This window comes from Alligator mississippiensis, chromosome 15 (assembly GCF_030867095.1).
Source record: "Alligator mississippiensis isolate rAllMis1 chromosome 15, rAllMis1, whole genome shotgun sequence".
NCBI lineage: Eukaryota > Metazoa > Chordata > Crocodylia > Alligatoridae > Alligator > Alligator mississippiensis.
The window spans coordinates 22,845,470-22,914,853 of record NC_081838.1 but is presented as its reverse complement, the minus strand read 5'-3'; the positions used below and the strand labels follow the sequence as shown (position 1 = coordinate 22,914,853).

The 69,384-nt window shown below is 57.8% G+C and overlaps 1 protein-coding gene across 4 annotated transcripts; it reads left to right on the top strand.

The window, feature by feature from the left end:
- The first annotated feature begins 18,847 nt into the window (after positions 1-18,847).
- Positions 18,848-64,666, top strand: CADM3 (cell adhesion molecule 3). 4 transcript variants are annotated; one of them, XM_059718981.1, is made up of 10 exons: positions 18,848-19,056; positions 53,685-53,825; positions 54,176-54,328; positions 54,754-54,891; positions 55,430-55,600; positions 56,346-56,436; positions 56,742-56,911; positions 60,766-60,888; positions 62,989-63,114; positions 64,256-64,666. In XM_059718981.1, exons 1-10 carry the CDS (start codon positions 18,981-18,983, stop codon positions 64,372-64,374), a joined length of 1,308 nt encoding a protein of 435 aa, XP_059574964.1. In that variant the 5' UTR covers positions 18,848-18,980; the 3' UTR covers positions 64,375-64,666. The 4 variants fall into 4 exon arrangements, with proteins under 4 accessions (XP_059574964.1, XP_059574966.1, XP_059574965.1 ...); XM_059718983.1 differs by lacking the exon at positions 62,989-63,114 and having other exon boundaries at positions 18,849-19,056; XM_059718982.1 differs by lacking the exon at positions 60,766-60,888 and having other exon boundaries at positions 18,852-19,056.
- Positions 64,667-69,384: the final 4,718 nt, after the last annotated feature.

Genomic DNA, 69,384 nt, shown 5'->3' with positions numbered 1-69,384 from the left:
GGGGCTGGGGTGCCCATCTTGCGACAAAGGTCCCGCCCGCAGCTGGTGAAACCAAAGGGGCATCCACACGCATGGTCACCAGCTGCAGTATTCGGCCAGCACGTGGGCAGAGCGGCATTCGCTCATGGGGACAGGAGCTCTGGATTCAAGCTGGGCAGTGCAGGCCACTCCCCAGAAAGCAAACCACAAAAACAATTCCCCTTTCATTCCCAGAACAGGAGGAGCTGAGAGTCGCAAGAAGACAGTAAAGTGAGGCATGCACGGCCACTGCTCCCTCCCTTCCCAGCTCTCCCTGCTCAGGCACAGGCCAGAAGACCGGCTCCTCTGCCAGCCTTATGCATTACCAAATGCAGGCCTCCGCAGTGGCCAGCTGCCCTTTAACAACCCCACACAATGGGCCGGGGGACAGATGCTTCCACGTAACACGCACCAGCCACCACAGCATTTCCAGTTGCATTCGAAACCTTCTTGCATCACTTTTTAAACAAAACCTGGGGGTGTCACCTTCCTGCGCAGGCCTCCGTGGAAACTCGCTCTGCTTCATGCGTACTTGTAACACGTATGTCGTGATGGAGGCCCCAGCTTCACGTGTGCCCCCTTGACTTCCCCGCACACTGATACGTGCTCCTTCCCCTCTGCCCTTTTCCAGAGCTGACTGCCTAATCTCTAATTTGGCCTCGTATGTGGTGTGTGTCACCGAATGATTCAGAACTGGAACACGAATGCAGCAGTAGTTGCTGCCGTGGGATGTAGGCGCCTCCAGGTCATGGCAAAGATGCCTTTGCAATGGGCACTGTGCAGACACAGAGCCATAATGTGGCCCTGGCTTGTAGCCTAACTAGTTTCTTGTACCTCTCCAAAAATCTCATCCTATCCCTGCCTGACCCATGGTGTGTGCCAGCTAGTGGTACTCAGGGCTAGGCAAGCTGGCAAAGTTGCTTATAGTCCCCTGGGCCAGCTTTTGAGATGGTGTTTAGTGGGACTTGCAGGGGCTGCAGTAACATCCTCCTTACTGACAGGGAGGAGGGTGCCAGTGGCACTGGCAGGCCGGGACAGAGACAGGCATAGCAAAGAGGGAGTGATCACAAAGGGCCTAAAGTGCTGTCCATTTTATCCAGTGTCCTTCTGTCCCCTCACTGGCATATCCCTCTCTGCTGCACCTGCCAGCTCAGCCCTGTCTAGCTCTGGATGCCCTGGGCTGGGGTCAAGGGCTGGTCCCCACTCTACAAAGGCAAGACTCCCTTACAGGCAGTTTAGACAGGTGACATCCGAGTCACATCCCTGAACAGCATAGGCTGCCCTAACCAAGGCACTGTCTGCCAGGGCAGGGGCCTGTTGCCAGCTTGAGGCAGGAGGGGGGTATATACTGATGGGCACTGACAGCATGGTGCTATTACAGAATAGCCTGTCACTGGCATATGAGCAAGTGCAGTGGCAGCACCCAGCTTGTATTTGTGGCATATCAGTACTAGGACCTTGCTAATAATGGTATACCACGCTGCATTGGCGTGTTGGTGGTGGCTCCGGCTCTGTGCCTGTGGTTGTGTGTGAGGGCTTGATGTGGCAATTTGGGGCAACCTTTGGATAAATGGAGAGAGAGGCCTGGACTCGATAGCCCAGGGCATGCTTCCTTCCTAGGGAGTGTTCAGAGGCAATGGCCCTCCCCGGCTGTGTTGAAGGTAATGCCCGGTGTCAGCTGTGGTGCAGTGTTTCCTAGCTGCTAAGCATGGCCCCAGTGGAGCCAATCCTGCCTGCTTGTCTTTCTGACTCACTTTCTTATGGGTAAAACTGCTGCTGAGGGTGTCACATCCCTGCAAACAAACTAGTGCTGCAAGGGCCCAGGCAGATCACGGAGCTGCCTTTTAGGGCTCTGGAAAGGGGAGCCCAGCATGGTGCAGCAATGCAGCCAGTTTGGTGGGTCGTTGCCCCTCGTGTCAGACAGGCAGAGCACTGATCTCACATGGGGAAGACAGACCCATAGTATGGAGACCAGTGAGAAAAGAGCATGTTCCCAAAGCAGCTGCCCAACACATAGAGGCTTGGTAAGGATGGCCCCTGCTTGTCCCCAGCTCTGGCATATGATGGGGGATGCTCACTCCTGCCAAGTGTTGGTTCATGGCACTCTTTTAAGACAACTCCTGGCAGCCCTCACTGCCAGTCTGGGGATTCAGGAGAAAGGGAAGCAGGGCAGCTCAGCATGGAGGTGTTTCTAACGCAGGGCACATAAGGTACACGCATGAGCTGAGATCTGATTAGAAGTAAACCAATGAACCTAGTCCTCCGGCGCCGGGAAGGAAACAGGCAATCCACTCACCTGTGCCAGGAGTGGGCCAGCCTCCCCAGGCCTGTTATCTCCAGAGTTGATCCGGGATTAGTGGCCTCCTAAGCTACAGTAAGAACTCCACAGTGAAGGCCGTCACTCACTTTCCATTATAAGACTGATTTCACACCCTACATTCCTCAGAGAAAGCCTTTGCGCTTGAATTTCACACGTGTTATCTGTGGCAAGAGCGGCACTCTGGCAAAATGTGAAAGGCCTCTTCCTCGGGTGTCCCGTGCATTCAAACCACCTCCTCCTTGGCCCTGCAGGAGCAGGGCCCCGGCTGTACCTGGGGCAGGTCGGGGTGCTCCTCATGCTCCCAAGCACCATGCCTGGCACTTGAGGGTGGGGGCTGCTCCTGCAGGTTTAAGACGACACCATACGAACACATCTCTAGGTTGGCTTGGATAGGGATAGTCCTGCCTGGACAGGGAGTTAGGCTAGATGTGACTTCCCGAGAGCCCTTCCAGCCTAACTCTGCTGTCATTCCAGGCGCGGATGAGCTGATGCAGGGGACTGAGAAGAGGGATTGGTTTTCTAAGCCCATTTCTCAGAATTGATCCAGTGTGGAAACCCTTAGGGATTTATCGGCTGGTGGTTTACCACTGATTCCAGACAGTTTTGATGCTCTGGTGGTTCAGCCCAGGATCTCCCACGGGACCAGAAGGAGATGGGCACCAGACCCTGCTGGGAGTCAGAGAGCTGGGAATAGAGCCCAGCACTGCAGAGGTCAGCAATGCTCATGCATATGACAAAGACCCATCTCTCCTGGCAGCTTGCGAGACACATAGAAGCTAGGGGCCTCCAAGCATCCTCTCAAGCCAAAGACTCCTGCATCGAGAGGCTCTCGCACCCAGAACTCCTCGCTGAGATGAAGCAGATCTTTTAGAAACAAATCCCAATCCGGATTAAAGAACTGACAGTGGCAGAGCACCCTCCACAACCCCTGGTCAGCTTTTCCAATGCTCAGTCCCTCTCGCTGCTAAAAAATTGCACCTTATTTTTCTGTTTTAATTTGTTTAACTTCAGCTTCAACCATTAGACCTTGTTCTGTCTTTGCCTACTAGATTGGAGGCTTCCACTGACAGAAATCTTCTCACACAGATACCTATAGACTATGGTTTAGTCAATCCTTTTATTATAAGGCAGGTAGATTGAGCTCTTAAATCTTTCACTGCAAGGCAGGTTTTCTCAACTTTGAATTATTCTTGAGGCTCTTTTCTGAAACCTTTCCAATTTGCTGGCAGTTTTTTTGAAGTATGGACCCCAGGACCAGGCACTCATTGTCTAGCTCTGGAGAACTACCCTTGGGATGACCGGAGGTGATATCCCTGTCTTGTGCTACTCAACATTACTTTGCATCTCTCTTATCTTAGCCCTCGTAGCTACTGCATCAGACTTCACACGCACGTTCACTTGTTTATCCTCAAGCACCCTTAAACTCCTTTTCAAGTCTACCCATTCCCAGACACGTCCCCCTCCTGGAAGTGTCACCTACAATCTGTGTTCTCAGACATGTGACCTTGCATTTGGATGTATTAAAATGCACAAACGCTGTTCAAAGGAGCCCAGTTTACCAATCTATACAGATTTTTCTTATAACTGACCTGTCCTTACCACTATTTACTGCTCCGCCAATTTTTCTCTCATCTACAGTCCGCACCAGTATGAGTTCATATTTTGTCACAGATGAATGATAAAGGTATTGACTAACATTGGGCCAAGAACAGATCCCATAGAGCTCCTCAGCAACTATTCTGATGGTACGAGGGTCCTCATTCACAGTGACTTTTTGAGACCTAGCAATTAAATCAATGTTTAATTTATTTAATATTGATGTTGTAGGGTGTTAATTTTCTAATCAGAATGTCATGGAGGAACCAGGCAAAGGCCTCACAGAGGTTTCAAATATATGATGCCAGTACAACTGATTTGTCAATCACATTTATCGTCTAATCAAATGATAGTATGAAAGTTTGAGTGATAAGACCTGTTTTCTAGGAAACAGTGTTAACTGGCATTCACAAGGTGGGGGTTTTTTTGTGGGTACCAGCCACTGTTGTTTTCTGGGTGCCAGCCACAGCTGGTTTTAAGGGTGGGCGACATGAGTGACCGCCCAGGGCACCATGGTTGAGGGGGCACCAAACATCCTGCCAGCTCCACCCGAGGCAGGAGGAGTGGTGCCCAGGCCAGCTCAACCCAGGCCAGCAGGGTCCAGCTGAGCCCAGATGCCGCCCCCCGCCCCCATGGCATCCCCAGCTCAGCCATGCAGGGCACCACCCCTGCCCCCCCATCACCCTAAGATCCTGGCGCAGCAGGATGGTATGGTGAAATGAGGGGGGCACCAAAACACAAGTTTGCAAGTTCGCCATGGGTGCCATTTTCCCTAAGGCTGGCTCTAGCACCAGCAACTCTCTTGCCATGGATGTGGCCACAACTAATGCTCTTTCTGTTCTCGTACATGTGTGACTACCACCCTTGGCTTCGTAGTGGAGGCAGACCCCAGGTCCTCACCTGTGGCTATCTTCTCAGTTAAAAAAAAGGTTAAAATATCATTTCCAGCAGCTGACTAGTCCAGAGCAGCCATATAACATGAGAATATAAAATCTCATGTTGTCACAGATGTCACTCTTGAAACTCCCCAGTTCCCAGATAGGAGGGAGGAAAGACACTGAGGCTGGTCTTTCCCTCCTATGCTGGCTGCTCTGGGTCCTCGAGCTTCCTCTGGACGTGGCTCATTACCTTTGTCTTCCATTCATTCTCGGGTTCGTCCTTCAGTACAGGCTCTGCGCCTGGTGCATTACAGCATCCTGTTTGTAACTGTGTAAATGCGCTGTTTTAACACTACCTCTGTATTTACAGTCCATGCATAACTAATTTAGAGAGAATTATGGTTTACAGAAGTACAATCTTCTGAGTGATTGCTTCCATTTTTATTTTAAAAACCTTTCTGAAAGCAAAACCTAAGGAGATTCACCAGTAAGTGCATAAATCAGAGCTCTGTTAAAGTACTTGGGAAGATTGGGATTGCCCTTCAGAGAGACCGCCGCACCCCACCAGCAGCCTCTGCCAGACCAGTTAACAGCTCGGGGTAATGGGAGCTCATTCCCAGCACCGATTCCAAATCCCACTGCCTGCCTGACGCTCACAAGGAGCAAGGGAGGAGAAACCATTCTGCCTTCAGAGGGTAATGCCCACTGTAGCTAGAAGGCATCCCTTTTTGCCTCCAGTCCTTCAGGATCTGGGGCTGTTCAGATCTAGCATTTCTGCTTCTCTGCTCCCCAGATTAACAAAACTCTTGGGTACAGAGTACATGGAAGTGGGGCCTGCGCCGCAGCAGAGCCTGTGATGTCAATGGGAGCTGTGTTTGCAATATCAGATTCTCCCAAACGAAGCATGACAAAGTGGTCTCAATTTTCAGTTGCCATTTTGGATGCCCTAAAGTGACCCTAGATACTGCTCCAAGACTGTTCAGTAGACTGGTGTTTACAGCAGCTGCTGAAGTGAGCCCAGACCTGGCCAAGTAGATGCCTACGTGCATCTCCAGGAGTGTGGTGCGAGCCCTTTAGCTGCTAAGGCACTGGCAAGGCCAGGGGATGGCTGCAGTTGAACCCAGTGTTCGGGGCACAGCTGCTCAGTGTGACAGCTCCTACAGTCACACCTGGACCACCCACTTTCTTTGGTAACCTATTAGTCACTGATGTTTCCTGCCTACAGACAGGGACAGAGGTATGATATCTGAAGCCTGGGATTTTTTGAAACACAAGGCCCTTGGTTCACCCCTCAGCCAAAATCTTCTGTGCAACTGTTCACAGCCCAAATCTCCACTGCCAACTCAACTGCACACACAATTCCTGCTCTGGTGTGCAACACCATGAATTTATCTAACACCAGGGACTCATTGTGTGTGTGTGTGGGGGGGGGGGGGAACATACTTATTGTGTATGTGCCACCACCCAGGGCAAACCAGTCACCCACCCAAACTTGGACTCCTGGAGAAGGTAACTAGAACCCCTGGCACCTGGTGAGACTGATCAAGAGACCACTTGAAACAGGGAATGGGAAGGTATAAAACAGAGGGTCTTCCTTCAATCCCTGTAGGGAAAAGCAGAGAGCAGCAAGGAGCTGACTGGCTGCACTGGGAAAAGACTCCAGGCTCGAGAGGACGAGCCACGTTCACGAGGGGGCACCCTGAACTCCTAGGATTCCCCACCAGGCTGCAGGAAACTGAGGCAGGGGCCTGCCTTCAGGTGCCTATTGCTTTCTCTGGATCTGGGTATTTCATGTCGCAGCTAAGGCAAAGCACTTTTACACTCTGTGTCCATTTGCCTGTCCTTCAAGAGGGAATTGTAAACCCAGAGCACCCCGGAGGCTGGAGCTCTAGGGAAGGGAGTCATTAATCTACGGCTGAGTTGGCAGGGAGCTTGGTCTTGGGAACTTAGGCCAGCAAAGCCACAAACAGAGCCACAGCCCACTGTTGTGCAGTCACAGGGAGCCTGCACCCAGGAAATGTGGTAGATGGACCCAGGAGAGAGCCAGTGATGCAACCTGATCAGACCAACGGGAGTTTACAGCACATGGCCCAAGTGTGGTGGGACTAAAACACAAGAACCCGGTGAACCCTACCAGGGCTCTGTGATGCCTTGTCCACTTTCAGGCCCGCAGCAGTGGGCAGTGCCCTATAGCAGGTGGATCCAGTGCACTGGGGGATAAAGATTTAGCTTGGTGGGTTGAAACAGGGCCGCATTACGAGCTGGTGCTCACTTCATCCTCTCTGGTCCCTTCCAACACTACCTGTCCTGTGTAAGGCTGGTGTGGGCCCCTTGGGAATGTCTCGCTCTGTGCAACACCTCCTCTAGTGGGTCCCACCCTGGCAGGATGACTCAAGGCACTTTAACATAAAGAAGAACAGCTCTGAGACTCACACACCCAGCGACAGGTACTGTGCTGAGGAAGAAGCAGGACCCGATTCTGCTTTACCCCATGCCAGATCCAGCTCCCAGAGTAGCCAGGCCTGACGCTACAGGGAACACCAGTGAAAGGTGATGATGAACTCAGCCCTCTCAGAACTGCCAGCTGACTGAGGAGCCTGGCACTGTAGGCACATCCATTCAGAAGGCTGTCCTCACACCTGGAAGGATGGAAATTTGATAAAACTAATGAAAAAGGCCAAAGCACAATTGAAGTTGCAGCTAGGAAGGGATGTGAAGGCTAAAGAGAAGGGTTTACATAAGCATGTCGGTAGCAAGAGGAGGATCTGGGAAAGTGTGGGTCCCTTACTGAATGGCAGAGGCAATCTGGTGACAGAAGATGCAGAAAAGGCTGAAATGCTCAATACTGATCTTGCCTCAGTCTTCATAGGCAAGGGCAGCTCCCAGACTACTGCGCCAGGCAGCACAGTTTGGGGAGGAGGTGAGCAGCCAACGGTGGCAAAAGAACAGGGTAGGGGCTATTTAGAGAAGCTGGATGTGTACAAGCCTGGATGGGATACACCCGAAGGTGCTGAGGGAGTTGGCTGATGTGATTGCAGAGCCACTGATCATAAACTTTGAAAACTCATGGTGATCAGGAGAGGTCCCAGATGATTGGAAATGAGCAAGCATAGTGCCCATGTTTAAGAATGGGAAAAAGAAGGATCCAGGGAACTACAGACCAGTCAACCTCACCTCAGTCCCTGGAAAAATCATGGAGCAGATCCTCAAGGAATCCATTTCCAAGCACTTGGAGGAGAAAGAGGTGATCAGGAACAGTCAGCATGGATTCACCAGGGGCAAGTCATGCCTGACCAACTTGATTGCCTTCGATGATGAGGTGACTGGCTCTGTGGATGCAGGGAGACCGGTGGATGCAGTGTACCTTGATTTTAGCAAGGCTTTTGATATGGTCTCCCACAACATTCTCACAGGCAAGCGAAGGAAGTACGGGCTGGATAAACAGACTGCAAGGTGGATAGACAAGGCTGGAGCAACAGGTTCACAGGGTAGTAATCAATGGCTCGATGTCTAGTTGTTAGCTAGTATCAAGTGGAGTGCCCCAGGGGTCAGTCCTGGGGCCAGTTTTGTTCATTGCCTTCATCAACAACCTGGAAGCTGGCATTGAGTGCACTCTAAGCAAGTTTGCAGATGACACCAAGCTGGGGGGAACAGTAAATACACTGGAGGGGAGGGCTAGGATTTAGAGTGACTTTGACAAGTTGGAGAATTGGCCCAAAAGAAATCTCATGAGGTTCAACCAGGACAAGTGCAAAGTCCTGCACTTAGGACAGAACAATCCCATGCACCGGTACAGGCTGGGGGCTGATGGGCTGGGCAGCAGTTCTGCAGAAAAGGACCTGTGGGGTACAGTGGACAGTAAGCTAAATGAGCCAGCAGTGTGCCCTTGTTGCCAAGAAGGCTAACAGCACTCTGTGATGCAGTGATAGGAGTATTGCTAGCGGGTCAAGGGAAGTGATTATTCCTCTCTGTTCAGCACTGGTAAGTCCACAACTGGAGTCTTGTGTCCAGTTTTGGGCCCCCGCTACAGAAAGGATGTGGACAAATTGGACACAGTCCAATGGAGGGCAACAAAATTGGTGAGGGAGTTAGGGGACATGACTTTTGAGGACAGGTTGAGGGAACTGGGCTTATATAGACTAGAGAAGAAGGGACTGAGCAGGGATTGAACAGCAGTCTTGAACTACCTGAAGGGGATGGGGGTTCAAAAGACAATGGAGCTGGACTGTTTTCAGTGGTGACAGATTGCATTGATTTCATAGACATTAGGGCTGGAAGGGACCTCGAAAGATCATCAAGTCCAGCCCCCGGCCCCAGGGCAGGGAGTCAGCTGGGGTCACAGGATCCCACCGAGATAAACGTCCAAATGTCTCTTAAAGGAGTCCAGAGCAGTTGCTTGCACCACCTCCAGCAGCAGTCTGTTCCAAGCCTTGGGGGCTCGGACAGTAAAGAAGTTCTTCTTTATGACCAGCCTGAAACAGTCTTGGAGGAGTTTGTGACCGTTTGACCTTGTCATCCCTTGGGGCACTCTGGTGAAGAGGCGTTCCCCTAGATCCTGTTGAACACCCCTTATATACTTATAGGCAGTCACCAGGTCCTCCCTGAACCTGCGCTTTTCCAGGCTGAAAAGCCCCATGGCTCTCAGCCTCTCATCGTAACGCCTGTTTTCCTGCCCTCTGATCATGTGCATGGCTCTCCTCTGCACTCTCTCAGGCTTCTCCACATCCTTTTAAAAAAAGATGACAGAACAAGGAGCAATGGTTTCAAGCTGCAGCAAGGGAAGTTCAGGTTAGATATTAGGAATAATTTTCTTACTAGGAAGGTAGTAAAGCACTGGAACAGGTTACCCAGAGAGGTGGTGAAATCTCCATCCTTGGAGGTTTTGAAGACCCAGGTAGACAAAGCTATGGCTGGGATGATGTAGTTGAGGCTGGTCCTGCTTTGAGCAGAGGGTTGGACTAGATGTGACCTCCCAAGATCCCTTCCAACTCTAATTTTCTATGATTGTAAAAAAGGAGGACATTTTTTATTCATTTCACATTGATGGGGCCACCAGCAAAACACCACTGGCAGGAGGCTAATTTTTGTGAGGGCCCAGGCAGGCTTGTTTATCCAGTTACCCTTGCATCCATGTGCTAATCTACTGCCAAGCCCCCCCACACTTTTGGTGGCCAAACACAATTTGTCAGTGTGGAATCCAGACTGAGCAGTTTCAGGGCAACCTTGTACCCTGGGACATCCTGAGGCTGGGTTTTCAGCAGCTAGGAGAACATATGTTAAGATGCACCCTATGAACACATCTGGACTCTCTACCCTGCAAGTGGGATGGGTGACTGCTCCCTGCCAATCTCCCACCTAGCCCTTTCTGTTATCCGTACAAACGGGTGCCCACAAGATATGACTCTCACTAGTGCAAACTCAGGAGCAACTACTGAAGCCTGAGCTGAAGCACAGCAAGCCAGGATGATATGTTCACAGAGCAAAGTTCTGTAAAACCATCAGAATAAGGAGTTAAATAAAAACAGGCACTTGGTTAAGAATAAAAACTATAAATGCCTGTTATCCAAACACAAGAGGTTTAAAGGTAAAAACAGGTGAGCTAGATTGAATGGCCATTGACCTTGATATAATAGAAATTATGGAACCAGGGTGGAATGACAAAAATCAATGGGATACAGTAATACCTGGCTATAAACTATACAGGAAAGTGAGCCTGTGCTGCTGGGTGGGAAGCAGCGCTCCTTCTACAGGATTCAAAAGATGCTGGCAAGATATACAGTCTGAGTGGTCAGGACTATGCAGCTGAGTCTTTATGGGTACAAATCCCAAACTGTAAGAACAGCAATAAATCATCATTAGGACTAGCCCACCATCCACTACAACAAGAAAGAAAATTGAGAGCGCTACACAGAGAGATCAAAGAGACAGCAGAATCTAACGCATGAGGACAATGGAGGACTGCAAGTGCCCCCACACAACCTGCTTGCACAGAGCAATGGGGCTGAACTTAGAAAAACATCCGCCACACTTCACACGAATCGTGCTAGCTATCCCACGGGAGGAGAAGCCATCCTCAGCATAGTATGAAAGCGCATGCAGGTCCTACTTCAAGAGGAAATAATGGTAAAATCATTAAGTGACATCAACTCCAGCACACTCAGCTTCATCCTGGCAGGGGCTAGTGACTCCTGGCTTTTGAGCGGCTTAAATTCAGTGAGAAGGTGAGCCCTGAGCCTCGAGGCCCCAAAATCTAACGGCAGAAAATCATTAGGGGCAGCATAGAGATTGCTTAAACAACAACAGCAGAGTCTGAGAAGAGTTGTCTGATGTGCTGAGCAGAAAGGGAACCAGAAAGGGCAGACAGTTTCTCCAGCCTGCCTAGCAGTCAGTATATGAGCAGAGCAGAAATCCTTTTGCATACAGGAAGTGAAGCCTGTACCAGGAATACAGAGTCCAGCTATCACTCAGACAGAAGAAACCCAGAAGGGCCAAAGTGCTCTCAGAGGGGCAAACAGGTAAGGATACAAAACCAGCCAACCAGTGATTCTTAGAAGAGGGTGAAAGCAGGAAGGCTGCAGAACTTCTCTGGGGCAGCTGGGTCATCAGGGGATAAAGATGGCAAATAAGGGACCTTGCTGCGAGCATGAGAAACTCTTTCCTTTTGTCTGCCTTGCTGAGGATGCTCAAGAGATCCCTGCATCATGTCAACAACTTTCTGGGTAAAAGAAAAGATGAAATACTCTCAGAGTCTAGAGGCGCTGAAGGAGAGGTGCTGGCAGAAACATTGTTTAAAAGACAAGAAGTCCCAGGCCCAGATAAAGCATTCAAGATCTCAGAAGGAGGTTTGGTACAAGGTAGTTGAGCTAGGAACAAAATTTTGCAATCTCACATTAAGAACAGCTTGTATCGCAGACAAATGGAAGTGGTAACATTTTGCATCTATGCTTAAAAAAAATCCTTTAGGGGCTAATAGGGGAATGAAAGGTCAAACAGCTTTACATCTGCAGCTGCCAACTGGCTGCACTGATCATTTGAAATTAAATCACAAAGCACTTGGAGGATCACAGCCTGAGAGGGCCTAACCCACCCAGTTTCTACAAATGAAAATTGTGTCTCATTGATCTCTCAACAATTTTGAGTGCGTGTCAACACAGCGGAGAAGCGAGGACTGATTTACACAATTTATTCAGACTTTCAAGAGGCCTGTGGCAAGGTCCCACACAACAGGCTACTAAACTAACTAAATATTTATAGGACCAAGAGGCAAAGTGCTGTAGCGGATCACAAGCTGGCTAGTTGTAATTTGGGGATTATTTGGATTAGCAGTTGTCAGAAAACCCAGAGGACTGGGATCACTGGCCCAGGAGGCCTTTCCAGCCCTGTGCTGCTGAGACAGAAGGTGCGATGAAATGGTCCATTTGCATGGTGGCGCGCTGCTAATTGTGGCATCCTGCTTTTGTATGAGGTTACAAGGTTTTGTATAAGTCTCTTAATGATTTGGAAAGCGGGGTGTATCGCACAGAGGCAAAATTGCAAATGACACCACATTATTAGGTTAGTCAAGAACAGAAGGGACCGCGAGGAATGTCAGTCACATAAATAAGTGAAGTGAATGGGCAACATCACAAAGACAGCTCAGTGGAGACTTCTGCTAAAAACAAACAAAATGATGGAAAGAATTGAGTAAGGGCTGGGGAGAAGAACAGAAAATAGTATGAGGCCTTGAAATCAATCAGCGGTGTGGCCTCAGGTGGACAATGTGTACGATGCTGGTCACCCCATCTTAGAAAGGACAGGGTAGTGTTAGAGGGGTTCCAGTAAGAGCAATATGAATGATTGGGGCCCGTGAAAAGGTCTCACAGGAAGAGAGATTGAAAAGATTGGGATTGTTATCATAGAGCAGATATAAAGAAGGGGGTTGTGATAAAGGAACATCAAATACTGGTTGGTCTAGAGAAGATAAATGGGGGCATCTACTCTCCTCATCCCCTAACCCAAGAACAAGGAAATAGCCCACTTGATTGAAGGCTGGAAATTGGAAACCTATGCAAGGAAATGCTTTTTCAGATAAGATATGACTGAACTGTGGAACTCATTGTCACAGGAGAGCATCGAGGCCAAGTGCTCAGCGCAGCTCGGGAAGAGATTGGACATTATATGGGTAAGAGGAAGATCCAGAGTGAGACCTGTTATTGCTAACCCACATTATAATAGACACTTTAACCCTCCTATCTCAGGGCTCAAGCCAGGACATACCTGGTAGAGGCTGTGGGGGAATATAACATAGGAAAGATTGTACCATGTCTTCTCCTGCCAGGGCTGACATCTCTCTGTTGCATCTCACCCTGGGCCCTGGGAGACAGTGCATTGGGTGAGATGGGTCTTGGTCTGAGCTACTCTGCCAACCCTCTGTTTCTAAACCACCAGAGCAGTACAAGCAAGAGGGATTCAGGGTGCTCATCTTTCATTTGGGGTGCTGCATGGTAGGCAACACAGCTGAGAGGGGGCACCCTGACTGGCACCAGGCCAAGAGGACGCTGTGACTAGTGCTGCCAGATCAGAATACTTTCTGTAAATGAAGTGTAGGACTTGGCAAACAGGTGCCCTACGGTGCAAGGCTGGAGACCGTCCTGTCTGAAAGGTGAAGGTGGAATAATCTTGCAGGAGAGCTGTCCTCCTCTTGGCACTGTAGCTGCCTGGGAATAGTGCTTGGAGAGAGCAGAATAAATAGCTTCCTCTGAGTGCCTTTGCTCTTGTGCATTTACCCCAGGAAGGCCAGGTGTCCGATCCTCTCTCAGGCATGGGTGGAAGCATGCATCTCTGCAGAGGTGCCTCAGGTTTGCCAGGGCCAGGCATGGTGAGAATCCTGTCAGCAGAGGCCGTGTCAGAGGAGGATGCTGGAATCTCTTGGGCTATTTACTGCTGTTTGTTATGTTCTTTTCCCAGTGACAGCAGATGCTCTCGAGCTGAATCACCGGGGTTTGTTGTGGCGAGCTCTGCCTCAGCACCTGCTGGACGCCAAAGAGTTCTGCCTGCTTACTGCCTCCAGAGCCCACCTGCCCCTGGCAGGCTGAGTCACAGCCATGAAAGTCTGGGGAGCCGACGGGGAGGGCCGGGCTGGGCGGCTTCCACGAGTATGGACACAGCCCTGCCTGGGCAGCAGGGGCAGGTCAGGGAGCCTCTCTGCAAAGGGCTCAATGGAGCCACCTGCAAGGGACAAGACAGGGTTAAAATGCCTCAGGGAGCAAATGACCCCCCAGCTCTGTGCAGGGCGCTAGGTATTCTGGCCTGGCTGAGCAGGCCTGGGGATGTACTTGGGCTCTTCTGAGACAAACAGCCCCTACAGTGGTGCTGCTCTTCTCAAACAGAAGCCCTACATGGTCCTTCCAGAGAGCCACGTGTCCACCCTGTGCCTGTGACATGCATGGGCACACTAATGCCCTGTATCCAACAGTGAGAATACCCCTGGCAGAAAACCATGTTTTCCACTAGGGTTGTGCGAAGCTTTGGGTGCTGATTTGATTTGGGGGAGATTCGGGCCGATTTGGTGGCCAAATCTCTGAATCTGAATTGAATCAGGAGACTAATTAAAAGGTCCAAATTGATTTGAAGCTCTTCAAATCGATTCGGAAAAGATTCAGAGAGCTTAGGCGATTCGAGCAGTCCCTGCTCTTTGCAGCAGGGAGCTGGACCCAGACTCCATACTGGTAAGTAGGAGGTAGGGGAGGGGGAGCTGGAGGAGGGGAGAGGGGACCATGGTGGGGGGCCTGCCAGGCCCCATCCCCTGCTTGCTCCCCCAGTCCCCACAAGCACCCCCTGACCCCCGCCTGCCCTCCCAGCTCCCCCATGGCTGCCCCGCCTGGCCCACCTCCTCATATGACAGGCACTGCACATAGAGACCCTTGCCTCATAGAGACAGCACCTTAGAAGCCTTGTGTGTGACCATGTCTGGGAGCACTGGACTGAGAAGAGGCGTGGCTCACCATGACTTCACAGCCAGAGTGAATGGGGACAAGCCATGGGCAGCACTGGAAACCCAGCCCTCTTCAAACACCTTACAAACAGGACTGTAGGTAAGTGTATGGCAACACCCGAAATAACTAATCTTCTGACTCATGATAACCACCTCTTTGTCAGCCTTTCCCACAGAGGCCTGACCAACAGAGACACCCCTCTGACTGGGCTCCTGACTTGTAGGGACCCCAACACACAGCAACAACAATTTCATGGACACCCTTTCCTAGAGATGGACTGACAGCGATGTCCTTTTTCTGGAGATGCCCAAACCTCAGAGATCCTGTGTCTCCACTGTAGGGATAACCCCACACAGAGAATGTGTAGAATTTCAGTATTGCTTTCATAAAAAAACACCCTGCTGCCTCAGTTTACCCACTCACTTTGGATTGTGCAATCCTAACATTGAAGGGGTTAATTTTTCCTTTGAAGCAGGTGATGGAGGAGTCATCAGGTGAGCAACAGGCCTGTCTGGGATGGCATGAGTGAACCCTCAAGGACTGCCAACGTGAATGGAGTTAACTGCCTGGAAGACAATGGAAGACGAAGGACTAGACATCCACTTTTAATATCAGTAACTGTCAGCCAAGGGAAGCAGCAGATGTGGAACCAGTGCTGCTACAACTGGAAACTTCCCGAGGACGAGAGTAATAGGTCCCAGAGGCTATGCCTTGGAGAAGCAGACAGAGCTGCCAACATAGACGTGCGCACAAACTTCGATTTTCCATTCTAAACTAAGGCCCCTAATGCTGAAAGGTGACTAAGGTTAACTGAGGGATGTCAGCATGTGTCAAAAAGACAACCTTTTACAGAAGCAGTGTGGTGCCCCTGCTTTACCTGTGGCAGGCTCAGGTGTTATGTCTGGTGTTGTGACAGGGTTGACAGTAATTTTACCAGGAGTTTAGTTGATGGATTTGTACAGGATAGTTTGGACATGGCTGATCCTTCCTCAGGCAGGGATTGGACTAGTTGTACCCTCGGGAGGTCCGTTCCAGCCCCGCTGCTCTAGGCATGGGTGACTGGTGCTGCCTTAGTTGGTGGGGGGCGGGGGGCACATACCCCCCCCCCCCCAGTGACCAGTTAGCGACCGGGAGGGGGAGGGGGTCCCCTCATGGCCGATTGCTGCACTCACTTCTGGGAGCGCCATGGCGCTCTACTCCTCGGGCAGCACTTGCAGAGGGGGTACTGGCGCTTCCGCCTGCCCCCCCAGCCCATTGCCTAAGTGGCAAGTGCGGCTGGTCAGGGGGTACACTGGCATGTTCAGGGTGCATGTGCACCCCTGTGCATCCCCTACGCATTGCCACTGGCTCTAGGATTCTGCAACTATCCCGTGTCCCCCAGAAAGCCTGTGGACTACACAGCAGCAAAGAGCCAAAGGGGGCCAGCATCCTTGGCCAGGTCCAAATTGTTTTGTCCGAACCTGCACAGGCCTTAGGCAGATGCCCAAGTCACAAAACACAATCCAGATTGACCGCACTCCAACAGCCACAACAGCACCCCTTCTCCCCCAACTATGACCTAAAAAGCTTCTTTGGCTCCTGGGCTTACTACAGGCTTCTGACAATGCTCAGAAATGACCTTACACCTGCCCAACCCCTCCACCAGGTACCCCCAGGACAGGCCTTGCACCCACTTGCGCTGACAGCACCGATTTCAGCACACACAGTCCCTGCCATTCTGGGGTGATGGCATCCAAGTCAAATCAAGTCAGTCCTGAGGGCCACTCCGACCATGGGGTCACCTTAGATACTGTAACAACTCTCCTCCACTCCTCCCGGTGCTTGGGTAGCTTTGTATATTCTGCCAGTTGAAGCTGCGCCCAGTCCTTGATCTTGGTTCCCTAGCTCTTCTTGGATCTAACTCTTTTCTCTTTCCCTCCACAGCGCCCTGTATGATCGCGTTGGTAAGGGTGTCCAGCCTACTCGTGATGTGTCCAAACCACTGCAGCTTCCTTCCTTGTGCAGCCTCCCACAACAGTTCATAGGTTCCAATATCTAGACTGATTTGCTGCTTGACAGACTCATTGGTCCAGTGCTCAGTGTGCGATGGCACCCACCTGTTGTAAAATAGCCTTGTGGTTGGAGCACTCCTCCAGGAATTGGCATGGGCTCTAGACTGTCCGCAGCCAGAGGAGATCCTAGCATATCTCCTGGTTTTTCCCAGGGCAGGGCACTGTCTAACCACCCCTACCCCACCTGCACTTAGGTCTGGGCTGCTGTGCAGCCCCAGAGGGCAGGATTCATGAGAAGAGCAGGCAAGAGGGATACTGACTGTAGTCCCATGCAGAGGGGACACCTGAGGGCATGCCCAGAGCTTGCTGCACAGCATAGAGCCACAACAGCGCCCAGCACCAGGAGAGATCTGCTTCATGGGCTGGCGCCCCAGCTCAGTGGCACCCTGCACTCCCTGACTTTTCCAATCAGAGACTACAGGCAGCAGGAACCACTTGCAGCCCAGGGGCTCCCAAATGCAAGGGACCCTGATCCATGGAGACACCTGCTTCACCAACACCCACTCACAAAGCCACCGACCACACGGAGACCCTGCCAGCAGAGGGGTCTCACTCTTGAAGTCTCTCCTCACCCCACCCCGGTCACAGACGCACCTCACAGAAATGCCCGTCTCATGGGAAGCCTGCCCAACAGGGTCTTCCTTCTCCAGCAGATGCCCACACCCACAGAGACCCCAGCCCACCAATGGCCTGCCTCACTGTCACCCTAACCCACAGTGACCCCACTTCGAGAGGCCTCAGCTCACAGAGATCCCCACCACAGACAGCAACGCACCCCTTGCAGCAGCACCTCCGCGCCAAGTCCTGCCTCCCCAGGAAGCCCTAACGCACAGACCCCCATTTGCAGTTTGGTGGTGTAGCTAGGGGTGGGCTGTACAGGGGGAGCTGGAATCTGCCGTCCCCCCACCTCCACCTTCCACCCTGTGGCCCCAGAAACCAGGCGTGGCACTAGGTGGAAGGGAGGGCAGAGCAGCAGGGGTTGGGGCTGGGGCTGGTATGGGGCAGAGGCTTGCTGGCAGAGGAAGCTGCCACTGCTGCTGTAGCGGGGGGCGCTGGGTAACCCCCACCTCCTTATTTTTGCTGCAGAATTTTGGCTTTAAATCCCTGCTCCACACACGCTGGCGGCAGCTTCTTGACGCCCACAGCAGCAGCTTGCCCTCCCGTGCCTCTGCTGCAGGGCCACTGACACCAGGGCGTGGACTCGCAGACTAGCCCAGACACCCCCAGCCCAGAGAGGCAGGACACAGTTATATGTCCGCCTGCCTTAGAGACCTGACCCGGCCTCGCTGTGATCCTAACCGCCCCCTGCCCAGCCACGCTCCCCATCCCGCAGACACCTGGGACACCCTGCTGTACACAGAAGCCCCCCGTCCACGGGGCCCGCACACACCGCACCTCAGAGACACCACTGCGCAGATGTGGCGGGCAGATGTGGCAACCTGCAAGCGCTGAAACCTCAGAGACCCCCGGCCCAGCGAGACCCGTCTCTGCAGAGACCGTCTGGTCCAGGGGCTTTGCATAGAGACCTGGGGCGAGTCCTCCCATCGGGCCCTCGCCGAGATACCACCCCGCACCTCACAGACCAACCCAAACACCCGCAGCCGGAGAAGCAGGGCGCAGGCATGCTGCACCCACGGCTCTGCCCCTTTGCTGCCAGGGGAGACCCTGTGCCCTGGTCCCCGGGGGAGGGAGCGGGCGGCCGGGCGGGGGTGCTGGGGGATAAGGATGGGTCCGTGCCCAGCTGCCCCCGGGGCGCTGGCGGGGTGCTGGGCGGGGGTCAGCCCCGAGCCCCTCGACGGGCATCCCGAGGGAGGTCGCCTCTCGCAGCACCGCACCGCACCGCTCCCCATCCCGGTCCCGCGGGGCGCAGCCCGGACCGCACCACGGCGCAGGGGGGGGGGGGGAGGCGGGGGCGGAGGAGGCAGGACGCGGCACCCCCCGCCCCCCGCCGCCCCGCCCCGCTCCCCCCGCCGTCGCGGATGGTGCGGTCCAAGCGCTATTTAGTCCGCGCTCCTGCCGCAGCCCCGGCTTCGGGCGCTGGAGCATCCTCGCCCGCCGCGCCGCGCCCTGCGCCGCACCCGCATCGCATCGCCGCGCACCGCATCACCCCGCACCGCACCGCCCGGGAGGCCGCGGAGCCACCATGCTGCGCCCCGCCTGCAGCCTGCTCGTCCTCCTGGGCTGCTTCGTGGCCAGCAGGGGAAACCTCTCCCACGACGGTGAGCGGGCGCGGGCGCGGGCGCGGGCGGGGCGGGGCGGGGGCGAGCGCTGCCCTGCAGCGGGAGGCAGCGCCGCTATGTAGGTCAGCGCCGCGGGAGGGGCCGGGCCGGGCCGGGCGTGGCCGCCTCCAGCCGTCGGGTGCCCGGCGATGCGCCGCAGGGAGTGGCCGGGGTCCCTCCCCGCCTGCCCCAAGGTCACCCGGCTCCGGCTCTGCCCCTGCCCCCGGGGCGCGGCGCCGCCTCCATGGCCGGGAGCGGCCGAGAGCGACCCGCCGGGCAGTGCCACTCGCAGCCCGTCTGCCCTTTTGTCTCCGCCTGCCTCTCTCCGGAGCCTGGCGCTAGGGTGCTGCGCTCGGCCGGGCTTGGGGCGCTCTGCAGCCCGGGTTGGAGGAGGCAGCCCCGGTCCGTCGGCTCCTCCCAGAGAAAGCCGTGTCTCGTATTGTCCAAGGAGCTCATAAATCCTCCCAGCACTTGATATACAGATTGTTTATTATGCAGGAGGCATGGAGCTGCTCGGTAGCTTCATAACCCTTGAGACAAAGGGTGTTTACCCATGATATATAACGCCGGGCCGAGCGCTGCCTGACAAAACAGCCTTTAATGAAGTGCCACAGAGCAAATATAATTTTGGGAAGGACTCGTACGTGGCAGGAGCTCATTTTCCATCACTGTTCTGCTGCAGGGTGAAGCCATAGGCGAGCAGCACTGGGCAGGCTCGGAACAGGTGGGCAGATGCTCGCAGCCTTGGCGGTGCCGGCGAGGTGGGCATGGTTGGTGCCGTGTAGGTAGATGCTGGGGCTGATCAGAAGAAGAAGGCAACTGCGTTGAGTCAGGACGTCGCTGCTTTGGAGTGGGGGTCGCAGATCTCTGAGCCAGAAAGGAGCGCGATGATCTGATTGTGGTCCTGCGGGGCCTGGATTTGACCCAGTGGTACTGGTCCAGCAACTTGCGATGGGACTAGCGTGTGGTGGGTGCTCGCATCCGAGAGCATCGTGTGTTGCCAGCTCAGGTTTCGGGATCCCTTGGGCTAGGTCTGCTGCTGCGTTTCATCCAGTTGGGTCCTAAACGAGCTCCTCCCTCCGTGTGCAGGGCAGGTGCTAGCACCGAGAGGAAGAGGGAGCCGTGTGCCAGAGCCATGTCACTGCCAGATTTCATGGCACAGGAAGAAAATGTGAAAATATTTACTGGGGTAAAATTGTCTTCAAGCTGGAGGGACTCGTAGAGTGAGACAATGAAAGAGGAATTATTGCATCCCTGAGGCGGGAGTGGGGAGGATGAGAAACCTGAGCCAGGATTTCCTGACTGGCACGGTGTAGATGGTCAAGGAGAAGCAGCTCTGCCTGTTGAGCTAAGGACGAATCCCCATCGGCCTTTCACAGGAGGGAAGCTCCTATCTAGCATCTCATCTCAAGCTAGAGGATGGCAGCATTACGGGAGGCAATGTGGTACATGGCCACACCCAGCCCGAAGCCCTAGAACGGCACCATCCCCGGGCTAGTCTGTGAGTGCTGGGGGCTGTCATGCCTAGTGTGGCTGTGTCATGGCATCTCAAGGCGAGGTCCCATGGGGATGCCTGATATTGCCTTTGTTGTGATTCTGTATCAAAATGGCTGTGCAAAGTGTTGCCTTCCTGTGCCTCAACGCAGAGTGACAGAACTGTAGCCCAGGCAGGATGGAGACATTTCCCAACTAGTTTGCAAAGATGCAGGTGTGCTTGGGTTGCAGATCTCTGTGTAGATCCGGGGCTGGTGGAATGAGGCATGGCAGACCGGCCCTGGGGCTGCTCTGGTGATACGGATCAAGAGGAAGAATTGCTGTGACCAGTGTCTCCTTTAGTCTGTGGTCCGCAAGCCAAGCATAAACATGCAACCAAAATGTAGATGTGGTGCCAGAAGCTCTGTGCAAGCCAGTCAGAAACATTGACCGTGCTGAGAACTGCTGGCTGAGAAACCCCTCCGAAGGAAGTGCCAGGCTGCTGTGCCTTCAGTGGGCGGATAGCATGAGAGACTGCAGGAATGTTCTCCTCTGTCATTTGTCCTGAAAACCTGCTGCTCAGCCCAGGCAGGGGGCCCTGACACTGTCATCTTGGCACAAGGGCTGTGCTGGCAGTTGTGCTGAGGAACGTGCCCCCCCTCCCGTGATGAGACCAGGGTAGAGTTGCCCAGCTGGTGCCTCCCCTTGGAAAGCGTCTACTTCTTCACCACAAAGGTGCCTTCTAGGGCCTAGAACATCGTAGTGTTTTGTCTGTAATGGGGCTGTAATGACCAGCGGGCAGCTGGGCTCTGGGCAGAGCTGTGGTGCACCATAGTTTAGTCTGTGCACTTGGCTGACTAATGGCTGAGATCAGCACATTTCTGTGTTTGGGCTGGGACTTTATTTGTGCATGGCAGGGGAGAGTCTCGCTGCCAGGCTTATTTTAGAGGCAGAGTTCGTTGCACACTCAGCCTGGGGAGCATGTCCCCGCCTAGCAAACTGCTGCAGTTGAAAGAGTCAAAGAGCAGCTAGTTATCTAGAGAAAGCCTTGAGCACTGGACATACTGCATCAACTTGGGAATTGGCAGGAGTGGTGCCTTTGGCTGCTTACAGGTTTTGTTGTGTGGCCTTGGGGAAAATCAGGGACTTCTGTCTATCAAGATCTCCAATTGTGAAAGGGAGGGTATGGACAGAAAACACACTTCTAATAGCTACGATTTATACTGGTTTGCTGCAGGTCACGCTAAACCAAGGCAGCTGTTTGTATCTGTCCACTCCTATAGTGAAACAAATGGAGATAAACCATGGGAACTTTAAATCTGCTTAATTTGGCTCTAAGGTTACAGCCGTTTAACTCCAGTCATACCCAGCCACAAGCAGGCAGATGATGCAGCTCCATCGGCCCTCCTGATGTGCATTCCTGAGCAGTGCGTCCGCTGTCAGGCAAGCTATCTGGCAGCTTGCAGTCTGCTGGGTCAGCCTGGGGTCTGTCAGCCCAGATTGCGCTGGGGGGAGCGGGGATCTGATGTGCAGGACTTGTGCCGATGGAGTGAACAACGATCAGCACAGCAACTGCTGCTTTCACTGGAGCCCCTGGTGCCTTGGGGGGGCTGCCAGGCAGATCCCTTGGGCAGGGCAGGGCTGGGCCAGCAGTGGCACATGCACCCTGTCACGCTGCTGAGAACTACCCTGCCTGGCTGAGATGTGAAGAACCGAGTACACACTGGGAGGTGTGCAGTCCTTGCCAGCACTCCTCAGGCATGGGGAATGGCACACTGCGTACATGTGCGATGGCGCCTGCTGACTTCACAGGCATCAGGAAGGCTTGGCAGATGCTGCCAACTTGTTCCAGTGCCAGCACATGCCCCTGTCACCTTCCCCTGGATGGGGAAGCTGTGACATCCCTGATGAGCTTGTGCCATCCAGCAAGAGAAGGAGGAGGAGGTGCGTGAGGTGCAGCCTTTATGAATCACTTAAAACAAAAATAAACCTCCTCGGCTAGCTTTGGTGACTGCCTGAGGGGACGTGGGTCCTTCCAGGAAGGCCAGGAGGCTGTGGATGTTCTCCTGCACTGCCGGAGAATGGCACGTCCACCCGGGCAGGGCAGGCTCCACCGGAAGCAGCAGAGTAGCTGGAATTGGGAGCATGTAAACTGGCCACTCAGCGGTCTGGCAGGATGCATTAGGATCAGCAAGCAATGCCGGATGCAGCACAATGCCTGAGCCCGGGGCGCTGGAGGGCTCCCAGCACATGTGCAAATTGAAGGGGGGTTGCAGTGCCACAAAGGCCTGCTGGAGAGTTGCCTTCCCTGACTCTCCCACAGGAACTGGCTCACCCTGAGCAAAGGCTTCTAGGGGTGGCACCTGCTGGAAACTACTGTGGGAACAGAAGAGATGGGCTGCCTGGCTGCATTTGCCAGGCAAAAGCTAAGTAGCCCCTTGCTACACCCTGACACCTGCTTCTTGCCCATTGTGGATGTGGCTAGGTGGTGATGGAGAGCTCCTGCCCCTGGGATGCAGAATGTAGCGCAGGCTGGCTCTTCCTTTAGCATCAGCAGAAGTAGCCTAGAAGCATCAGGGCTTGCAAAACACAGCTCTGCCTAGTCCTGCCATATGTCCCCTCCCCTCCGCCCCAGCCCCAGCAGCCTCTCTTCAGCCTGGAACTCCCTCTCACTAGCTGAGGTGCCCTTTCTCTTCTAATAGCTGCTTCCTGCCCTCTCCAGGACACTCCCAGGGCCTGCCCCTCTGACCCACACCAGCACCTGTGTGCCTTGCTGCACCTCGCCCACTTTTGCAAGCTGGCCCTTGCAGGGATAGCTCTGTCTATGCCTTCCTATGCAGCAGGGGCTGAAGGAGCTGATTTTTCACTCCTGTGGCAAAGGCCCTGCTGGAAGAACTGCTTTGTTTGAACACGTCTCAGCAAGGTTTTGTTCTGAGCAGTGCTCAGACATCTGGTGTCTTTGCGCTGCTGGGTCAGTGCAGCTAGAGCCATCTGGTCTGCCATTTGTTTCTCTGACCTGTGCCAGGAGACCCCAGGGGATCTGCCACTTTGGGCATGGAGGGGTGCCACTTGCTCCCATTCTCACCCCATGTCCATTGCTCCCTAGGAAGGCCTGAGCTGGCAAGAGGCCCACATGGCCTCGTGGGTGGGCCCCTCTGGCCTGGCAGTGTAATCCAAGGGACTGTCCTTGCACTGTGGAACAGCCTCTCTGTGCTCTCTGCTGCTGCTTCTGCTGTGAGAGGGATGGGGGAGAAAGCTTTTGCTCCCCCCCCCCCTCCCATTTTTGAAGAGCCTTCGAGCAAACCCTCTCCTTCCAGCGCTGAGGCAGCTCTACCTTCCTGAGACAGAAGTTGCTTTTTAATATTCTTGTGGTGCCTGGAAGCCCTGCAGGGATGTGGCCCAGCTGTGCTTGGTGCTGCACAAACATGGAAGGAGGCTGAAAGGTTCTCGCTTGCCCGAGACCTTGTCCCCTGGTCAAAGGGTGATTGGGGGGGGAGGTGGCGGGGCCAACACTGCGCTGCGTGTGGTTCCAGCTGCACGTGGCACTCCAAGCCACTACACAAACAACCCATACGCACAATAGGAAAGAGGAGGCCATGGCTGGCAGCTGGAGGGCAAGGGATGAATGTGCCCCAACTACTTCAAAGAGCAACGCCATGTAATGTGTAGCCCTGCCTGTGAGCAGCTGGTCCCCCAGGCCTGGAGTGGCTTTGGGATTTTACCTGGGGGAGCCAGGCAGCCTGACCCACTCCATGCCAAAAGCCAGGCTCTGCTCATGGCAGAGGGGACGGCTCTTCTCAGTGAGGCAGGCATCACCGTCCTGTCACGGGTGCCTTCTGTGCTGAGATAGTGACAATCACAGGACTCTGGAATGGCCGTGGCCCTCCGCAAGGAGCTGTTCGCTGCAGAGCCTCTGTTTTGTGACCCTCAACCTCATCTGCAGGAGATTGGGAAATCCTTGGCCTTTTGTAACATCTGGCAAAGGAAAGAGGCACCTGCTGCCCCTGGAGCAGAAAGCCATCCCTTGCCCAAGTCAGTGAGGGCACAGCTCTTACTGTGGCATCTGTCTCCAACCCCATTCTCATTTAAAAAAACTAGGTGACTCTGGTATTGATGCCTACACAGTCAGATGGATAGCAAATTGGCTGAGGGGTCGTACTCAGAGTGGTGGTGGATGGGTCATATTTGACCTGGAGGGAAGTGGGCAGTGGAGTCCCCCAGGGCTCAGTCCTTGGGCCCGCGCTGTTCAATTTCTTTATTAGCAACTTGGACGACGGGGTGAAAAGCAGCATGTTCAGATTCGCAGATGACACCAAGATTTGGGGTGAGGTGGGCATACTACTTCTAGCAGCAGGACAGATTACAGCAGGACCTGAACAGGTTACAGGGGTAGGCAAATGACAATAGGATGGGATTCAATACTGACAAGTGCAGGGTGCTGCACTTGGGCAGTAAGATCCAGCAGCATATCTACAGACTGGGGAACTCCCTTCTCAAAAGCACAGTGACAGAAAGATGTCTTGGAGTCATTATTGATTCCAAGATGAACATGGACTGCCAATGCAAGGACACGGTCAGTAGGGCTAACCAGACCTTGTCATGCATCCACAGATGCATCTCAAGCAGGTCCAAGGAGAAGATCCTCTCCCTCTATGCGACACTGGTCAGGCTGCAGCTAGAGTTCTGCGTCCAGTTCTGGGCGCCGCACTTCAGGAGGGATGTGGACAGCATGGAGAGGGTCCAGAGGAGGGCCACCTGCATGATCAGAGGGCAGCAGGGCAGGCCCTGCGAGGAGAGACTACAGGACCTGGACCTGTTCAGACTTTGCAAGAGAAGGCTGAGGGGGGACCTGGTGACCGTCTATAAACTTACTAGGGGGAACCAGCAGGGTTTGGGAGAGACCTTGTTCCCCCAAGCGCCTCCCGGAATAACAAGGACTGACGGCCATAAGTTGCTAGAGAGTAGGTTCAGACTAGACATTCGAAGGCACTACTTCACTGTCAGGGTGGCTAGGATCTGGAACCAACTTCCAAGGGAAGTGGTGCTGGCTCCTACCTTGAGGGCCTTTAAGAGAAGGCTTGACGATTACCTAGCTGGGGTCATTTGAGCCCAATTTTCTCTCCTGCCCAGGGCAGGGGGTTGAACTAGAAGATCTACAAGGTCCTTTCTGACCCTACATCTATGAATCCATGAATCCCTGGCCTGTGCTCCCAGGAGCCTTGCACACCCCTCCAGTGTGCTCAGCCCACAGGCTTATTCAAGTGCATGGGTGGCTCCATCTCCGTCCCATTCACTTTATGGCCATTGGCTGCAAAGCCTGGGCAGTGCTTAGTTCAGTCTACTCTCCTGTGGGGACTTGGTTGGGTTTGCTCTGAGCAGAATCCCAGTTCATTTTGCATGCCTGCAGGACAATTCTGCAGTCACATTGCGTGCGTGCGTGCGTGCGTGCGTGTGTACCCAAATATCTTCAGGCTGTGCTCCGGCTAGGCAGCCTGCTGCTCTTCCCAGGTGCACCTCGGCAAACTTCCTGTAGTTGCCTCCTGGCAAGGCGAAGGCAGAGGAGGGCCTTCATGTTTTGGCCCAAAAGCTGCATGGTCAGAGCAATTGTCTTGGAAGCAGGAGACCCAGGTTTGACCCCCTCCCCCTGGTTTGAACCTGCTGCTCTTGGATACCCCAGCACAGCACTCCAACTGCCAGGGCCCGCTGCAAACATAGCCCAGCCCCTTCTCCAGTCTCCTCTTGATGCTGAGCCACTGCACCTTGTATTTCCTAATCGTTGAATAGAATGGGTGAAGAGGAGGGAGTTGTTGCCCTTCTGGAAGCAGGTGCCTATGCTAGAACCAGGGCCCTTTCCACCTTGCTGAGCCAGTGCTGTCCAGCTTGGTCTTTCCCTCCCAAACCCTCCCCTCTTGGCTGCCTAGGGGGCTGAGGCTTGGTGCACTATGCTGGGAAGCAGGTGATGCAGGTTCAAACCTCCTCTGAGTGATGTGGACCCAAGATGTGGGTCTCCTGCTTCCTGGGTGAGTGCCTGTTGGGGTGGAAATGGGGAGGGGCCACCTCCTCTGACACCCCTTAGTCATGCATGTTTGAGGGGTACAGTTTTGTGGCATGTGTATGGAGCCATGTGCTGGTCTGGCCAATGCACAGCCTGTTGCATGTGCTCAGCAGCCACATAGATGCATATGTGGCCATGCTACATGTGGAAGAGGTTGCAAACTGCATGCAAGTGCCTCCATGGCAGTGATGAGTCAGACATGCTCTGCAGAGTGTGAGCTGCTGTAGGCTCCTGCCCTTGGGAACTAGACGTCAGGCTTGCACCACTACAAACACCCCTCTGACAGGGCTTGGCAGCAAGAGCTGGTCCCAAGCTGCACCGGTGCAGCTGTAAGACTAGACGCAGCTGCTTGCAGCCAGCCCATGTGGCAGGTCCTGTGTCCCATGCAACTGCTGCCCACCCATGGTGCTGTGAGTGTGATCTACCTTGCTAAAGACTGGGTGCAAAATAAACCCAATGAGCCTGAAATCTGTGAATGCAGGGGGAACCCAGCCACCCCCAACCTGCTGTACTCACTGCAGATGTAGGGCACCTCTTCCACCTCCCATTCCAGGGTGTTATGGGCACAGGGTGGGACAGATCTATTGCCCTCCCCATTGCTTTGCTGAAGTCCTCTTGCTTTAAAGGACTGGAGTCTGCAGCCCTGCTGGCAGCCAAGAGCCTGCTGTCGGGGAGCTCTGTAGTGCCTCTTGGCTGAGCTGCCCCTCTGGGAAACGTGCTGGCACAAGAGAGGTCTAACCATGCGAAAGGGTAGCTGCCCTCTCACTGCCAACAGCTGTGCTCGCAGCCCTGGACAGTTCAGAGCAGTGAACCCTGCAGGACCTGGTCTCTACCTTTCACCCCAAGTAGCTGAATGCCAGGCACTGCAGTATGTACCCCACTGGTGCTGTCCTAGTGGGTTCTGCTTCTCGGCTCCCTGAGACCCGTGTACCAACTGCATATCTCTGCGCATAGCATGGAGGGCTGCACTGCAAGGACCCCTAGACTGGAAGGACCTGCTCCCCACTTGGGGATGGCTCTATGTGTAATAGTTAATGGCATTAGCAAAACTGCTGGGCTGCTAGGAGGACATTGTGTGATCCTGAGGCACCACCCTGCACGACTTCTGTCTAGTAACACTCCTTCCTGGATTCAGTCACAGCACTGATCTCCCTGCCCGAGAGCTGGATCTCACCTGAGAGCCAGACCCAGCCTTTTCTCCCACTGGCTTGGGACCAGGAGATCGGTGTGTGGTGCCAGGCCAGTGGGCTCTCTGCGAGTGGGACCTTGCCTGGGAGCCCAGACGGCAGTCTCTCATGGGAAGTGGCGTGAGCCTCAGTGCATGGACTTGTAACAAAGTCAGCCTGGGGAAACCAGAGAGAGCATCCCATGGGGCCCATCCTGCCCTAGCCTGGGCAAAGGCAGGGTGGGGAGCAGGGCTTCCCCGTGCTGCCACTCCTAGACCTCTTGTTTATATAGTCTTGTAGCTCTCATGGAAAAATACATGATTCATATTTTTCGGCGGTCTCCCTGGTTGCCAGGGCTCTGGAGAGCAGCGCACGCAGAGCTTCCCGTCGCACTTGCAGGTCTGCGAGGCAGAGAACGGTGCTGCTGCGGAGCCCCGCTCCAAGAGCCCTCCCTGCCGGGCAGGCACGAGCCCCCCAGGCGGAGGGCTGCCAGCCCAAACTGCCGGTCTCCTTGGCAGCAGCCACATTGGAGGCAGGCTTGGATGGGAGTGAAGCACACACGCTCAAGGAGCATTTATCTGGGGAAACCCTGAGGGCATCACTTGCAGCCCCCAGGGGCCAGCCAGGGCTGGTCTCTTGTCCTCCTGTCTGATGGATCTGAAAACACAGCGGCAAGGCAGGGGCTGGGCACCAGCCCGGAGGGGCCCCAGGCACTTTGGAGGACAGAGCCAGCATTCACGATGGTGATGAACTGGGGAGATGGCCCCAAATCAGCACGGTGGACTTCCCTAGGGATAACTGCACTGTGCCACCCTTGGCTGCAAAGACTTGAGCTCACGGGTGGGGACTGGTGAATGTCTGGTGAGGTAGCTGTACTGCAGGGCAGGGTCTTGGCTGGAAATGGGAGAGTCAGCCCCATGGTGCTGTACCAATGTGCAGACGGTACCGCAGAGGCCTCGGCTGGGAGGACGCGCCCAGCTGTCTAGGCACGACACTGTTAAGATGCAGACAAATTGGAGAAAGTCCAGAGGAGAACAACAAGAATGGATGGTGGCCTTGATCATGCAGGGAACAGCTGACAGAATTGGGTTTTTAAAGAGAAGACCAATGCTGGACACAATAACCAACTTCCAGCAGAATGAGGCTGAAGACGAGGCTGGGGCAGGAAGAAGCCGGCTTTGCTGGCAGCAAAAATGAGGATGTTGGGGGAAATGTTTCCAGTCAAGAGGATCAGCCCTGGAGTGGTCCCTAAAGAGGCGATCAAGTTCCATCAGGGAGACTTTTAAAAGCACCTACATAGACAGGGACGGCCTGGGCACATGGAGCCTGTGTTGGGGTCCCTTGCCCCGGAGCCCTCCCCACTGATTTGGGACTGGAGAGAGGGATCCCAAGTTTCCCTGCTCCCCCCAGGGCTTGACCAGTAGCATCAGCCCATTCCATGGGTCAGACATGAACCTTGGCTTGGCACTGTAGGGCAGGGCATGTGTGTGGTGCAGTGAGAGCTAACTCAGGAGGGCAGCTGGAATATAAGATGGGGGTTTAGGAGCACAGACTGGGCACAGACTAGCAGATGCTCTCCAGGCCTCCTAGGAGCACACAGCTGCCCTGGCTGCATGGTAGCATGCTCAGGCGTGTGTGGATTCGGGTGAGCTAGCTGACAAGGTGGGGACATTGCCCTAAGCCCCAGCTTGTAAGAACTGGTGTAAATTGGGAATAGTTTAGTGGATTTCCATGGAGGCACATGGCAGGAGAACAGCCCATTCCTCCCTGGTGCGCACCGTGTCCAGGCATGGGGGTGGGGGGAAGAACAGGACGCGACACTCAGCACCCCATGTGCTGAGTGCTCCAAGTGAGGCCCCTTATTTAAGCACCCATGTGAGGGCAGATCTTTTTGAAAGCCTGACATGTCTGAGGGGCTTTACTGTCCCTGCTGCCCTGCCCTGGGGATTCCTGCAGGCATGAGCTGCTCCAGGCCAGAAGTCAAGTGCCTCCATTAGAGCAGGCATGAAGTGGGAGGAGAGCCCTGCCTGCGCCACCCCTGCTCAAGCTGGTCTGCTTGTGTCTTTTCCCCTGGGAAGCCCCAGGCATGCAGCTGAGAGCCCAGACCCCTTCCCCACAGCAGAGCAGAAGGCCACGCTTCTCTCGTGCAGACCTATGCTAGCTGGGTTCTCGTGGCCCTCCTGTTGCCTCCCAGAAGGACCAGGAGCTTGGGGCTTGTCTTGTTTTTCTGCCAGTCTGAGGAATGTGCCTGCCAGCATTGGGTGGAGTTGCCCATTACACCCTTGGGGGCCCAGGCTCCTAATGAACACCCCTGACCTGGGGGTGATTGTGACATGCAAGTCAGGGTATCACAGGCATGCCAAGGAGCACAGCTGTATCCACAGTGCCACTCGCAGCCATCCCCAGCCTCCCTGCCCTGAACAGGAACACTCCCTGCCCAGCTGTGGGGCTCCCTGCAGAGACCTCCTGGGAGGGCGCTTGGGAGGGTTCTGCAGGGAGTCTCAACTGGGGGGAAAAGTGAGGAGCCCCCGGCAGTGCAAGAGGAGCAACGGCAAGAAAGGAGAGGGGTGGCGCTGCCCTGCCCTGCACTGGGATTCCCTGACCACGTTGCCACGTCTTGCTGAGCTAATTGGCTGCCGCTGTGGCATAAATGTGTAAATACGGCGGGGAAGCACAGCCAGCGGCAGCCCATGTCTGCGCGCCTGCCAGCGCCACAGGCAGAAGCTGCTGCTGCTGCCAGGGTGGCTTTCCCACCCACCTCCCTGCTACAGCCGCTCACCTGCATCGCACCCGCCCTCGGGCTGTGTGGGCACAGCCGAGGCTGGGAGCTGAGACCTTGGCACGGCCAGGTATGTCTGGGGCCGGGGGCCAGGTGGTCTCCAGCCCCCAGCATGCTGCCTGTCTGGAGTGACAGGCCTCCAGGCCAGCTGTGCCCCTGGGGGAGGTAAGAGGGGCCCTGTTGGAGGCTGTGCTGAGCTCAGGGCTGGTTTCTTTCCCCTCTAGCTCCCCATTTCACAACTCTAGCAAGCAGCTTGAGCCAGCTCCTGTCCCTGTGAAGACCTAGGGTGTGTGGGACTGGCCTGGGGTGGGGATGTCCTTCTCTGTGATTAGCGGCTGGCCACAGCCTCCTCCATTCTCCCCCAGCAAAGAAAGGGGCATTGCACCTCCCAATAGTGTCGATAGCCAAGGCTCCATGTGCTCTGCATACTGATCCTGGGGTGCTGCTGTGGTCTGGGGGTGCCCAGTGTGGCTGGCCAAAGAGTGAATTAGAAGGTTGTGTGTTCTGGAGCGCCACGCTAGTGGCGTCTGTGGCAGTGCCTGGCATCAGAGATCACTGGTGTGCCAGGTCGGTGAGTCTGCAGCGAGATCCTGGGTTCTGCAGCATGCTGGAGAAGCCCTGTAATGCCTGGCTTTCAGGGGAAGAAGTCCTGTGCATCCAGTGCAGAGCTTGTGGCAGGGTGCGGACTCCTGGGGCTGGAGCATAGCAGGTCGGAGCCTATGGTGAAGCCTTGGGGTCAGGAGTGTGCCGAACAGCGTGTTGGTGAGCCTGCAGAAATCCCCAAGCAGGCCAGTTGAGGTGTCTGCAGAAGCCGTGGCGAGGCCCTGGGCTCCTTGGACTTCAGCTGTGGCTGTCCGGGGAATGCGGGTGAAGCCCTGGGCCCCACAGGGCTGGCAGGAGAAGCTGTGGCAAGGCTTGTACTCAAGGCCCCAGGTTCCAGGGTGGTCTGGCGCAGCAGCGTCACCCCCCTCCAGCTGGGAGTGGTGCCCGTGTCGGCCTGCTGCCCCATTGTCATTGCCCTTGAAGGCCAGACCTTTGTGTCACTGCTTTCTCCTCTTCAGCTCCAGAGCTCCCAGACAGGCTTGCACAGAGGATAGCAGGGTGTTGTCTGCAGGGCTGGGAGGAGCAGGGAGCAGCAGACTGGGCAATCATCAAATGGACAGCAGGAGCATTTGGGGTCATGGGATAAAATGGGGACCCATGTGATTTCCCCCCCCCCCGCCCCCACTCCCGGGGCTGAGCTTCATGGTGCCATAGAGCTGGGGCTGGGCATGCAGCACCTTCCTGTCCTTCAGGGATTTCTGTGGTTTCCCATTTTTGCATCAGGCTGCGTTGGAAACTTCTGCAGGTGTTTAGTGAAAAATGAGAGCAGGACCCCAGCAAGCAGTCCTGGTGGGGAGGTCATTCCCCCAGCTGACTCGGGCAGAGCAGGCTCCTGTGAGTGTCGCAGGTGCCCATAACCTGAGGATCACAGGGCTGCCAAGCAGGGTCTTGTGATGTTGGTGGTTCTCCAAACAACTCCGCAATTCAGCCATCCAAGAACCTCCCACTTTCTGTACCCCACGGCCATGCCGAGAACAGCTGCCGTGGTGTGGGAGGGCTGAGGAGGGCAATGGGGAAGTTCCCATCCATCCTGTTGCGCCAGGTTGTCTGCATGCTCCAGCAGGTATGACCACACTGGTCATACTGCCATGCTTTCTGGGTTGCTTAGAGTCCAGCAACTCCCACAGGAAACAGGGGAGTTTTAGCCAGGAGCAGTGGGGAACCCTGCGCTGCAGCCCCATGGAGTGTAGGGGTAGCTCTGGGGCTGGGCTGAGCTACCTTGCAGCCTTGCCCTGGGGACTGGAGCCCCTGTCAAGTCAGCCCCATGTGGGCTCTGTGCTGAGGGGCCCGGACTCAGCTCTGAGCTGTTCCTGGCTCTGTCGACCAAGGGTCCCAAGGCCAGGTGCTCCGCTTTCAGTCCAAGCCAGATCTGCAGCCTGGACCTGTCCCCCAAGCCTTCCCTTCCCCCTTCTGATGGGCTCACATGGAGCTGGGCTGTGCTTTGAGCCTGGCCCTCCATCTCTCCCTGCAGCTCCCTTGCATGTCCCCCCACCTACCGCTCTCCCTGCCCGACCCACACCTGTCCCCTGCCTCCCATGCATGAGCGCTCATTAAAGGCTTCCAGCAGCAGTCGAGATTGCAGCAGGCTTACTCACTGCCACTAGACCAGAAAATTAGCCAGCCCTGCAGCATGCCGGAGGGGCTGTCTGCCCTGGGCCCTGGCACCCTCTGGCCACAGCTGCCTCAGGCAGAAGCGCTCAGTACGGCCTGAACCGCATCCCTCCCTGGAGCAGGAGGTGGCAGGTGCCTGTGCTTGGGGACGAGGTCCCAGCCTCCCGGTGCTGCGTGCTGTGTTATGCAACATAACAACATGGCATTACAGCTTCTGCTCTGCCCGTGGAGTCCAGCCGGGTGCTGGAAGGCAGCAGGGGTCCTGTGCTTGGAGCCTGCTGCTTCCTCCCCCATGCCGTTCGGTGGAGATATCCCAGTGACTGGCGCATTGATAACAAGCAGCTAAGGGAACCAAGCAGAACAAATCCCCTTAGGGCTTCCCCTGATGCAGCAGCAGGTGGCTTCCACTGGCTGTGGAGCACAGCCCCCCCCCTTTCTTTCCTCTGTGGGGTGGGCTAGAGCTCAGGGCAGGCTGGTGCAGCTCTGCATTCAAGCCTTGCCAGCCAGCTGCATTTGTTTCTGCTCCGCAGCCCCCTGCACCTTTCATCACTTTCCTCTTGGCCTTCGTGCTGCACCCTGCTTTGTGGGGCCAGAGGGGAGGTGGGCAGAAAAGACCCCGGTCCCCCAGCTCCTCTCCCCACAGCCGTTGGGAAGGCCTAGCAGGAGCCTGGGCCCGTGTGGGGGCTTCCATTGCTGCCAGTCCCCCAGGCCCTGACGTCTCTCCTAGGGCCAGTGTGTGCAGTGAGCAGCCGGGGTGGGGGGGGGACAGCTGCCACTTGGGGTATAGAGTAAGGAGGGGATGAACTGCAAACTGCAGTGCTGCCTTGCTGGGCACAGCCCTACAACTGCAGCTGTAGCTCCGTCTCCATCCAAATCCACTCCAGCCTCCAGCACTTCATGCAGTGAGGGCGCTAGTACCCATGTGCATGGCGCTGCATATTGCTGGCCACAAGGGCTGACCCATCAGCAGAGGTGGATGCCTTGGCTCAGCTCAGAGGGCTGATGTGTGAGGCCCATTGAATTCAGACACCCAGCTCCAGCTGCCTACTTAACTGCCTTCGCCCTGAATTGCAAATTGGGAGGCTGCCCGTGGGTTGGAATGTAGCTTTACAGTACATGGTTGCTGACTGAATTATTAAAATATAGTCCGTGGAGAGAAAAGCACTTGCCTGAGAAAATGCCTGTGTCAATAAAAATAAACTGATCGTTATGATGATGAAACCAGGCTAAGTAGAAGAGAACGTGAGAAATGCCAAGCGGCTGCACTGGTGTCTGCACCGGGCACACGCTGCTCTTGCGCTGGCTGGTTCGCGGTGGGCGGGGCGGTGTAATCGGAGGCCGCATCATGGATGCATTGGGGACGGCTGCAGCCATGTGCCACATGAAATCATAGCCTGTGCCGTTCCTGTCACCTGCAGGTACCACAGGCCACGGGTACAGTCAGGCCGTGAGGCTGTGAGATCGCATGTCAGCGATATCTCGCAGCAAAGGCAGCGCTCGCTTCCCCTGGGACTGCGTTGGAACATGCGCCCAGCACACCTGCCACCTCCAGGGCATGCCAGAGGTGCAGCAGTGACCCTAGGGCCCAGCCCTTGCACACCCTGGCCCCTTCATGCCAGCCATGGTGTCCTGTCCTCAGTGAGCAACAGATCAGTAGGAAGACTGTTTGTACAGCACCTAGCACAGAGGGTGCTGGCCTGTGACCCAGGCTGCCACGACAAGGAGGAAATGCAGTTCTGAGCAGATCTTGGGGTTAGGCGCTGTCTTTCCTTGCTCCAGAGTTCTGTCCGGTCGTGCAGCCCAGGGCCTGATTAGCCCTCTGCTCCTTGCTGACAGTGCCAAAGAATGGCTGTGGCACGATTGAGACGGCTGCAGTTCCCCACCCCTTGGCTGCTGGTCCTGACTGTCACAGGGGGAAGCGTTTGCCTTGCACTGGCCTAAATTTGCTGCCCTGTGCTTGACTCTGTGGCCCCTTGTTCTCCAGCGTGGGTCCCACTGCTCCTCCCTGTGCTTGCCCGAGCCATCTCTGTCCTGTCGCAGGGGCCTTTCTCTGTGAGTCCCCTTTGTGGCTCTGCCTGTTTCCAGTGCCCTCCCCTGGTTGGGCTGTCCCTGCTGGAGGCTGTGGCTGCCCCTTCTCCTTGTGGGGGATTGCCCCACAGCCATTGCCTGTTGTCACTGGGAGGGAGGTGCTGCATCCATCCCGGTACCTACTGCCCCAGGTCTCTGCCTAATAGAGAGGTAAGTGCAACATTCAGGGCAAGGTCCCCGGGGGTCCAGGCCCTAAGGGGGGAGGCGGGATTTTCCACCATGTGCTCCCTCCCTCATCTCATCAGGTAGGAGCTCTGTGCCACCTCTCTCCCCAGGACCCCCAGGCATTTCTAGCACGTTCTGCGTTGCGCGGGTTCCCGCGGGCAGGCAGGCTGTGGTGGGACGGCTCTAGGAGGATGGAGGATGCCTGTAGCCTTTGTCCCTCCACAGGCCCTGTGGGTCTGGCTGTGCTGTGTTTGTGGGCGCTGCGTTTCCGACACACCAGGGCCTAAGCAGGCAAAGCCGAGGCCCTGCCTCTGCACCGTGGTACTGGGGGCTCTGGGGCTCTTCCTCTGGTCTGTGCCTTGGCCAGGCGGCCCCAGACCTCATCCTCTCTGCTGTGGGATTGGGCTGCTCTGCTCCAGCTGGCAAATGTGCCCCATGTGTAGGCAGGGGCACCCGTTCTCCAGAGTTGGGAGGATGGATGGTGCCTGCTGTCTGCCCTGGCCCAGCCTTGCTGCGGCATGCAGAGGCATCCTGTGTGGTGGGGGAGGCTCCTGAGCCTTCTGCACGTCATGAGCTGCCCGTCCAGGGGAACCAGCTAGTCCTGCCCATGCACAAGACAGCCACATGGAGGGGAAGGGGCCCATGGGGGCAAGGGCCTCTGCCTTGGACACCTTTCAGGACTGATGGCAGCTCAGTGCAACAAGCACCTTGCAGCCACCCTGGGGCATTGCCCCTCCCTCCTTACTCTCCACCTGGATACACACGTCTGCCCCTGCCACCATAGTCCTCACATGCTCTGTCAGCATGTAGCAGTGGATTGGCTGCTGCAGGGGGAAGCTGCTGAGCTGGAGCCTGCAGAGCCTGGCACGTGCTGGACATGGTAACCCAGCTGCACCCTGCACTTGGGCACCAGGGTGCAGCTCCTGCCTGCTTGGCCACGCACTTGACAGAGCCTGACCTGTGGTTGCTGCTGCCCCCAGGGCCATGTGGCAGCATTGCCAGCTGAAGCCCAACACTGACCTGCAGCCAGAAGGAGGTGCTTCCCAAGGAGCCACAGCCTCTGCCTGCAGGGCCCTTGAGTCCCACCAGCACCGTCAGCTTTTGTGGAGCCCCATGGCCACATCAGGCTGCTGGTCGTGCCCCAGCCCTTCCCGCTGAGGAGCCAGCTGGTTGGTCAGACCAGGGAGCACTGAGGGGCATTGCCCCACTGATGAGCTGAGGGCAGACCCCTTGCCAGCCACGGGGTCCTGGAGCACTCTCCAGCTGGGGGCAGCTAGGTACGGCTGAGCTGAATGATGCTGGGTGGGTCCAAGGTGATGGGCTGGGTACAGACCCAGGGGTGGGATCATGTGCCTGGGGCAGCTGTGTGCAGCTGGAGGGGCCAGGACCACAGGTGCTATTGGGGCTTTTGCTGTGCGTGAACGCCAGAGCCTGGGTCTACCCTGGTTCCCTCTCCCCTGCTGCATGCCCTGATGGTAGGGCCCTTGCTCCCAGTCGAAGAGGCTGCTCCCATCCCTGCTGCAGCTCCCTCCATCGCAGGGCTGAGATGTGGCTAGAAGGGACTCCTGGAGACCAGGAAACTCCTGGAGACTGTTTGTGACACTGGCATTGCTCTCTGCTGCCTGGGCTGCTGCTAATGTCCAGCCAGCTGCACCAGTGTGCTGTGCCCGGCCCTAGCCTACGTGCTGACATACTAAGGGAGGTGACACCAGCTAGTCCGACCAGCAGCGACACGGGGAGAGTGGCTGCAGAGCTCTCTGCAGGAGGCTCTGCAAGCTTATGCCGGTGCTTAGCTTCCCCAGAGGACGCCCTGCCTGACACTGCTCTAAAGGATGTGAGACTCCACTGGGTCTCTTTGCTTGAGGCTCCTGAGAGCTGTGTGCAGAAAGGAGGATGCTGCTTCTTGGTGCAGGAGGCTCCTAGATCAGGGATTTGGTGAGAGGATGTGGTGGAGGGGGAGCAGGACAAGGAAGCAGCAGAAGAGATGCAGTGTGGCTTCAGGGCACAGTTCAGGTGCTGCAGGCTTCCCTGAAGCTGGGCCATGGGTAGAGAGCACTGGCTGGATGGCCATGCATCGCCATGGAAATAGCTCTTGCCTTTATAAATATTCATGTGGCCCCTGCAAAAGTGCAGAGGTTTAATTAAGAAAATATTGATTTTTGTGGAGTGTGGCTGCTCTAATTGGGCTGTGGTGCTCAGGCTTGGGAGCAGGCACCGTCAGCCGCTGGAGGCCTCTGCAAAGCTGCAGCATTGGAGGGGACAAGGCACCAGGGGCTGTACCGCCTCCAGGGCCAGTGAGAGGGCAGGCAGCAGGGCTGGCACTGGGGAAAGGAGGGGCTGGCTCCTGCAGGCCAGCACCTGTGACCTGGCAAAGCAGGAGGCAGTGGAAGGAACCTCCCCAAGGAGGCATTGGCACTGGCAGGGAGGGGCCGCCCCAGGAGAAGGGGGAGGGTGGGCAGCAGTCCCCTCTGCTCTCTGGGGTATGCGTGAATGGGCTGCAGACTGAGGCCAGCCCTAGGGCTGGTGCCTGTGCCTGTGCACTGGGGGAGCTCAGCTCTACTGTCGGCGCTGCTCCCCGTGCCAGCGTGCTCCTTGCCAGGGCACCGCGCAGCTTGTTTGCAGCACAAGCTGCAAAACAGCCCATTATATTTAGATCCACCCACCCGGTGCCAGCGTCCTCTTGGCAGGGAGAGAGAAAATGGCAACGCCTGCTGCAATCATAGCAGGACCAGGCTCTGAGCCGTCCATGGGGCCCAGTCGCAGTGGCCCCAAGCACAGGCAACGCCAAGTGAGGCACCCCGTGCAGAAGGGGTTGGGGGAGATTCAGCACCAGCTCAGGGTGCTTCGGCTCAGCCACGCACGGCAGCAGCTCCCAGCCAGCATTGCTCTGAGGCTGGCAGTGGCAGGGGTGTCTGCTGGAGACCTCAGTCCCTGACTATCCAGTCCCTTTCCTGGCTGTGGAAGGAGGCGGCAGGGGCAGAGTGGGAGCTGCTCAGCGTGGGAGGGCTGAGGAACCTCAGCACAGCCACGGCAGGAGTCTGCCTGGGAGTTGGCCAGTGTCCAGATGCTGTGGCACAGGGGCTGGTTACATCCCACTAGTTTCAAGGTCCTTAGCCCAGCAGTGCTCTCCTGGGGGCTGTGCTGGCCCAAGTCGGCTCCTTCCCGCCGTTGCTGTGCATGCCCCAGGTGCTCTTGAGCCTGCTGCCGGGGTCAGGCTCACTGGCTGCTTGTGTTTCTGCCCAGCCCCTTGACTCTCCTAGCATGGCAGCTCCCATGGCCTGTGGCCAGACTGCCTGCCTGTAAATGGCCTAGGGTTGCAGACACGGGCAGCAGCCAGAAATAATGATGTGACTGTCCCTGCTGCTCGGTCCCTGCCAGCAGCTGCCTGCCCGGCAGATCGTATCTTTGGGAGGAGCAAGTGTGGGCTGCTGTCCTCAAGGTGCCAGCTGCTGGTGGCTCAGCTGGTAGAGCCGAGACTCAGCTCCCCATCCTGCTGTGGGTGGCAAGGATTGGCCCCCTGTATCCATCCGTCAGGTGCTGCAAGGCTGGGCCAGGTCTCCAAGGAGAGGAGAGGCAAAGGAGCTGTCCATGTGCTCAGTGCCACGAGGACCTGACCATGGCCCTGCTGCATTGGTGCCCGTCTCTTCTGCTGTCCCATGCAGCTGCCCTGGGAGGCTGTTTCGGAGCTAACAGGGTTCCTGTCCCCCATCCCATGCCTCCCCATGCAGGAGCACAGGCTTCCAGCTGCCATTCCCAGGGAATGGGGCTCTCTTCCTGCTGTAGCAGCATCTGGGTAGTGCTGCCAGCTGAGTCCTCAGCTGTCTATTGCAGAGTAGCCAGGACCACGGGTGCTGGAGCAGGGCATGTGTTCACAGAGGTGGGTGCCAGGATGCCCTGAAAGACTGCATCATACTCTGCTCTCCCAGCTCTTGCTGTGCAGCTCATGGGAAGAGCCTCTGCTCCTGCCTCCCAGCAGAGACTGGCAGCTCCTCAGCATCTGGGAGCCCTGCGGGAGGGACAGGGCTCCAGTGCTCAGGGGAAAGCACCTCTGAACTGCAGCAGCGCTGTGCAGCAGGGCAGTGGCCTGCACGAGGGGGAAGGGGGTGATCACCCTGCAGCCAGGGAGGTGCCCCGGGAAAATGGCCTGAGGTTGGAGAGTGAGTGGAATCAGGCAGTGGCGTCTCACCAGGACATGCTGCTCTGGACAGCACAGACCAAACCGCTACACCCCCCACAACCCTCCGGCTCCCCAATGCTGTGATGGCCTTTGGCCTGGGTGGAGGTGCCCCAGCCTCAGGCCAGGTGGACACCAATTTTTAGGCTTGCCTTTTCTCTCCATTGGTTGTTACGCAGCAAGGATTGTTGCCCCTCTGAGGGGTCCCACAAACAGCCTTCCTGCTAGCAGGTCCTGGCTCAGCCTCTTACCCACACTGCTCAGCTGGGAGACTCCAGGCTCGGCTGGGGCCTGTGCAGCAGAGCTGCCCGTGCAGGTGTACACCCTGTGACATGCATGCTGGCGACCAGCTGCTGGGGGACAGCAGCCTCCTCTGGCCCCAAGCAGCTATAGAGACCTCAGCACAGCCATCAGTGCCGCAGGACCAAGTTCCCCCTGGTCTGAGCTGGAGCTGCATGTGCTCATGGCAGAGTTCAGCTTCTGTGGCTGCCTCGATTTATGGTGCTTCTGGCATCTAAATCCTTGACTTCCCAGCCCTGGCAGCCTTCTCTGGGCATGGCTCTGGTATGGGAAGTGTTTGTGGAAGGGAGGGGTGTGATTGCATTTGAAATACAGCCTCTTGTTGGGTGGAGTATGTCTTTGCTGCACACTGCAAGACTTCACAGCAGCTGGGGCAAGTGCTTGGCGAGGAACGTAGATAAAGCTAGACCTGAATTCCCAAGCTGGGTACAGGGTCCCATTAGTCACTGCTCTTTGTCTTGATCTGTACCCAAGCCTGTCAGTACCACAGCGGAGTGCTGCGGTTGGTCTCCCCAGGCGTAGAGCATGCTAACCAGGCTCCATGCCCAGCAAAGCCAATGGACAGACACAGGCTTTCCAAGGGCAGAGCCTGAGCCTCAGGATGCTGTCACAGTGTGGGCACAGAGCAGAGGGTGGGAGCACTGGCTCTGTGATTCCTGTTGGATACCAGCACCAGGTGTCCATGTCCACTGGGTTGGCATTTGCAGTAGCAAAGCTGGATGATCCAAGAGCAACATGAGCCAGGCGTGCCTCCGAGCAAAGCACAGTCCCTGGGAGTGCCCCCGCTGCCTTGGCTCTGGGCCAGGGGTGATCCTGTGGCTTCACTGCACTAGGATGGGGAAGCCGTGGCTTCCCTGGGTGTGTGCCAGGCTGAGGGGCTTCCTCCCTCCCCGTGCTGAGCAACAGAGTTCTCTTCCCTGCGCCCATGCTCCAGTCATGCTGCTTTCGCACATCCTGCCTCTCTTGGGGCCCATGCAAACATAATACAAGCTCAGCTGTCTGCCACGGCTCTGGGGTGACCCCTACATGTGTTGGCAGGCCTTAGCCCTTCAGGCCTTGCTGCCATGGCAGTGCACTGGAGGGAGGTCAAAGAGGAGCAGCAGCAATGAGTGGAGGTGATTGATGGAGGGCCGCAGAGCTGACACACAGCCCAGACAGCTTGACTGGGGGCAATGCAAGGGCAGGAGCTGAGCCTGCTCCGAGGGGCCTGGGATGTGGAGGAGGAAGGGGACAGCTCTCCAGCCAGGCTCCCTGCCATGGGTGGCTCTGGATGGGGGGGTCTTAGCCAGCCCCAGGGTCTCAACCATGCTCGCCTGGCCGGGGCATTACTATCTACTTGCTTGGCAGGGACTGTTGTGCTGGCTGCCACACAGCTCATCCCTGCCCTCCTGCAGAGTCCAGCGGGCACAGCACGATGTGCTGGTTCCCCAGGATGGGGCTGCACTGTCCCTGGGTGGTTGTGCGCCCTTATTCTGTCAAGGGCCAGCAGGTTACAGCCGCAGTGGCTTTTAATTAAATGAGGCTGGCCCTGGCACCGCATCCCCACCATGCCCATCTGTTATTTAAAGCTGCCGGCCGTGTGAGTGCAGAGACCGGCTCATATTTAGGTCAGGGGGGGAGGGTGGCAGTGCCCGCGCTGTGCTGATTAGAGATGCCTGCCATCAGAGGAATAGAGCTGTGACAGCCTCGGCCCATGGCCTGCTGCCCACAGCACGAGCCCATGCTCTCCAGAGCCAGCAGTCACCCCGCAGTGCTGCCAGGGCACCCCAGCAGGACCCCAGCTAGCACTCGAGGACCTCAGGACTGGTGCTGACTGGGAGATCCAGGCTGGGAGCTCACTCCCTGGGTGAGTGTGGCAGAAAGGAAGGGGCTCTCGGGGGGCGGGGGCTGCAGCCCTGGGAACAGGTGCCAGTTCCAATTGACCTCCCGGCAGCTTCATCCATCCCATTTCTGCACCTCATAGCCTTGGCTGCCCCCAATCCCAGGCTTGCCTCCAGCCTGCGTCCAGCACAGGCATGTGGGTCCCAGGCCCCCATCTCCATAGGCAATGTCCGTGAGACAGAGCAGCTCCAGGGTGGGATGTGGTCTGCGCTGTGGTTCCCCCAGCACCCAGAGTCTGTGGCAAGGCCAGGCCAGACCCCCTCCGTCCACAGGCCCAGACCTCCCACCAGCTCCAGCTGTGCCCAGCCCTGGCTCTTGCAGTGGTGGAGTGGGAGCAGCCTGCGAGTGAGGCAGAGGGGCCCTTCCATGGTCCCCCTCATCATCTGGCTGGCATGTGCCATATGCTGTCTCTCCCCCATGTCCCTTCCAGACCTAGCCCAGCCTCTCCATCAGGCCCTCCCCAGTCAGGGCGTGCTGAGCCCAGAGCATGGCTGAGCCAGGATCCCTGCTAAGTCTGAACAGGCAAGGCTTAGGGGAACCAAGGCCCTCCCCCTGGGACCTGTAGTACAAGGAAATGAAGGGAGATTGGAGGGGGCAAGTCTAGCCCAGGCCCTGCGGATGGGGGAGCAGGGGAGGGTCTTCACTTGACTGTCTCCCAGCTTCTTAAGCCTCCTGCAGCCCTGCCCCCACCCCAGGGTATCCCATCCCACCCCATCCACAGCCCTGCCCTGACCCCAGCTCCCACCCACCGGTACCCCAGTCCACCCATGGCCCTGCCTCCCCCACAATTGCCCCCCAGCTCCCACTTGCACCCTGCCCAGTCTCCCTGGTGCCCCATCCCACCCCCTGCCCTACCCCAGCCTCACGCGACCCTTTGGTAGTACAAAGAATTCCCCAAACTCTCCCCTGCAAGGCGGCACGCTCAGCTGTGCAGCCCAGCTCCCACCCTCCAAGGAGGCCATCTCCCATGGTTCTCCCATACTGCACACCACGCCTGGCGTTGCCCCGTTCCCAGGAGCCAGGCTGAGCTGGGAAGGCAGCGCTGCAAGGAGCTGTTGGGGTGCTGAGAGCCAGGGCTCCTGTCCCCAGTGCTGGGGCTGGGGTCGGAGCTGGCACGGCCTCCAGGGGTGCCCGGCATCAGCCAGGGCAGTTGCTGAGCTGGGGGGCAGGCATGGCAGGGGCAGCGCTGTGGTGTGGGGGAGGCGGCCCAGCATGGAGCTTGCTGGCTGAATGGCTCATTGGGGTCCAGCCTGATCAATCCAGCACGCGAACTTCTGAGAGCTGCTTCTTCTGGGGCCTGCGCAGGAGCCGGTGACTCAGCCGCGGCGCCGGGCTGGTGTGGGCGGGGGACAGCCTCCCTGCCAGCAGCATCTCAGCACAGCGCGCTTTGAACCTCTAATTGAGGGCGGCTTCCTCCGGGCACCGCCGCCACGGGGAACTGCTCGGCCGCTCTTCTGAGAGCTGCGCAGCCACGTGAGGAGCAGGGGGCAGCAGGAGCCAGGGCGCCAAAGCAAACTGAGAGGCCAAGGCCTGGGCGCAAAGCCTGGGAGGCAGAGCTGGCCAGGCTGCAGGGCAGGCCACGGGCACCAGTGCCCCACTCAGCTCCTCCTGTGGCCCCAGGCCCTGTTACCAGATGGGGCTCTGGGGTCACCCTCCTTTTCCCCAAGCTCCAGCGGTTGGTCCCCACTCCCCAGCTAGTGGAGGGGGTCTGCACCCTGCCCCATCATGAGGGCAGGGGCTGTGCAGTGGCTCGGCTGTTGGGGGAGCACTGCATGGGTCTGAGGGTTGTTGGGGCTTTGTGGGAGCAGGGCAAGAGCTGGCAGTGGCAGTGGAAGTCGGATATTTGCAGGTGCTGTTTCAGGAGCTGGTTGCGTGGGAGCAGGCGGGAAAGAGGTGAGGATGTTTAGGGCCGTGTTTTGGATGAGGCTCCCAGCAGACTTAGAAGCTGTGGGTACTAGTCCGGCTGTCCACGCGATGGCTCTGCTCCCCAGGGCTGGGGCAGTCCATCTTTTCCCTTATGCCTGAGCTAAAAGCCACAGGAGCTTTTTGCAAAAATATGTAGATATATACACTACAAACCTACCAGTCTTCAAAACACACACACAGTTACAGAATCACACACCTGTTATGATGCACGCTCCCACACACCCGTTACAAAGCTCATACCCGTGCTCCTGCATGTGTGCACCTGTCCTCATTCCCTTCACTTTCAGTTTCCCCGTTCCTCTATTCCAGGGGTTCCTAAACCGTGGTACGCGTACCCTTGGGAGTATGCAAAACATCTCTGGGGGTACACAGGAGAAATGGTGTAATGTTGGATTGAATTTTCATTATAATAAAAATTGGCATTTAAGGAGTTAAAATATCAAACATATGAGGGTACCAGTACAGGGGCAGTTGGCAGTTTTGGATGGGGTGCACGATAAGAGAGTTTGGGAGCCTCTACCTATTGTTTTCCTTAGTCTCTACTCTTTAGCGTTTAATCCATTTCACTGTCGCTGTTGTCTCCATCATCGACGCTGTCCTCGTTGTTGCTCAATCTGCTTTCTTCTTCACCATCCTTGCTTTCTTCCTCACCATCACTGCTCTCTTCTTCAGTCCTCTGCTAGGTCCTGTGGCCTCAGAAACATCAGCCCTGCTTTGCTGGGCACCAGGCAGATTCCTGGCCAGGCCGCCCAGTGGTCGACTAGCCAGGGACAGCGATGCCAGGTGTGAACACAAAGCACACCCCACCCTCAGCTGGCTGCTGTAGTGCCAGCCCCAGGGACTCGTGCACCGCCGTGGTGCTCGCAACCCACCACACCTCCAGCTGGGACCACGCTCAAGCACAGTGCGCAGAACACAACCCGCACCGGAGAATGAAACAAAACTCACACTGACACAGCCCTCCCCTCCAGGGTAACACCCCCCCTGTCCCCCAGATGAGGCACCTCACACACGGACACAGCCCTCGCACCTCTCCTGGCATTGTGCTGGCACCTGCCTTGTACCGAAGTCAGGGCTGCCACCCTGACACAGGCCTCACACCTAAGCCAGGGTGATGACACACTCTGACAAAACCCACACACGTCTCCCAGGTGGCATCACACACTGACACATCCCTCACAACTGCCCCTGGGGATCCTGCGTACACTGGCACAGTCCTAGCCCCTCTCCCCAGAGAGCTCACTCATCTTGACACAACTTTTACCCCTAATGGGGTGGGGGGATCACCCCCCTGCACAACTGTCACTCCTAACCTGGGAGAGTCACCCCCCACACCCACCACTGCCAGTTTGGCTTGCCAGAGGCCATGGTGTTGATGGAAGGGGCTGATTCCGGTGGATGCCATGTGTGCTCTGACACGGGGATCATCCCCTTAGCAGGAGTCTGAGGATTTAGACCCTGCCAGGCATTTGACTGGGTTCCACGCAGTATCTGATTTAAGCATCTAAACGGATAGGATATCATTATAGCTTCCATTAAATGGATTAATCACTGGCTACCTGGCAGGTCTCAAACTTAATTATGAACAGAGACTCATGATAGAGTGGGCGTGTTTCTAACAGGGTCCTGCAGAGATTCATTGTGGGTTCTGTAATCGTTGCAGGTTTTATCGGCGACCTGAAAGGAAACATAAAGCCTTCTCAGATGGAGTTTACAGCGAGTGGTAAATGAGGGAGGGGGCAGGGCTCTGATACGGAGCGATCAAGATGGTTGGTAAACCCGGCATGAGCATAAAGACGCCTTTCCGTGCAGCCAGATGTTCTCGGGCAGGGGGGTCAAGCTCACTGGGCCCCCTGGGCAGGATCCAGACCCACCTCCAGTGGCAGGACAAGCAGCCTCAGGGAGCCACAGGGCTTAGTGCAGCTGTCACTGCCAATGCACATCTTTAACAGGGCTCTGTGCCCTGGATTTGGGTGGTAGGTCTGCCCCTGCCCCTGAATTTCCAGCCCCAGGAGCCCTGTGAGCCAGGTGGCATCTCTCCGTGGGCTGTATATTTGACACCCTGCTCTGCAACAAGGAACAAAGGATATAGATGAGCTTCCAAGGCTCTGGGTTGTGATTGGGCTGTGCCAATGTCCCTGCTGGGACCCAAGCCAGAGCTTCCAGCTAGAGGGTCTTGTCCTGTGCTCAGGGTCAGACTGACACCTGATTTGGGCTCAGGAAGGTATTTTACCCCCTGGTCAGAAGGTGTGGACTAGATTGGGAGGGAGGGTTGCCTTCCTCTGTAGCGGGAGGCATGGCCTCTACCTGGGATCACTTGATCAGATTATATTAACAACCTTTCATAGCAGCAGGACGTTGGCTACTGTGGTCCCCCTGCTTTACCTATAACAGATTCAAGTGTGATGTCCTGTGTTGTGTTAGGGTTGACAGTAGTTGAATTAAGCAGCTAGACAGCGGATGTGTTTAGGATGGTACGGACAGGGCTGGTCCTGCCGCAGGCAGGGGTTGGACTAGATGTGATCTCTGCAGGCCCCTTCCAGCCCCACTGCTTTGTGATGCTAGGAGCTGTTTGGTCCAATAAGTGAAGATCCAGTGGCAGACAGCAGAAGCTGGGCAGATTCAGGGTAGAAATAAGGCAGGAACTGAACAGCAAGTGTTAGACAAGGACGGTTCACAGCAGCAATGGAAACAACCCCCTGAGGGGTCTGGTGCATTCCCCACCCGCCGCTGGAGGTTGGACGCTTTCCTAACAGACCTGCTCTCACTCCACCACAGCTCTTGGACCTGGTGCAGAAATTCCCATGTGGCCATCTGGCAGCATGGATGTCAAATGAGAAATGAGGCAATGCCACCAAGAGGGGCCACGTTGATCCCCAGTGGGCAGCACTGGGACCCTGAGACTCCATTTGGTCTGGGAGCCTCGCTGGCAGCAGCAACATGGGCTGTTACCATCCATGTGAACCAGCCCCTTGAGGGGAGCGACACCCCCACTTCACCCTGGGGTGCATTTTTTGGAGTGGAGCGTTATCTAGTGGCTATAGACCTTCGTCCTGCTTCTTGCCACCCCCACTAGCTGGCTCCACAGCAGCTGCAAGGAGGCAGGAGAAGCGATTGCTGGGAAGCCCTGCTCCCCTCTGCAACCAGCTCAGTATGGGTCATTCCCAGCCTTGTCTAGACAGCTCGCGGGTGCTGGGCAGAGAGGGGGCATGCTCAGTACAGGTGGAGCTATCCCAAAGCAGAGCTGCCCAATGCCAAGGTGGCAGAGGTCTTCTGGAGGCTCATCATTGGGCCAGATACAGGCAGATTTTCCCTGAGGTGACAGCACATCCCCAACGGCAGAGCCAAATTTCAAGCCCCTGTGGCAGAGCTCCTCAGTTGTGTTTTCCTCTAACCCCCACTAAGAAACCACAGTGCTATTTGAGCTGAAATTGGAAAGAAAGGAAGAAACAAAGGGAGAAAATTCAGCTGGAGGTAGGTACCCAGGTGTGAAATTTCAGCCCAAACAATTAAAATCCAACTGAGTTACAAGCACGAGAACAGGGTGTTACAGCAGCAAACCTTGTAGTGGAAAGCCTGCTGAGTGGCTGTAACCACTGGCAGGGGCTGCAGGCTTTGCACAGTCTGACAGATGGCGCGGATATGGTAGATCCGGAGCTTGTGCCCCGCTCATCTCACGGTACAGGATCCGGGAACATCCAGGGACACAGGAAGAGTTCCCATAAGTGTTCCCTCTGACCATGGACTGTCTCTGCAGAAAGCCATTGAGACCAAGGACTCAACAAGACCCCAGAGGATTGGGTCTCGGTCTGCATCTGAAGACTATCCTGAGCTAAGGCATTAAAGGCTAAAATGTGCTGGAAGATGTGAGCATCAGCATCTGGGTTCAAGCTGGCCATGAACTCCCAGAAGATGGGACAAGGCCCCTCCAGGGCAGGCAACTCCACATCTGCTTCCCCTGCCCTCCTGTTGTGGCATCTGAGGTGACCACTGTTGGGCCTAGGACAGGGGATGGGTGGAAGCTGCCCGGGCTTCTCTGCATGCTCAGGGCTGACGGTGGGGGGTGCAGGGTGGGAGGGACTGGTGCTGTGGCCCTTACAGACAGGCCTGGGCAGCATGCAGAGACCTGCCTTGCATTGTGCCAGTTGCTGCGAGGGAAAGGATGCCCAGCTGCACAAGGGGCTTTCTGGAGGTAGCACTGCTGTGTGCAGGGCACTGGGTCATCAAGCGCAGGGCTGTGGTACAGAAGGTGCTACTGGGTGTAGCATGACTGGGTATAGGACGCTGCTGCAGCACTGTGCGGAGGCTGTGTATGGCACAGCTGTATGTAGGGATATTGTGTCTGGCGCTGTGCGCAGGTTGGATGTGTGCAGCATGTCTGTGAAGAGGGGCGTTGTGTCCGGGGCCAGTGGGATCCAGTGCTGTCGCTGGACGCAGTGACGTCTATCCATCTGGTAGGTCCCTGCCCTGCAGGTGTTGCTGACCTGGTCCCTGCCAGTGATGGGACTGGGCAAGTGAGGTAACCTGGCATGCAGTCCAAAGGCTTGGGGCAGAGCACCAGGGCCAAAGGTGAGGGCTGCCAGGGCAGGGGGCCCAGGAGTAGGGGCCTGAAGGACTCAGGAGAGCGCGTGCCCAGGGCAGGGCTCTAGGTGAAACCGCACTGGCCTCCTGTACTCGCCACTCTGCTGTTCTTCCTGAGTCCCAGCCAGGATCCCAAGATGTCCCTGGGCATGGCAACAGAGGTGCAAGGCTGGGCCTGGGGGAAGCGGGGTCCCTCATGCAGAGCAGCCAGGGTAGGACATAGGCAACAGAGAGCATCCCAAGGGAGGAGAGAGTCCTCTGCCTGCCCCTGCCCCTGCTGTGCCTCCCACCATGGCCTTGCCCTCTGTAGCCTTGGCCCAGGCTCCTCCATCACCCACTGCATCCCCTGTGTCAGGTGTCCCAGGGCCAGGGAAGGGCAGCAGAAAGAAGAGCCTTCCCGCTGCTCTAGCAAGCCTTGGAGACGAGCCCAACCCGCACCCTTCAGTACAGGTGCCCCAGGGAGCATGGGCAGCCTTTAGGGAGGGAACAGAAAGCAGAGCAGCAGCTTGGGCAGGGCAGCAGATCAGGCAGAGAAAAGGGATCAGAGTGGTACTCGGAGAGGGGCTGGGCTAATTTGTGGCACCTGCACACATCTGCACATGTTAACATGCGAACATGCCTGTACACGTGCACATTCAGCAGTGTAAATGGAATCACACCCTCGTGCTCAGGAAGACATGCCCATGCACATACAAGGGATAGGCATGCACACGGGGGTGCACAGGTACAGGCATGCTGTATCCAGGAGACACACTGGCGAGTGCGCTTCAGACCCCTTCAGTGCCAATTCTCGGAGACTAGCCGTTGCATTCACAAAACTCCTGCCTTGGTACAGGTTGGCCCTTGGGACTTTAGCTCTAGCTGTGGCAGGGAAGAGGCAGGTGCCTCACACATGTTCCTGTGTACATGTGCATGTGCATCCTTAATTATTATTTAGCACTAATTATCCAATGCTGCTCTTGGAATCATTCCTCCTCAGCGAGTCTCTCTGGATGCGTGCAGCTCCCAGAGCCCAGGACGGCAGCAGAGGCCTTCCCCAGTCCAGGGACTGCAGGCCTTGTCAAAGGGGCTGCCCATGCCCTCCTCCCACAGTGGGATTTCATCCTGTCTGCCTAGGGTGCAGCCTCTTGGGTCACTATCCCCGGGTCTCCCGGGGCCCTGTCATGCCAAGGCCCCTGGCCCAGGCCTGCCCCTCCACTCCCTTTGGCACTCAGTGGTGTGCATGGCACCCGGGGCAAGGTCTGCTACTCAGGGCAGCTTTCACAACCGAGCCCAGTGGGAGTGTAGGGTTCATGGCACCATGCCCAGGCATTGCTGCGATACACCATGCCCCTGCTCCCCTCCCCCTCACTGGGGAAGCTGGATGCTGACACTGCACTTGCCCCATGTCCCAGTCCATTCCTAACAAAGCCCCTAAGATGCTTGCAGCTCCTGGCTCTGCCACCTCCATATGTTGGGGCTGCTTGTCCAACGAGAGTAGGGGGCCATTAGGAGCAGCTGGTGCACCATGCCCTGCTGCTGGGCCTTCCCTGGCTTCCCCTGGCCTCAATGCCTTGCTCAGCTTTCTAGGAGCAGCTGCCTGGTACAGGGAGCTGCTCCCTGACATTCCCCTGCCATCCGCTGCCCTTTCCCCACCACAGGAGGGTGTAAGGGTCCTGTCTAAGCGAGGCGGGTGCAATCAAGCCTTTGGTTGCAGTGCAGGGGATGGGCTGCAGTCCAGGCCTGAGGGGGTCACCTGGTCAAACTGTTTGGGGGCAATGTACTGGCTAAGGGAGCTGACCAGATGGATGCCTGTGAGGAGGGGACCTGAGGCCAGGGTCTTTCCTGGCAGCAAGTGTGAGAAAGGGGCTGGGGCTGGGGCTGGCTCAGAGCACTGCAGATCCCAGCCGGGGTCGGGCTGCACCTTTCTGTGGGCTATTTGCCCCATACGAGCACCAGCAGTGCCTGCTCCAACCACCTGCAGGTGCAGCCTCAGGGGCTTAGCTTGGAGCTGCTCGAGCCTTTCCCCTTTCCCTCCCATCCCCTCCCCACAGCATGCGGGTCAGAGGCTGCAGCTGCTGTCTGCTGAGCTCAAGTCCCTGCAGCCCCCACAGGCAGAGCACTGCTTGGGGGAGGGGGTCCTGTCACATGCTTTCCGTGGGCATGTACTGCCAGCTGCATGCCCCTACGCAGCCTGTATACAGGGGAGGCTGGGCAGGCATGTGCATTTGCACTCGTATGCATGTGTGTATCACACGTTTGTCTAGGAGCTCTTCACCAGGGGGTGGAAGGGGTGTTTGGAGTGTGTGCACTGAGTATGTAGGAGTGCGTGCAAGGGACATTGTGTACCTGGGTGTGTGTAGTGTGAAGAGGACTTCTGCCCCTTGTGTGTGAGGCATGTTATGTGGTGGGCGGGTTATGACCAGGCGCCTTTCCCAAGAAACCTCTTCGCTTGCACCGGGCCAATTTCATAGGATCCCAGAGCAGTGGGGCTGGAAGGGAGCTCCAGGGCTCAGTCCCCTGCCTGAGGCAGGATCAGCCCTGTCCAAACGAGCCCAGACAACTCCATTGTCCAACCTCTTAGCAAAACTACACAGTCAATCCTGACACAACAGCGGGCATCACACCTGACCCTGCCACAGGCAAAGCAGGGGACCACAGCAGTCAATGTCCTGCTTTTATCAAATGTTGTTAGTATACAGTCAAGGGATCAGGTAGAGGCCACAAGTCCACTACAGAGGAAGGCAAAAACCCCCACAGTCTGCACCGGTCTGACCATGGGGTAAAATTCCTTCTTGACCCCAAATGCAGCATTGGTCCTGACCCTGAGTAGAGGGGCAAGACCCTCTAGCCGGGAACCCCCAAGTTTAAGTCCCAGCAGGAGCCCTGGCACAGCCCAGTCCCCATCCCCACCATCAGCTGCAGACAACACCCAATGCCTCTGAGGAAGGCTTTAAAAAAATCCCCCGGTGCATGTAAGGGGGGGGCAGTTCCCTCCTAGCCACATACAACAACCAGCAAAACCCTTGAGCTGCTTTCCAGGTGTCCAGCATGTGGCAGCAGTCTCTGCAAGCTATGGTGACTTTCTTTCCCCATCCTGGAGACTGATGGGAGCGCTGGTGTGGAGCCACCTGGGGAGTTGCCCAATGCCACGCACTAATGACAGGATCTGCCGTGGGGCAAATCTAGCCCTGGCCTGCTGGATGAGACCCGACCTAAGCCCTTCCTCCACAACCAGTCCCTCACTCCCCAGTGCCTGGCTCTTGCCTCTTGATGGGTCATTTGGGGTGCAGGGCTGGGGCGGGTGCTGGGGGAAAAAAGGCAAAGGGCTGGGGCGAGTTGGGGTCAGTAGTGGGCTCCAAGGGGTGCAGTGCTGGGGGCTGCGACTACCTGGCTGCTTTGCCCTGCTCTGCCTTCCCCGCCTCTGCGGCTCCCTGCTCCGGGCGGTGATGGGCCTTCACTACAGACACAGCCCTGAGCCCCTGCACTGTGCCCAGATCCTGCTGTGTGCTGGGGGCAGCAGGCCCTGGAGCTGCATGGTGGCACTGCCCCTGCTGTGCTTTGCCCCACACCCACCCACCCCTCCCTCACACTGCTTCAGCCAGACCATCCTCCCCCAGAGACCACATACATGGTCCCCCATCACCTCCCCAGAGAGCCGTGGCTGTGGTGGTGTGTGTGAGGCTAGCTGGCCATGGCGATGGGGCTGGTGAGCCTTGGCGGAGGCAGCTGCCTCAGGGGTGAAGCTGCCCACAGCTGTGACCATGGCAGGAGCCGTGGCTGTGGCTGCTATAGGTTTCGGGGTGTGGGCAGTGGCCCTTGAGCAGGGGTGGCTGTGACTGGGGGAGTGACTTGCCATGGGAGTGGCAGCTGTGGCAGCAGAAGAGGCTGTGTGTGTGCCACCGGCTGTGGCCATGGTAGTGGTGTGTGAGGGTGGTGGCAGTGGGAGACTGTCAGCAGCTGCGGTCAGCGGGAGGCACAGGCAGTGGCTGGGGGTGAGGCTGACCATGGCCTTGGCACTGAGGCTTGGAGGGAGGGCTCGGGATGCAGTGGGGACTGTGCAAAGTGGCATCCCCATGGAGGGGCTTGGGGCTCTGCTGGGGCTGGGGCTGCCACCCTGGCTACCCGGTGCTGTTGTGCTGCCTGGCCCCTCCCCAGACCCCTCAAGCCCATGTAGGAGGGAGCAGCACTGGTAAGCAGGGAGCACCATGTTTCCATGTCCTGTGGCCAAACCTGCAGGATCCCTACCCCATCCTGTCCTCTGGCACTGCCCTGTCCTTAGGGCCTCACTCACCTGGCCACCTTGGGAGTTGGACCCAGCCAGTGCCCAGCAGATCCAGCCTGTCTCAGCCCCTCCAAGACTAGGTGGTGGGCACAGGCTCCCCTCCGCCTGGCCTTAATGCTTGGGCTCAGGCCCTGGCCCCTCCCGCTGCTCTTCCAGAGGTTGTCCTGAGCACCACCAGGCTGGGGGCAATACCTGTTCCCAGGCCAGGAGAATGGGCTCCCTTGGGTCACGTCCACAGGCCTGGGCTGGCCATGAGCCAGCTCATGGGCTGCAGCCTGCCTTGTTTTGGGGAAGGGGGCTCACTCAGGCTCCCCATCATGTGCCCCAGGGCAGGGAGAGGGGAGCGGCACTGCAGAGCTGTGGGTGCCCTGTCTGGCTTCTGCTGGCCAAGGCGGGCAGGGCAGGTTGCAGGGCATGGGAGGTGGCACTTGGCAGGGGCCAGCAAATCACCAGCACTGCAAGTGCTCATGGTGTTTGCTCCCCCGGGGCTGTGTGAATGGCAGCTGTGACCATGTGGCCGGGAGGTTGGGAGACTCTGCCATGACAGCACCTAGGCCTGGCTGCTCCCCAGGGTCTGCATCTCTGCCAAACCAGCACTACCCACGGCTCCCTGAGTCTGTGGGGTGCAACAGGTCAGCAGCGGGCAGCTCTGGCCTGTTATCTGGTTGTGGTTCTGACCCAGAGCCTGGTATGCTGCCCCTCCTAGGCACACATGCTGCCCGCACACATGCCCACCACCCTGCCTGCATGCACACCTGTGGCCTGCATCCAGTGGGACTAGTACAGACACGTGGCCTTGTATGTGTGCAAATGTGCACAGTTGCACACACAGATGCACCCATGCCTTTACACATGTGCCACTCACATGTGCTACTCTGGGCGAGGTAATGGAGACCTGCCCCCATGCAGCACCTGTAGCTGCTGGACTCCTTGCTGCATGGTTTGGGTGCAGTCTCTTCCCAGTGAAGGATGTCGACCATGCTGAGCTTCCCAGCCAGCCCAGTCTTGCTCTCTTCCATGCAGGGTGCCCTGGCTGTGCTGGCCTGTCCCATGCTACGAGCCTGCCAGTGCTGACGGTGCATGGTGCACGCCTTGGCCGAGAGGCACATTCCCACCAGGGCACATTCCAGCTCGTTGGCTGCAAGCGGGTGGGAGCGACACAGGCCGGGCAGAATGGGCTCTTTGTGCAACGGGTGGGAGCAGGCCTGCCTGCAGCCAGCGAGGAGCTCTGCACTGGGGGGGGATGTGGGGCAGCCCTTGGCTGGCAAGTGGGCAGAGGTAGATAGGAACTCAGGGCTATGACTGTGGGGAGATGTGGCTGTTGGAGTGCACTTCCCAAGGCCCTGCTGCATTGCAGATCATACAGACATGCTTCCTGCCTCTGCCTTCAGCCCCATGTGGGCCTGGGCAGGGCAGGGCTGGGAGTGCTGGAGTGCCAGGGGCTAGAGAAGTGGTGGAACGGGGCTGGCAAGAAGGAGGTGTGGGGCTGCCAGTGGGTTGCAGGGCTGTGGAGCAGGTGAGGCCACCTGTGCTGACCCCCCTCCTACCCCTCTGTGTGGCAGAGAGCCAGCCCACGACGTCAGACGAGACGGTGGTGGCAGGCGGCACCGTGATGCTCAAGTGCCTGGTGGAGGACCCGGATGACTCCTCGCTGCAGTGGTCCAACCCTGCCCAGCAGACCCTCTACTTCGGGGAGAAGCGAGGTACCAGCTCTAGGGCTCCAGCTGCAATCCCCTTGGGAGAAGGCCTGGGGGGTGGGGTAGGGGGTGCTGAGGGAGCAAGCTCAAGAGTGTGGGGCAGGGGAATGGCACACAGGGAGAGGGCACAGATGCGGGGCAGGGAGCAGGCTGAGGGTGCAGGACTGGTACCCCAGTAGGGAGCAAATCCTGGGGGATGGGGTGGAGGGCAGTGCTGGAAGGGGGGAGGTCGAGGGAGTAGAGCCAAAGAGTGGGGAGTATTGCTGCTGGTTGGGTGGGACCCAGGGCTCCCGCACCCTCATGTGCCCTCCCACCCCCATCAGCTGCTCTCACTGGTCCCTGGCTCTCTCCCACAGCCCTGCGGGACAACCGGATCCAGCTCGAGCGGTCCACACCCAACGAGCTGACCATCAGCATCAGCAACGTGGTGCTGTCCGACGAGGGCGAGTACACCTGCTCCATCTTCACCATGCCTGTGCGGACTGCCAAGGCCCTTGTCACCGTGCTGGGTGAGCTGGCGCTGCTGCCCTAGCATGACCGCAGTCCAGCAGCATCACACGCTGCCCCAGCCCAGCCTTCCAGTGCCCTGGGTCAGCATGGACTCTGCCATGGGAGTGGAGGGGTGCACACTGTTACACAGGAAAGCTGGGAGCTTGGCAGCTGGCCCAGGGCTCCCCACCTTCCTCCCAGCCCAGCTGGAGCAGGGCCTGCCTCTCCCAGCCTGTGCCATGCTGGGAGTCCACGTCACTGGGCAGAGCCCTTCAGCCAGGCTGTGCACATCCCTGCCCCACTGGGCACCTTGGTCTTTTCACGTCCACCCTGCTGGGTCCGTGTCCCTGCATGGACCGGTGCCTCGTGCCTGTGTCTCAGCATCCATCCCTGTCCCACTGGCAGACGGATGAGGCTGCTCAGTCTGTCATGCTCTTCCTGCTAGGAATCCCCCAGAAGCCCCAGATCTCCGGCTACGAGATGCCCATCCGGGAGGAGGAGATGGCACGGTTGACGTGCAGGTCCTCGGGCAGCAAGCCAGCGGCCAAGCTCCGATGGAAGAAGGGGATCAAGGACCTGAAGGGTAGGTGCTGGCCCCAGTTTGCAAGGTGCAGAGCACCATGTCTTGCCTGGGGAGAGCACAGGGACCAGCCATGCTGGGGGAGATCCTGGCTTCCCTCCCTGGCCTGACTTGTGCTCTGCACTGCAACCAGAGCCTCCAGGATCCTCACTGGCAGCTCCTGGTGAGTGTCACCATAGGGAAGATGCTTCCCTAGGACAGAGCCTGCAACTTGACAGCCAAGACGGCATGGCCAGCAGCACGGCAGGGCTCAGGGGAGGGCAGAGCAGGGAGGTGCCACTCGAGCCCTGGGGAGACTGGCAGGGCATAGAGCTGCAGCATGATCTCTGCAAGGTGGGCACAGGCAGCCCAGGCTGTGAGTGAGGGAGGGAAGGAGTGAGCAGGGAGCTGGCACAGGATCCCAGCACCTGTGACCTGAATGAGCCCTATGCACAGAGCCCACTGCAGGGAACAGGACACAGCTGGGGCAGGCTGTACCTTCACAGCGTCCCAACCCTGCCTGCGGGGATACAGGAGCTAACCACAGCCTCTCCTCCCCCAGACGAGGGCACTGATGTGATGGAGGACTCCAACGGGAAGACATTCACAGTGACCAGCCGCGTGGAGTTCCACGTCACCAAGGAGGACAACGACATGGAGGTGACCTGCACGGTGGATCATGAGTCCCTGCAGAACACGGAGAGATCCGTCACCCAGAAACTCCAGGTCTACTGTACGTGCGGGGGGTGGCCTGAGATACAGCCAGGGCCGTGCTGGGCTCGGGTAGTGGAGGGCTGCAAGCAGACACCCCCACCCCTGCCACCGCCACCCAAGCAAAGTACACATGCAGCCTGGGGCTAGCAGCTTCCCTGATGTGTGCATGCAAGCATGCACTGTCCTGGATTCCCTGCACCCCCAAACCAGCCTGCCCACCCGAGGCTACCTAGTACACCCCCCCGCAACAAGCCACCCGCCCAATATGAGTGCAGTGTGCTGCAGTGCACTCCCTCATGCACACACCTACAGTGCACACTGCAAAGGCTGGCAGGGGCCTGCTAGGACTGGGGGGGGGGGGGTGTCCCTGTGACACTGTGCAGGTGCAGGTGCAGGTGCAGGCAGAGGAAGGCTGTCATCATGCTGCGGCTGTGGGTGTGGGGGACGGGTATGGCATGGCAGGGCAGGAGGGGGCAGCGATGTCATGCAGGCTGGGACACAACATGTGTGCATGGTGATGGGAGGGACGTCCCTGCTGTATACCAGAGGGGGCAGGGGGTGTAAGCTGCAGGTGTGGGGGGGCAGGTAGCTGATTTATGGGGGTGCTTGGGGGCTGAGGGGCATGTGGGGCAACAGGGAAGGGCAGGAGCTCTGGTGGGGGAATGGGTCTGGCAGTGGAGGGGTGCGTGTGGCTGATAGAGGGCAGGGGGTGATGCTGAGCCTACCCAGGCCTGAGGTTCATCCCCATTTCTCTCTGTTTCCAGATAAGCCGACAGCCAAGATCGAGCCAAACCCCCAGTACCCCCGGGAGGGCGAGAAGCTGCGCCTGCAGTGTGAGGGGCAGGGCAACCCTGTGTAAGGATGTCGGCCTTGCCTGCTCCCCCGGAAACTCCTGTCCCCCGTCCCTCCCCACCAGGACCGCCCCTACGCCCTGTGGAAGAGCGGCCAGGCCGTCTCCGGCACCAGGGCAGGGCAGCACAGGCAGCTGGAGAGTCCTGTGCCCCAGCCCACAAGGGGCCGTCTTGGAGCAGAGCTGCTGCCCCAGGAGCCCAGCTGGCCTGAGGCTCGGCCCTCGAACAGGCAGTCTCAGCTGCCCCCTCCATGCTCCCCTGGATGGCAGCTCCCCCTCTGCCCCGGCCTGACAAGCCCTGTCCCCCCAGGCCGCAGGAGTTCCTGTGGGAGAAGGAGGGCAGTGACACCCCCCTGCAGATGAACTCGGAGAGCGTCCTAGTGTTTCCGTTCCTCAACAAGAGCGACAGCGGCACCTACGTCTGCACGGCCACCAGCTCCATGGGCAGTGTCATAGCTAAGTACAACCTGGACGTGAACGGTAAGCCCTGGGCCCCGCCAGCACAGCCAGAGCCTGCTGCCAGCTGCCCCCAGGCGGGCACCGCTTCCCGGCACCGTGCTGGTTACATGGGGCCTCGCAGCAACCTGCCACGTGTAGGGAGCCAGCCCCAGGCATGCGCCCCTGCCCGGAGCAGCCGCCCCCGCCCCCGCCATGCCTGTGCATGAGGAGCCGCGAAACGTGTGTGATCCACCTCCTGGAGAAGTGGCTCCATGTGGATTGTGTGACCCCCCCCCCCACGTGTGCCAGCAGGCAGTGTGGCTAGGGGCTGCTCTAGGCATCCAGGCCTTGCAGGGAGCAGGATCCTCCCCAGGGGCAGCACAGCACCAAGGTCTTGTCCAGGCTGGTTTTCCAAGGTCCCTACATGTGGCTCTGCCTCCCTGCCAGAGGTTCCTTCCCCAGCAGGAGCACTGATGCACTCCCTTCCTTGCTGTCCGTGTGCCGGGGGACATGCAGGCTGACCCCCACACCTGCCCCTCCCTGGGAAAGGCATCCACCAGCCCAACTGGGCAGGTTTGTTCTGGGAGGGTCAGATGGTCCGTGGAGCTCGGCTCCCAGGGGGAGCAGAGCAGAACAGAGCACCCTTCCCCACAGAGATGCCTGAGCACTTGGAGAAGGCATCCCCAGCTCCTCCTAGCTCCAGAGGATTTCAGCTGCTCTTTAAGATCTCTTCACTTGGCCCCTTGCTTCTGTGGCCTGACGGCAAAGAAGGGCCGAGGCTCTGCGGGGGCCGAGGCCTGCGCCCGCTGCAGCCCAGTGCTGCCCCATCCTGGACTCTTCCTGTAGCTGTCAGAGCTCCTGCGGTTCTCCAGTGCCGTACGTGCCGCCTTTGCCAAGCTGCTCTGCCGCTGCTCCTGCCTGCATTTAATTAGTTAATGTGTTTTGCCCAGGGAGCAGGGCTATGTATTATTCAGGGCTATTATTATGAGCTCTCTAATCTCTTGCTGCGGTGGGATTATTTCTCAGTCCATGCCGATGTTTACAGCTCCTCCCAGTCTCGGGATTTTTTGTGGATCTGGGGGCTGCACTGCCCCTCACAGGTCAACAGGGACACATCCGTGTGAGCGCTTCAGTCCTGGCAGCTCCGACTGCAGTAGCCAGCCCGCTGGGCTTTTTGGGAACCTGGCCCCAGTTCTAGGTGCTGACCAAACGCTTCTGGAAATCCGCCGTTTCTAAAAGCCTCCTGTCCATCCACACTTCCATCCATCCATCTGTCCATCCATCTGTCCAGCAGTGCCAGCATGCCCCTCCCGGCATTGCTGACACTGCTCTTTCCTGCTGTGGGAGAGGGTTGGTTTGGTTTGTCTTCTTAAGTGCGTCAGTCAGCTTTCAGCCATGTCCGGTGTCCATGCCAGCAGTCTGGGGGAGCAGACAAGTCCGGGCTCCCTGTGGCAGGGAGCTGGGCCCCAGAGGCCTCATGCCTCCAGGGCTATCTCTCGGCTGCTGCCCTGGCTGTAATTCTAGATGGAAAAGTGAAGCCACGTCCGTCTCTATCCCTGTGTTGTCTGTCCCCTCAACCCCATGCTGCTTCTGGCTCCAAGTGCAGATTGGCGGCTTTCTCCTTGCTGCCCCATCCTGCGCGTGGAGTTGGGCTAGAGCTACCACACTAACCTCCTGGATACCCCCAAGCCTGGCGGGAACTTGGCAGGGTGCTTTCCTGTCATGCCTGGAAGCTGACCTCTCCCTGACGGTCCTGTGCTGTGCTGCAGTGCGGCTGGGGCTCCCCTGTCTGATGTGCAGCGTCCTTGTTGTACCTCTCAGCATCCCTGGCAGCGAGCTCCCTCCCACCCTCACCCGCCCCGCTCACCTCACTATATAGAGGTCTCTGGCGGGTGCTCAGTGCCCCAGGCTGTGCAGTCTCTGCCTCCCCTTAGTCCTCTGCTTCCCTGGGTTTGCTGTGATGCTCCTGACCACACACAGCATTTGTGCCTCCCCTCTTCTCCCAAGAAGCCTGGCTGGAGTCTGGCTGCTGTTGCTAGCAGGCAGCTTGTCTCTTCTGGCACTTGCAGTGCAAGTGTCCTGCCACAGGCCATTGCACATTCACCCCAGGATTGCACAGCTGAGCCCTCCCTCTCCTTCTGGCAGCTCTACATACTCCTCCCCCACTGCCACTGTTCACTCGTCCAGCATCCATCCCCCACCAGCCTGCCTGGTGCTCCCTTGCCCTGCTGGGCACAAGCCCTGCCTCCCTCCTGCAGGCCCAGCACTGCCCCATTTCTCAGCTCAGCCCAGTCCATGCTGCACTCACCCCAGGAAGGCTCCTTTGGACAGTGTTTGGGTCTTTGTCTTCCTGAGTGTCTGGGGCTGAGTCTGGGGCCGAGTGGGGGCTGACTGCCCACATTATCTCTCAGTATTGCTCAGGGTGCACTGCTTCCAGCTCAGATCAACGCTGGCCCTGGTTTGAGCCCAGCGGTGCTGGATCAGGGCTTGTCCTGGGCTCAGCCCCAGGGCTCCCTCATCACCATGGGTCCATGCTGGCATGCCATGCCTCACTGCCAGCAGGCTGGGGCTGGGAGAGCTCTTGTGCCTGCTGTAAGCTCTGCCCAGCACCCAAAGCATCCAGAGAAGTGGACACCAGCACCCAGCCAACCTGGAGGGGTCTCTCAGCTAGCCTTCACTCCCCTCCATGGGCTCCTCTTCTCATCCAGAAAGGCTCTTGCTCCCCTGCTCTCCATGCCCTGCCGTGCAACCTTCACCAGCCTTGCCTGGAAATGCTCACTCTGTCTGTGGACAGCTCTGGCCCAGGTGAGGCGCAGCCCCAGGAGCTCTGAAGAGCACTGTTGGGCAAATGAAGGGGAGCAGAAATTAAGTCTGGCCAGAGGCAGGGCCATGGCCAGTAGGCAGGGAGCCCTGGCTGGGGAGAAGTACAGGGGATGAGCACTCCTGGCGACAGTGCAGAGGCCCCGGCAGCTGCCCCTGGCACAGCACAGCATCAAGAAGGGCCAACAGCAGTGGCCTTATTTCCCTTTCAACCCCCTCCCATTGCCCCCACAGACACTCAGATGCTCCCTCACCCGGACCTTTGCAGTGCCTCCCCAGGGGTGTGCCTGAACACACAGTCTAGACTGCTCTGGGCACAGGGCAGGGACAGAGAGGAGGGGCAGGGCAAAACGGAGCCTAGGAAATGCAATCTGTGGCAGCCCAAGGCAGGTTGAAAGCAGCAGCAACCCGTGACATGTGGGCTCCCCAGGCACTGCTGCCTCAAGGTTCACAGCCCCAGTCCGGAGTCCCTTAGCTCTCATGGCTGCAGTTCCCCAATGGTGAGGGGCTGTGCATGCCCCCCCTAGTATCCCAGTGCAGCAGGGGATAGGCAGGTGAGGGCCAGGAGGGGATGCAGGCAGGCTATGCAGGGCTGGGTGGGGAGCGTTGAGGCGGGGCAGGCGAGGGCATGGGTGGGCTGCTTGCAGCGGGGTCTCCAGGGGCCGCACAGCGGCTGCTGCCAGGGAGCAGTTGAGCATTTGGCTCTGGCAGAGAAAGGGCAGCAGGAGCAGAGGAAGAGGCATCTCTGTAGGAACTCGTGTGGCCCACGGAGAAGCAGAGTGAGGAGGAGATCTCCTGCCCACCCCGAGAAGCCGAGAGGGAGTGAGATGGGAGCAGCAGGGCCGGGAGGAAGGAGCATGGGGTGCCCGCCCCGAATGACCATGGGCTCCTCTGCACCACAGTGGATCCTGTAGCCAGGGCGCGTGAGGCTGGCTGCTGCCCCAACACTGCCGAGCCCAGAGCCGGGGAGCAGGGGTGTCACAGGCCAGGACTGGGGGCATGGACTCAGGGGCGTCGCACTCCCCACCAGTGCCCAGGCTTGACTCATCTCCCTCTTTTTCTGTTGTCCTCCCCAGATCTGTCCCAGCTCCCCACCCCACACATTCACTCCACTCCAGCCCCTCCGCCAGGCCCTTCCCAGCCCATCACTCATCTTTCCATGACCACCGCTTCATCCTTCACTCCAGCCGCTGTCCAAGGTACTGTAAGCTCCTTTTCTTTTCTTTACGGACCCTGGGAGCTCTGCACAGGTAGCAGGAGGATGGCCGGCTGGTCCCCAGGCTGGGCTCTGAGTCCCGCAGCCCACTCGAGGGCATCTTCCTAGCCTTGGCTTCCTCATTGGCATGTCCAGTCTCTGCAGCCCTGTCTCCCGCTCAGAGCCCGCCTGGCTGGGCTGTGCAGGATCGCTGTAGCTGAAGAGACCACATCTTCTCCAGCGGCCAATGCCATCTCCTGGTGCTCCAGGAACAGACCATTGGTCCCGCCAGCCCAGGCCCTCCTTTGCCCGACCACCACTGACCCCTAATGCCAGCGACCGTGGCCAGGCACTGCCGAGGTCACGGACCCCAGCAGCGGCTTCCCCTGCAGCCCCGTGCCGCGAGGGGACATTCTTCCCGGCTCCAGCTGGGAACCACCTTATTCGCCCCCAAATCCTGAGCCGTGGTGCCCAACAAGCACCATGGCAGGGGCTCCTGCTGCCCATATCTGTGTCTGAGCTATGTGCTAACATGACTAAACTCTGTGGCATGATGCTGCTTTGTGCTGACTGTCTGCTGCAAAGTGCTTGTGTCTGTGAAGTGTTGCCTTTCTTTCGAATGCCCCTTCTTGTGTGAAGGGGCAGGGTACCTTGGAGTCCACCCGGCTCCCTTCCCCCATCCTTGTTTATCACCCTCTGCTGTCCCTTCTGTCACTCTTCTTTCCACCCTCTCCCTGTATGAGCTCCCACTCCCTCTCTGACCACTTCACTTCTGTGATTGTTCCCATGGCTGAGCCAGCCTACCATGTGCAGGACTAAAGCAGGGGCAGTACAGCCTGCTCCCAAGTGCAGCTGGGAGACACTGTTTTCCTTGGCCTGGATGCAGGACACTTCTCTTCTGAGCAGTTGCAAGGCCCCGCGCCTTCCAGCCCAAACGCCTTTTCCCTGGTGAATGTGAGGCAACGCTTTCCCGGCACGGACATGATACACCACTGTCCCACAGTACAGCACAGGACTCTTCTCTCCAGCATAGAAGTGAGGCCCCATCCCTGCAGCATGGGTGCTGCAGTGCACAGGGGGAGGCTGGGGTGGCAGTAGCCTTGGTCCAGGCTGAGATGTGGTGGCCAGGGCCAGGAGGTGCTGTCTTGTGCCTGGGGCAAGAGGTACGATGTGCTTAGGGGTTTTGACATGCCTCAAAGCATGTCCCTAGGCCAGGCAGGATGTCCCCAGCATGGACCAGCCTGTGGGGTCAGAGTGACTGTGGGCAAGCACAGATGTGTGGAGCTGCCTGCACAGCTCTACTGATGCCCCAGGACAGCTGGACGCTGTCACTGAGGCTCTGCAAGGTGAGGGAGGGGGCTGGGATGGCAGAGGAGACTGCCGAGCAGCCCTGGGCCATGCTGGAATGGGGGTCACCTGCATTGATTGGGGGGGATCGGGAGAAGTGGGCCAGGGCCGGAGTGCAGGGGCTGCAGGGCATGGGCCCTGGTGGCTGAGCCATGCACAGTGGCAAGGAGCTCCTGGCCAGCACGGCTCATCTCTCACCTTCATGAGCACTGCATGCTCTTCCCACTGCTGCAGCAGCCCCAGCTCTGGTGGAGGTATCACTGCTGTGCCCGGGCTCATCCTTGAGCTCCCCGTCCCAACCGGTACCTGACTGTGCTCCTCTTAGAGCCTCCCTGGACTCTCTGTGGCTTCCTCCTCTGCCCCCCTGCCCCTGGCTCCCTCCTCTGTCTCTGGCCTCCCTGCCCAGAGGCCAGTGCCTTCTCGGCAGCTCTTCTCACTGCCCATGTGGCATCTGCCCCAGCTGCCTCTTCTCTCCCTCTGCCTCTCTGCTTCTCTCCCTCCATTTCCAGCCTGGGGGCTGTCCCCGGTCTGAAGGCCTCTGCACAGGGAGCTGTGCTGACCTGGTGTAGGCACCGGAGGGGCAGCCAGCAGGATGGGCACTGCCAGGCTAAGGCCCCTGCTCCAGCCTAGAGCACTTTTCTGCCAAGATGCAGAAGGCCTGTAAACACTTTTCTCTCTCATGCTTTCTCCCTCCCTCTGTCTCTCTCCTGCCCTCTCTCTCTGTCTTTCTCTCCTCCCCTCCCCAATCCGTGGCCAGATGCCAGCCCGGTGCCTTCCAGCCCCGGCACGTACCATGCCGTGATTGGCGGAGTGGTCGCAGTCATTGTCTTTCTGCTGCTCATCCTGCTCATCTTCCTGGGACACTACCTAATCAGGCACAAAGGTAAGGCCTGAGCAGCTCCTGCCCACCTGCTGCTCAGCTCCCGGGCTCCTGCCCCCAGATGGGGAGAGACCCACCAGCAGGCCAGGGCAAAGGGCAGCAGGTAGGATAAAAGCACCGCCCCAAGGATCAGCAGCCCAACTCCATGGCAGGCTGCATGGGGTCCCGTGGGCAGGCAGCTTGAGCATGTGCCCCCAGGCCCTGCAGCAGCCAGTGCAGTGGGCAGAGAGATCCCTCCCCTGGATCCCTGTCTATCACTGCCTTGCACATCTCTTCCCCCTCGGGCCAGTGCCCTCCAGCCTCTGTTCTGCTATTCACTACCATGTTCACCCCCTAACCATGCAGCTCTCCCCCCACCCAGCGCTCTCCCATGCCCTCGTCCTCTCACTGACCAAGTGCCAAGAGGTCTCCTTGGGCCTATATCTTCTGCCAACACCCTCCCTCCATCACCTGCCCTTTGTCACTGCCTGCCCTCAGCCTGTCCCCTGCCCAGCAGACAGGTGTAGCACACGTGAGGCATCAGGAGAGTGCCCAGGCTGGCTCCACAGGTGACGTGTAAGTCAGCAGCCCAGGTTCCTTTGGGATCATGGGTGACCACTCGCCTGGGGCAAGGGTGCCAGGGTTAGCACCACTCACACGGAGGAGCCGGGAGATGCAGGCAGGGGGGCAAAGGTCAGCTGGGGTGGGGGAACAACGGTCCTGTGCCAGCCCAGCTGGTCCCTGGTTTGGCTTGTGCTGCTGCTGCTGCAGCGCTCCCAGACCCAGGCAGGCAGCCAGCAAGCCCAGCTGGGCAGAGGCCATGGGCCCATGGGGGCAGTTTGCCTAACTGCAGAAGGGCAGCTCCCAGGCAAGGCAGCCCATTCCCATTCTGCCCTCACAAGGGCCCTTGGAGGTTGCATCCCATAGATGGTGCTGGCTTTTCCCTGTTTGTCTCGCCCCAGGCAGGATATTTTCCCCAGCCCTCCACAGCTTTGGCAGGGTGGAGGCTGCACTTTCCTCCAGCGCTAGCTGAGCTCTCCGGCCCAGGCACTGCCCAGCCCTGCAGGCACTGTCCCCCCAGCAGCACGGCCAGGGGGAGTCTGCAGAGCTCCCATAGGCACAGACACCTGTAGGCATCCCATGACAAGTGCTCTCTCCCACCCAGGAACTTACCTGACGCATGAGGCCAAGGGCTCAGATGATGCCCCGGATGCAGACACTGCCATCATCAATGCGGAGGGCGGGCAGGCCAGCAGCGACGACAAAAAAGAATACTTCATCTAGGGGTGCCGGGAGGAGACAGGAGAAATGGAGCCAACCAACCTGGATGGAAACGGAAACCAGACCACAAACCCAACTCAACCCAACAGATTTTCTCTCGCGCCCGGGACGGACGGACGGACAGAGGGATGGCGGGACAGAGACCAGAGAGTGACCGGCCTGACTCATGATGCTTCTTCTTGAACTTGTACAAAACATTGTTACTAAGAACAGCGACAGCCCCGGCCCCGTTCGCTTGCTTGTACCTCCACCCCCCACGACTGACGCTCGCACTAAACACCCGATGAACCCGTGAGTGAGCGGCACTTTCCTTCTTCCTTTGGCCCCTTTGCTTTGGTTCGGTGGATGCTCTTTGCTTTGCCTCCTTGGCTTGGATGGCGGGTGGGGACGTAGTGCTTTCCTTTGCTTCTCTCCATGTTGGTTCCTTTGACATCCAAGGATAAATTTGGCCTGGCGGGTGGCCTGCTGGAGGTGTCCTGGCCAGCACAGGGCCATTCTGTTGCTAACACAATGCTTTTGCCTGGCACCTCCCTGCAAGAACCGGGGCCACGATTCCAATTTATTCCCCAACCTCGGCTTTTGCATGATGTCCCGAGCCAACCCCGTGGGAAAGAGCCTAGGCTGGGCGTAGGGGTGACATGGGGCCTTTCCATGCCCCACAACAGAGACAACCCAGCCCAGCCCTTCCCCCCAGGGGACTGAGCAGAGTGCCCAGCTCCTTCTCAGAGGGAGGGGCAGTACCTTTGCCTCGCAAATCCAGCCTCTTGGAGCGGGCCCATGACAGGGCTGTGCTGATTTTATCCTTGGAGAGTCTTGTTGAGCAGTGCTCGTTGGGGGGAGATGTGTCCTTGTGTGATGTTGTATGAAGGGGTGCCAGCTGCCAGGTGGGCGCCAGGACCCGCTCACGCCAGAGGGCCTGCAGCTCGCATGTGCCACTGGCCGGGGGGGGGGGGAGGGGGGCCGTTCCCAGCTGTACACTGGCGCTGCGAGAACAAGCCGTGGCTGGAGACGCCCCGTGCAGGTGCCATGCTGCATGGGGAGCACCGGGCCAAGCGGGGGCTGAGCTCCATGCTGCTGTCATGCCCTGCGTGTGTGCCAGCCCCCCCGTCCTAGCACAGGGCCACAGCAGGCCTGGGGTCTCCTCCCTCTGCATCGTGGCAGGGGGTCCTGCTGCACTTCCAGCCTGCTGGCCAAGGTGGAGGTCCTTACTAGCTACCAGCCCAGCAAAACCACTAGCCATGGGCTAGGCCAGGCCAGCAGCCAGCACCACTGGGCTGCAGCAAGGGCTCTATCATTGGAAGGAGGGAGGGGCTGGGCTCTAGCATGGGGCAGGGGTGGAGCTGGGTTGTAGCATTGGGCATGGGGAGGGGCTGGGGCCTTGCATGGGGTAGGCAAGGGGCTGGGGTCTAGCATTGGGCCAGGGGGGGGGGGGGGGGGGGCTCTAGCATGGAGGCAAGAGAGGAGCTGGGCTGTAGCACTGGGGCAGGAGAGGGGAGGCTCCGTGGTGCCTGACCAAGGCACCCTCCCGTGCTGCTTGCAGGCACCTGCCTGGGCTGCCTCCTGGTAGCTGCAGGAAGGGATGGGGGTGGCTAGAGCAGGCGAGTGTGCAGGCGGGGACAAGGCGCTCTGGGTGGCAGTGGTGGTGTCCACCTGCCTGGGGAGCCATGGGGCAGTGGGGCACGGTCCCTCTCCTCCCACACAGGTGTGAGCCAGGAGCACTTTTGTCCCTCCTGCAAGCCCTTGCCTGGCTGCCCCCCACCTTGGCAGCTCTGGCTGGGGACTGTGTCAGGGCTGCATTGTGCCTGTGCCCACCTGGTCAGAGCGAGCAGGGCAGCACCCGTTGGCTGCCATGGAGAAGACCCCAGTCTGTGCCAAATGCCCCCTGCGGCCCCAGTCCTGGGCTGCCAGGGCCTAGGGACCCTGCTGTGTTGGCCCTGCTGGGCTCCAGGGCCTCACCCATGAGAAGCACCGGGGTTTCTCTGTTCAGTGCAGCCGGTTATGGAGAGGCCTAGGCCCTAGGGGTCTCTGGAAAGTGCCCGAGGGTCATGGGCTTCAGGCAGCCCTGAATGGAAGGACAGGATCTGGTTCCCCAGAGGTGCCAGTGAAGTGCGGCGCCCTGAGCTTCAGGCAGAAGGGAAGGTCCTGTTGAATTCCCAGCCAGGCCTGGGGGAGGCTCGAGGCCTCGGGGCACAGAGGTTACGAGTAGTCCCTTTCCGTGGAAACATGCCGCTGTTACCAGGACCAGCAGAGACCCAGCTGGGCTCTGGGCAGCGTCAGAGGGAGGGTCTGGGAGAAGTGGGACCTCTGCCCAGGGCTGCTGTGCAGGAGGCAGGAATGTCTGTGAGCCATGGGATGGGCACGCTGCAGCTCGAGTGTGCATGCGTGACGGGGTGCAGCGTAGCTCTCCTGTTCACATGTGAGGGGGTGCCCTGCTTCTTAGGGCTGCAGATGCGAGTAAAAGGTACTTGGCAGGCCCTGTTCACACTCCCCTCAGCATCCTCACTGCTGTGGTGTGAGGCAGGACCCCAGGCTGGTCCAGGATATGGCAGTTCACAGGACACACCTAGACTGAAGCATGCTCTAGTCTTGAGTATGCAGGCGAGTGACAGGCTGTTCCATACCTAAGTGTGCACAAGTGAGGGATACGACACGTCCCAGTGTCCTGGCGTGATGGTAGCCCTCACGTCTGTGCCATGTGGGAACAAAGGGAGCCCAGTGCACTGAGTGTGCACGTGCCTTGTGCCTGCACAGGTTGGGGGATCCATCTTGGTGGAGTGGGCATGCGTGAAGGCATGAGCCATGCAGGCAGGGTGGGAGGCACTGGGTTATACAGGAGAAATGCAAGCCAAGCTTTGACTGTAGCAATCCCCCTTCTTCCCTTCCCATCCGGTTGCATACACTTGTAGTGGAGCGTTGCGTGTGCGCTGGCCCCGTGGGGGACGGGCACGCTGGCAGTGTGGTGTGATGGATGCAGGGGGCAGGCAGGTCTCTCGGTTGTTCTCCATTTCATTTTCATTTTTGGAAGAGTCGGTGTTATCCATGCAATGAGAATCCTGGTAGTGTGACCCACGTGTGACCAGTGCAGATGGATGCATGTGCGAGTTTGCAGAGAGCCTGACACAGTAGCTCTGATGTGTGAACTGCCCCATTCATTTCAAAGGATGCTAACCCTGATGCCAGATATTATATTTTAAATGTCACCACTGTTAACAATGTCACTGCTCATCAGAGTGTGTATGAATGGAGAGATGATGATGCTGTTATGAAGATCTTTAACATCCAGTACTGAATAGATATAATTCCTTACAATAAAATCATTAAGGACATGTTTTACAATACAACTCCATTTCATTTCATTACAAAGCTGATGCAGAGGCCTCCAGTGACTGAAGGGAGCCCAGTCAAGCACATTCTCCTCCACTTCCCAGAGTCTGGGGATGTCGCTTTGCACGTCTCTGTGGAGAAAGGCAGCTCCTGGCAGGCAGCAACAGTGGTGTCCAGTGCTAACGCTGAGTGTGAGTCCACATCTTCATAAGAAAACAGGAAGGGAGGGAGGAGGAGAAGGAGGGAGAGTGGGAGGCCTCTCAAAGTCCCAGGCCAGCCCAGAGCCTTTCATCTCCCCCAGCCCAAGGCTAAGGGGATGGTGCTAGTGGCTACACATGAGCAGCGCTCCACTTGATTTTTCCAAGTTGTTGTGCGGTGGCACAAGAAGGGCCCTGACCCAGCATCTGCATCTTGTTTTCCTGGCCCTGCAGTGACATGTGGACAAATGACAGGCTAGGACAGAGATACAGGGGGAAATGACACCAGGGGAAGGGGGAGAATAGGGACTTTGCATCAGCCCAGGGGACTCTGGACTCTGCCAAAGGTGAGGGAGGCAACACCGGCTCCTCCCTAGCCCATGCCTCAGGAGCCTGTGGCAGAGGCCAGAGGGCCTGTCTGCCTTTATCTCAGTGCTGGGTGCCCTCCCTAACCTTAGCTGGGGCCAGCTGCCCAGCCAGGATCATGAGCAACCGAGCTAAAAGTTTCCTATAATGCCAATTCTGTAGTGCAGAAGTCACCATCCAGAGATGAGTGACAGCCCTGTCCCTGAAGACTTCACCAAGTTGCATGTGAGTCCACATGCCCAGCCTTGTCAGCCAGGCACCAGCTTGGCCTGTTGCCACAGCAATATCCTTGGCAATCCCCAGAGAGCACCTTTCTTTTGAGATAGCCACGGGGAAGCCACCATCTCTGCATATTGCAGGAGAGTGCTCTGCAGCAGGGGAGCAAGCATTTGCTTCCTTCACCACCTGGGGCAGCAGAAGAGATAGGATTTTGTACAGCAGCAGGGGAGCACAGGATACCTGTTGCCTCACAAGCATGGGACGCCTCTGGTCTGGAGCGTGCAGCAGGGACAAGGCGCACCACACCCAAGGGCAGGCACGCAAGTGATACCCAGTGCGCTGTGTGCAGGCGCAGCAGGACACATCATCCCTTCCATGGGCAGCCGCGGCAGGCGTGTCTGCAAGGGATGAGACACTGTGCCTTGAGCGCGTGGAGCATGGCTCTGCCAGGGCTCAGGCATGCGAGTGCCAGGACTGTCTCAAACATGCATAAGTGACGGACTGCACTGGATCCGGGGTGTGCAGGCGTGATGGGCCAGCTTGTGTCTGCATGTTCTGCAGAGGTTGGAGGCAGTGCTTGTGACAGTAGGATCTGGAGAGGGGCTGGGAGGTGCTGAGGGTGGCACGACACTGTCTAAAGTGATTCTCTTGGCCCGGGGAGCTCCTGGAGGTGCAGCTGGAAACAAGAGCAGCCCTGGCAAGTGAACCCTTGGAGTGAGGAACTACATTGCCCCATCCTCCTCCTCCCAGTGAGGCTTCCCCTCTCTTTCCCCCTTCCTCCCCCATGTTGCTGGTCCCCAGGCAGCTTCCTGATGCCACACATGCAAAGGGCCTGGGGAGGGGGTGCAGCAGCTGCTGGTGCATGGGGTGCTTGATGCAGCTCATCCTATTCAGCGCCCCTGCTGCT

What these genes read in the sequence shown, in the direction of transcription:
- CADM3 (XM_059718981.1), top strand. Translation starts at nt 18,981, where the DNA reads ATGCTGCGCCCCGCCTGCAGCCTGCTCGTCCTCCTGGGCTGCTTCGTG. An exon ending in GGCCCTTGTCACCGTGCTGG is followed by an intron (nt 54,329 to 54,753) that starts GTGAGCTGGCGC and finishes TCTTCCTGCTAG; the next exon opens with GAATCCCCCAGAAGCCCCAG. An exon ending in CCAGAAACTCCAGGTCTACT is followed by an intron (nt 55,601 to 56,345) that starts GTACGTGCGGGG and finishes CTCTGTTTCCAG; the next exon opens with ATAAGCCGACAGCCAAGATC.